This window comes from Mercurialis annua, linkage group LG5 (genome assembly GCF_937616625.2).
Source record: "Mercurialis annua linkage group LG5, ddMerAnnu1.2, whole genome shotgun sequence".
Lineage (NCBI taxonomy): Eukaryota > Viridiplantae > Streptophyta > Magnoliopsida > Malpighiales > Euphorbiaceae > Mercurialis > Mercurialis annua.
The window spans coordinates 42,232,995-42,291,874 of NC_065574.1; the positions used below are offsets into that span (position 1 = coordinate 42,232,995).

General features: G+C 36.5%; 6 protein-coding genes and 1 pseudogene across 7 annotated transcripts; 2 read left to right on the forward strand and 5 right to left on the reverse strand.

The window, feature by feature from the left end:
• Nucleotides 1-3,331: 3,331 nt before the first annotated feature.
• LOC126682970 (protein LPA3) lies at nt 3,332-5,706 on the forward strand. 2 transcript variants are annotated; one of them, XM_050378775.2, is made up of 8 exons: nt 3,332-3,493; nt 3,567-3,683; nt 3,760-3,807; nt 3,885-4,025; nt 4,462-4,654; nt 4,729-4,827; nt 5,171-5,288; nt 5,489-5,706. In XM_050378775.2, exons 1-8 carry the CDS (start codon nt 3,413-3,415, stop codon nt 5,562-5,564), a joined length of 873 nt encoding a protein of 290 aa, XP_050234732.1. In that variant the 5' UTR covers nt 3,332-3,412; the 3' UTR covers nt 5,565-5,706. The 2 variants fall into 2 exon arrangements, with proteins under 2 accessions (XP_050234732.1, XP_050234731.1); XM_050378774.2 differs by having other exon boundaries at nt 3,333-3,493; nt 5,478-5,706.
• A 184-nt stretch (nt 5,707-5,890) lies between these two features.
• LOC126681872 (protein LYK5-like) lies at nt 5,891-9,597 on the reverse strand (annotated as a pseudogene).
• An 89-nt stretch (nt 9,598-9,686) lies between these two features.
• Nucleotides 9,687-16,251, reverse strand: LOC126681873 (uncharacterized). Its single transcript, XM_050377427.1, has 4 exons — nt 15,762-16,251; nt 12,230-15,643; nt 10,289-10,322; nt 9,687-10,203 (listed from the first exon to the last, which is right to left on the reverse strand). The coding sequence occupies exons 1-4, from the start codon at nt 16,249-16,251 to the stop codon at nt 9,687-9,689; spliced, it is 4,455 nt and encodes a 1,484-aa protein (XP_050233384.1).
• A 3,245-nt stretch (nt 16,252-19,496) lies between these two features.
• LOC126681874 (uncharacterized) lies at nt 19,497-21,062 on the reverse strand. The gene is made up of 4 exons (XM_050377428.1): nt 20,612-21,062; nt 20,289-20,540; nt 20,159-20,230; nt 19,497-20,035 (listed from the first exon to the last, which is right to left on the reverse strand). The coding sequence occupies exons 1-4, from the start codon at nt 21,060-21,062 to the stop codon at nt 19,497-19,499; spliced, it is 1,314 nt and encodes a 437-aa protein (XP_050233385.1).
• Nucleotides 21,063-25,018: 3,956 nt separating this feature from the next.
• LOC126681875 (uncharacterized) lies at nt 25,019-26,499 on the reverse strand. The gene is made up of 3 exons (XM_050377430.1): nt 25,938-26,499; nt 25,521-25,579; nt 25,019-25,069 (listed from the first exon to the last, which is right to left on the reverse strand). Exons 1-3 carry the CDS (start codon nt 26,497-26,499, stop codon nt 25,019-25,021), a joined length of 672 nt encoding a protein of 223 aa, XP_050233387.1.
• An 8,722-nt stretch (nt 26,500-35,221) lies between these two features.
• Nucleotides 35,222-38,442, reverse strand: LOC126683300 (diacylglycerol O-acyltransferase 2-like). The gene is made up of 9 exons (XM_050379151.2): nt 38,114-38,442; nt 37,957-38,031; nt 37,640-37,725; nt 37,451-37,557; nt 37,212-37,367; nt 36,490-36,576; nt 35,936-36,033; nt 35,674-35,761; nt 35,222-35,577 (listed from the first exon to the last, which is right to left on the reverse strand). Exons 1-9 carry the CDS (start codon nt 38,284-38,286, stop codon nt 35,476-35,478), a joined length of 972 nt encoding a protein of 323 aa, XP_050235108.1. The 5' UTR covers nt 38,287-38,442; the 3' UTR covers nt 35,222-35,475.
• A 10,135-nt stretch (nt 38,443-48,577) lies between these two features.
• LOC126681876 (E3 ubiquitin-protein ligase SINA-like 10) lies at nt 48,578-49,367 on the forward strand. Its single transcript, XM_050377431.1, has 3 exons — nt 48,578-48,664; nt 48,751-49,077; nt 49,263-49,367. Exons 1-3 carry the CDS (start codon nt 48,578-48,580, stop codon nt 49,365-49,367), a joined length of 519 nt encoding a protein of 172 aa, XP_050233388.1.
• The last annotated feature ends 9,513 nt before the right edge of the window (nt 49,368-58,880 follow it).

Here is a 58,880-nt window from a genome sequence, read left to right on the forward strand (position 1 = left end):
CCCAGACACGTCCAGGCCGAGTTCATCGACCACCCGGGTCAAACCGATAGAACTATATCCACGAGATGGATAACTTCCGTACTTTGACCGAGAACCAATTTTGACCACACCGACAGTCAAACCTGTGCGAGTGCCAGGCACTCATAAGTCAACGAGGTTTAAAAGTATTCCTCTCCTTGTATGCATACCAACTGTTCGTGAGCATGTTTGCAATGTTTACCGCTTTCCAAAAGCATGCCAAATCCCGTATTAACATACTACAGGACTAACCATGTTAAAATTAGCTAAATCAAATCAAATCCATCCAATCACTTAGACATCTTAGGACTACCACGAAAAAGTAGTAAAAGGTTATATATGGCATTCAAGATCACCTAATAAAATCAATCAAATTTAGACTCGCGATTTAGGTTTTGTACATGTAATCAATTCAGACCAGCTAGACTTTGCTATTTGTTAGAAACCGCCAGGTTTAGATGTATGCTTAGGAGTATTTGCTACTTACTTTGTATGACCAGTCCAGATCGAGTCATATGTGAGTCTATGTGTTTATACGCTTTCAGACTTGTTTACATTTCTAGTATTATATCATGTGGCCTGGCATTGAATGTTGAGATGAGATAAACAAATATGTCCGATAAATAAAACCAATAACAGATAAGCCAAGCAGATGAGTCTCGGGGAGGTCCACGAACCTAGTCTTTTGGTATGATGCATGATAATCTTACCCATAAGCGAGTAAGGTTATCTAGTCGGTATAATAGGCATTTTCTAGTTAAACTAGGTGGCGACTCAAACTTTCAAACCCTTTTCAAGATCCGAAGTCAGCCATAAGCCTAGACGAGCGGCCCCTGAACCCCGCTCCGCTCACAGTTGGATTTAATTAAGTTAATGTCGTTAGGTTCATTAGCCTGCTAATATTGGACTTCGACATGATTTTGAAAGCAGTAAACATTTAAAGCATATACACACGCAATTGATATACATACAAGGTTAGAGATACTTTTTAACCTTGTATACTCGGAGTATCTGGCACTCACCAATCGTCTGGAAGTCTGTGTGATTGGAATCTGGACATGGTATAAAAATGGAGGTTCTTTGTCTGGTTGATACAGATCCATTGGTTCAAACCGGAGTCAATTTCGAGTTCGAACAAACCCTGAATAGCTTCTAGGATATTCTGGTCTTGGCGGGCTTGGGCTTCGAGGCACGATTTGCATGGCAAGTTACAAATTTGAGCTTCTGGGCCCGAAATAAATTAGGATTGACCCATTACAATATAAAAACAGATCCTACAACTATTTACATGTTTGTAGGCTCCAACGGTGCCCATTTTTGAGTTTAAACGAACCCAAAACACAAAAATACGATTGGAATGCATTTGGAATATCTAGGAGCGTTATGGGATGAAGAACAGGGGAAAAAACGTGGCGGCACTGTAAGTTGTGGTGGCATCACTATGGGGTGGCAAAAGGGGCCATGGTGAGGTGGAAGCGACACCGTCGTGGCTGGGTCGAGGACAGCTCGTCGTTTGGTTCGGTTTTCATGCAAAAATGCTCCAAAAACGATCAAAACACACAGGGAACATTCTGGAAAGTTCTGGAACCGAAACACGATATTTAAAATCGAATTAAACACCCTAAAAACATGTTTCTAAGCTTATTAACCATGGAAAAACAATTACGAAAATGGCAAGCATGGCAATTTGAGCTACAAGCATGCATTCTAAGCATCAAAATTAAATAATTTCAACATGTGACGATTAAAACATATAAAAACAATCTATGGAGGTATTTCTAGACCAATATCATGGCAATCATGTAAAAAGGTTAAAAACATGGCAAAACAACTATGAATATGGCAAGCATGGCAATTTGAGCTACAAGCATGCATTTTAAGCATCAAAATTAAACAATTTTAACATGTGATGATTAAAACACATAATAAAAACCTATGGAGGTATTTCTAGACCAATATCATGGCAATCATGTAAAAAGGTTAAAAACATAGTAAATATGTTAATAACGAAGAAAATGGCAATTATGGCAAATCGAACCTAACATAGAGACTAAGAACTAGAACGGATCAGATTCGACATATAATATGTAAGACTTATTAAAATGGCCTAAAAGCATGTTTACAAGGAAAATCTACACTAATCATGGCATAAACATTAATTATGGCAGGTATGGAAAAAAACATTGAAAATAGGCTAAGCATGCATCTTAGCTCGTGTAATTTGGCAGTTCTGACATATATGCAATAAAAGTGATAAAGAATGATTTGGGTCCTTAGAAACATTGTTCTGAGTTTTTGGTTCGTTTTCTGTCAATCCGGATGTGGAATCCAACTTCATATCGATGTGCACTAGTGCGTTCTTGACTAATTGAAGCGTCTCTAGCTTGTTTGATCGACTAGTGTTCGTGCGTGCTTGATAGATTTGGCTATGGTAGGTATTTTTAGGGTTTGATTATACTATTTGGGTGATCAATTTTCCGACCTCTGGCTAGGTCAATTAGTAGTCCTATTTATAGAGGTTAGATTAGGGTTAGTGCTAAGTTACGTTAGGAGTCTATTAATGAGTGCTAGAGTTGAGTTACGTGTCTACAAATGAGTAAGGTGATTAGCTTAGAAGTCTATCTAGAGAGGTTTGACATCTATTTTAAGTATTTATTTAATTAAATTCATATTAATTTATGCCTGCTAAGCAAAAAGGGGTTAAAAGCTTATTTTGGTGCCCGAATGTATTAAAATGGCTTCTCGTACCTTAAGCGTTTAGGTATGGTCAATTTAGTCCGCCAAACTTGAAAATTGGCCCATAAACTTTTAAGATATTGCAATTAGTTTAATTTCTCAGACTTAGATCACAATCTCTTTGGATTTTTATAGGCTACTTGCAGCTAATTACATTTCAATCCTTCAAATTTGCAACTGTACACTGATTTGACCAGCTTGAATCCAAACAAGCGGACGACAAGCTCGTCACCCGAACGAATTTCTCAGGAAATCATCATTGGATGCTTCAGTCCCTTGTCATTTTTATCTTTCCGGAAAATAGACGTCGACTATTATTAAATGTCAATTTGAAAATAAATTAAAACTAGGGATTTATTTTAATTTTTTTTATATTTTATAATGGTGAGTGTGTCTCACTCGATGGGGTGAGAGTGGAGGAGAGCCTTTTTGATACGAAAACACAAGATGTGGGTCTGGTTGACCCTTTTTATTCGAAAAATGAATTATTTTGATATTGTCAAGTACAGAGGGTGAATTGATACTTTGTTCACAGAAAATAAGAGATTATATTTGAAGAAAAATATACAAATAAATCAAGAATCAACACAAATCAGAAATCCATAGATACTATAACAGATGAGGTAGACTCTCTTAGCTTTGACTGTGTGGTTCAAAAATGTCCCTGTTATCCAACAGTAGAATTGCCTCCTATTCTTCTTCTTCTTCTCTGCCATTGTATTTATTCTCAAATAATAAGGTAATAATGTTCTTCTTCTGTTCTAACCTTATACAAATTTAGCTGTAATGGCGTCGTACTTGGTTATATACAGGTTGGTAGCTTAAACATAAAGAAGAAAAATACAACTGACCAAAAAATGAGGCCATTGAGAGTCTCAAGTGATGATGATGTGCCTTTTCCCCGTGATTACGATGAGTTACTTGCCCAAGTAAGTTTCTCATTTTATTTTAACAGTTGCATGCAAATTTTCTCACTTTTTTTATCTTTTTTCTGGTGACTAACAGGCCAAAAAAGCAACTCAATTGGCTTTCATAGACGGTAAACAACTCATGGTTGGTCTTATTTACCACTCTCCAATTTCATTCATTAGTTGACTCATTGGTTATCACTAATTTAAGTTATCATATAGGAGATTGAATTCCCCACTGCTGGACTTCAATCTGTACCAGGTGATGGTGAAGGTGGCATAGAAATGACTGAGAGCATGCAGTTCATTCGTCGGTTTTGTGATCGCTTTGTGATTCCTGAGAAAGCTTCACGAACCCGAGTTGTAAGCACCTTTTGTTGGATACATTATAGGATTGTTTACATATTAAATCTCAACGTTTCATTTTTTTAGCTATTTAATCCTGTCTTTTAAAAATTGCATCGGACATCCCAACCTTTCAATTTTCTGGCATTCTGTAGTGTAGCCTATAGTTGTTTTCACCAAATATAAAGGTATGAAATGTGTATCAAACGACGGTGTTTTGTATGAAACAACACCAAAAAACGGCTATAAGCTACAGAATGCCAAAATATTTGAAGGTTGGGATGTGCAATGCAAATTTTAAAGAATGGGATTAAATCGCTAAAGCAATGAAACGTTTGGATTTAATATGCAAAAACCGTACATAATACAGCATGAGCTATATTGAGTTTTTCTTTTTTTACACTCTTTGTTAGTATTCTAAGAAGTCAAATTAATACATATATGATATATTCAGTTTTTCCCTGAGGCAAATGAAGTTGAATTTGCAAGAGAATCCGTCTTTGAAGGATCTTCACTTAAGTTGGATTATTTAACAAAGCCGTCGTTTTTTGAGGATTTTGGTTTTGTCGAGAAAGTGAAAATGACGGATCGGGTGAAGCAAGAAGATGAACTGTTTCTTGTCGCCTACCCGTATTTTAACGTCAATGGTAGCTTCAAACTTGCCATCTTGAGGAATTAGTCTCCGCTGCATTTACATTGTTGCTATTCCTTTGCAATTTAGAAATGCTTGTGGTGGAAGAGCTCTACAAAGATGCTGTTGTCAACACAACAAGAAAACTCATTATTTTCAATGGAGAACTTGACCGTATAAGATCGGGCTGTATCCTTCACTAGTTTGATATGCATTTCAAGTTATAGTTACATTTCCCTATAGCTTCCGAAAATGTCCCAAAATTGCTCTGCTGCTTCGTCTCTTTTTATAAGTAGAATGGTATTTTAAATGTTAAATATATTTTATCAATCATTTACATATCTACTTCTTTTCAAATTATCTTTATTCTCTCATTGCATAGAACTGTTTTTCTTGATTTTTGCATGAAATTCATACAAGTTTCTGATGCTGACAGAAATTTGCTTCATTTTTAATTTAAGGAAGAAAAAAATATCGGTTGAGACAGGTCAAGTTTAATGTTCAAAGGGTGATTTTCCTTGATAGAAGTAAGATTATCCACCATTTTTCTATCCTAAGCTGGCCGCTCTTTTGAAGACGCTCTTTCCGGTGATGGAGACTGTGTATTACATTCACAACTTCAAGGGACTCAAAGGAGGAACTCTTTTCAGGTCTGCTACTAAATCGCTCTTGGAACTTGCACACTTCTACGGTTGTACCTACCATAATATTCGTTTTTATTGAAAATTGCTTAGGAAGTAGCTAATGATTTTCCAAGGGACCATCTATCTGCTCGTCATAGTTAATTTTGATTCCGACGTATTGATTTTCAATTTTTTTTTTCTTTAATTGGGAATTAGGTGCTATCCAGGACCATGGAAAGTTATAAGAAAAGTAAAGAATGGAAGTATATGTGTGCATCAGCAGGAAGTTATGCCATCTCTTAAGGAAGTTGCACTTAATATTCTCCCATCAGCTTGACAATTTGGTACTATAAATGCAACTTACTATGTAAATGATTGTGTAATGTATAAATTTTCAGAAACAATAACGTAATCAGTTTCGTGCAAGAAATTACTACTGTTGATATCTGACATTATTTTGATTCAGTTAGCCTCAGCATGATTATGAGCGGTTGTTTCACCAGGCCGAAACTCAGAGAGTCAGAACTCTTCAAAAGTTTTTCATTGTTTCAATGCTACTCATAGTAATCACTCATCTAATATGCTTTTGTGCAATTGAAATAGGCCTGTATTTTACATCTAACAAGCGATACCACAAACTAATCTTTTCATAACTACGGCAATGGATATTTTTTACACCACGTCGGTCACATACCAATTCACTGTGGCATGTTTTACACCTTTTGGACTGGTAAAAACAATATATAACATATCCCAACAGTCATTCCTAATACAATGTTCAGTTCGAAACAATAATAGTATTCCTAATTCAGTGCAGAAGATAGAATCGCAGTGATGGTCATAAAGATTTGAAGCATAGATGGGCGAGCATTTGGATCGTGAGCAACGCAAGCTTTTGCCAATTGAGCTATTGAAAAGGCGACATGTAACGGAAAATTATCATCTTTCAAACAAGGATCAATCAAGGCATTGAGTTTGTCCCGTGCATCGTCTCCTTCAACAACATTTTCTATCAATTCAAATAGCATCATCTTTTCTTCACCATCAAGAACTGCATTTTTTCCTGATAATAGCTCCAACACCACTACCCCATATGCAAAAACATCTAGTTTTGAACTAATTACTCCATTCTCGAGGTACTCAGGCGCCATGTAGCCATTGGTTCCAACCACATGCCTTGTCAATTGAGGTTCACCATCGTCATGATCAGCTCTCGCGAGCCCAAAATTAGTAATCTTGGCTGTGAGGTTCCCGTCTAAGAGAATATTGGCCGAAGTCAAATTCTTATGAACAAGAGGAGGGGTGGTGAAATTATGAAGGTAATTGATGGCGTTAGCGACATTACAGGCAATCTGTAGTCTTTGCTTCCATGATAGTATTGAAATCGGGTTCATTAGATTATTAATTTTGTGAGGGTGAAGCCAATTATCTAATGAACCACAGTCTGCATAATGATAGACAAGGAAAGTGTTAGCTTCATGCACACAGAACCCGGAGAGCCGAACAATGTCGGAGTGATTTATTTTCTTCAGTATGCCTATCTCCTTTGAGATATCTCCTGTCATTATTTTTACGGCCGCATGATCGCCTTTTTATTAAGCCTTTGTAGACAGAGCCTTTGATTCTGTTTGTTTCGGTGAAATAGTCTGTGGCTGTCTGTATGGTTTCAAATTTGTACATAATCAAAGATTCAACCGGGAATTCAAATCCTGACACAGAAGACAGATTGTTTTCTGTTGAATTGGCCTCTTCAGATTGGCGTCGACACCGACGACAAAAGTACCATAATGAAATTGATGAGAGAAAAATCAAAAAGGCGGCTCCGACTGCAGTACCAGCAATCAGCCATTTCTTGGAAGAGTGAGATTCTACCACAGCAGGGACGATTACTATCGGCGGAGTAGATACGGGAGGTCGAGAATAATCAGGTAATTCTATAATGACCGGCTTAGTTAACAAAGGAACTAAAATGGTAGTAAATGGATAAATAAGATCTTCTTCTAGCAATTTATTGGCATCAAGAACGCTCTGTTCATCAGCATGGAAGAAGTTAGCAATTTGAGAAATGTAATCTGTCCAATCAACCATATAAGTGAGCATGTACTTGACTCCAAAAGCAGTTTGGTTAGGCGTAGGACAAGCACATCTCAGAGGGACACGGACGTTCAAACCTGCGAACAGCTCGTTGAGATCGTAAGGATTCTGCTCTGCCAAGGCCTGACAAGTTGTCAAGCCTTGATAAGTATCGTTAGCTAAAGTGAAGTAATTCTCCTCCTCAGTTTTGATTCTGTAAGTAGCATTATGTTGATAGTAAAGGCCTTTGTAACAAGAACAATCCACGGGCACTACGACTTGCTTGTGCGTGGGGATGGTGGCCGCAACGGAGGAGATGTTGTTGATGGCGGCGATGAGTTTCGCTCCCTTACGGGTGCCGCCGAGTAGAGAGCTGATTTCGGCAGGAGTGGTATAAGGAGGATCTGAACGGAAGGTAATGTAGGCTTGGCAGGTTGATTGGGCAGCATTGCAGGAGTAGCCTCTTGTGCTGGGATCAGGGTCTTCACAATCTAATTGGTGGTTGTTTACATATGCTTGTTTTTTTTTTTTGGTCAAATCACCAAAAGAGAGCAAAATATATTGCAAAAAAGAGGGAGATACACCTGCATACAGCAGTAAAAACTCACAGGGCCTATCTGCTATTTACATCAAACTTGATTCTAGTAAAGACAGAATTACAATCAACGCTAGCATGGTTAAAAATCACATCATTTCTAGACATCCAAATGCTATAAACAGTGGCACCAAACCATCTTCTCCTGTGTTTAGCAATCTTTGATTTGCCTCTGGATCTTCTAGAGAACAAGCTAACTATCCTTCTCCAGCTAGTAATATTCTTCTGAAGACCAAGCTCAGTTAACACTTTTTGCCAGATACCATTAGCAAAAGGGCACTCATAAAACAAATGATTAACGTTCTCAGTAGTAGCATTACACAGACTGCAAACATCATTGTTAATGACTTTCCATCTAAAGAGTTTATCTTTAGTGTGAATCCTGTTTAGTAACACAAGCCAAGAAACAAAGGAGTGTCTAGGCATATTCCCTGCAAACCAGATTAGAGAGTACCAAGAAAGTTTCCTCTTATCTGGGATCATACTTCTACTGACACTGTTAACAGTAAAAATCCCATTCTTTTGAGCTTTCCAGACAACATAATCCTCATTCTCTTTTATGAATTTCCAGCAAGCTTGGGTATAGTCATCAGCAGGATCTGGCAATTTCCACTGATTCCCTCTCCAGACATCCTTAACCATAGCTGTTTTAGGAATGTCAGCATCATCAATGTTTATGTTTGGGAACCAATTCACAATAGATTTCCCCTTTAACCAAGGATCATGCCAAAACTTAAACTTGTCCCCATTTCCAAGCTTATAATCAATCAGAGGCATGATGATAGATCTCACCTTTAACAGTTGTCTCCAACACCAAGAGCTGTCATAGGACTTGGTTATCCCCCAAAAACTTAATCTCTTAAGTTTATTCATGGAAACCCAGCTTGCCCAAAGAGATGGCTTGAAGGAAATTAAATTCCACACATGCTTGCAGATAGCTGCTGAATTCCAAGTATGAATATGTTTGATGCCTAGACCACCAAACTTTTTGTCATCACAAATTCTCTCCCAGCTAACCATACCTCCCTTGTTCCCTGATCCAGTACCAAACCAGAGAAAGTTTCTGCAAATAGCCCCAATACCATTAATCACAGCCTTGGGAAGCAGAAAAGTAGAGCTCCAATACACATTCATACTCATGAGCACTGAGTTTATTAGCTGCATTCTTCCTGCATAAGACAAACTCTTGGCTGTCCAGCTACAAATCCTATTAGAGATCTTCTGGATTAAGGAGTTACAAATATCCTTGGAGAGCCTAGAAGAAATAAGGGGTAATCCAAGGTAATTGATGGGAAGCTTTCCTTCTTTGAAACCAGTAATATTCAGAGCCATCTCTCTAGCTTCTTGATCATGACTATTGAAGAATATGGCACTTTTCTGAGGGTTAGGAATAAGGCCAGAGCATCTGGAGAACTCAGCCAGGGAATCTGTAATAACATTTATGGACTGCACATCTAAGTTGCTAAAAACAAAGAGATCATCAGCAAAACAGAGATGGCTTAGATTTATAGCTTTGCAGCCCTTATGAAACTTGAAACTGGAAGCAGAAATTATCTTAGACATAATCCTGGAAAAATAATCCATACATAAAACAAAGATCAAGGGTGAAATGGGGTCCCCTTGTCTCAGTCCCCTGCCACCAGCAAAAAAAACCCTCTGCTTCCCCATTTATCATAACAGAAAAGTGCACAGTTCTAATACACTTCATAATAGTTCTAATCATACTCTCAGGAAATCTATACCCATACAGAATTTCCTCAACAAAATCCCAATCCACATGAGTTACCTTTTGATCTATGGTAGTTCCTGACAATTTCATGGGCCAATAAGATATTTTCAGCAATACTCCTCCCAGGAATGAAAGCTGATTGACACGGACTCACAAGCTTATCAATCACTCCTCTGATTCTGTTGGTAATAACTTTCGAGATGCCCTTGTATATAACATTGCAGCAGGAGATAGGCCTGTACTCACTAATGGAAGTAGGATCCTTGATCTTAGGGATAAGAGTAATGGCAGTGGAGTTAGTTTGCTTGAGCATTTTATTGGAAGAGAAAAAATCAGAGATTGCTTCTGTGATCTCACTCCCAATAGTGCTCCAACATTTTTTGAAGAACATGCTGCTAAAGCCATCAGGCCCAGGAGCCTTGTCAGAACCAATAGAGAATAAAGCATTTTTAATTTCTTCAGCAGTAACAGGGCTTTCAAGCATAGCTCTATCACCATCATTTAACATATATCCTTCAGCACAAACATTTTGGTCAACACTGCTTCTATTTATCATAGAAGTTCCAAGAAAAGCCTTATAATGCTCAATTACCTTATTCTTGATCTGATCAGGCTCAGTGTATATAGTACCTCCCACTTATATATGCTTGTTGTGCTTCTATGACTAACAAGCCACTCAGCAAAATTAACACAAATACAAGAAACATGGTAGGATACACTTCAATAACTTTGGTCTGATTTGGTTTTGCTTTGCTTTACCTGCATTGCCATTTAAAGCTAAAATAATTGACCAAACGGGTCAATTAACTTACACTTGATCATTTTAATTAATTGATATAATATTTTCTAACAATTATCTTTTAAAATGTACAAAATGATAAAATACATAAATTTGATAATCCAATTTAAAGATTAATTATTGGGATTATTTTCCAAATACTTGTTTTGGGTAAAGTATTTACACCATTTTAGCCTATCTTTTCCTCTTATCCTATGTTACCTAATAAGCTAACTTATTTATCAAAAATACCCACTGTATAAAGAAGCCTTATCTCATTCCTCTTATCCTATGTTACCTAATAAGCTAACTTATTTATCAAAAATATCCACTATATAAAAAAGTCTTATCTTATTTTAGGTTAAACTTTTACATAGCCACCTTTTTTTCCTCTCTCTTCTCTCTCTTCTTCTCTCTTCTTTTCTTCTTCTTTTCTTCTTCTTTTTCATTTGATTTTCAGTTTATCTCCTCCGATTACTTTTCCGTTCGTCTTTCCGGTCGCGCTTCCGTTCGTCTACTTCCGATGGGTTTCTCGTCGTTTCCAGTCGTTTTTCCGTTCGTCTTTTCCGTTCGCGCTAGTTCATTCGTCTCTTCCGTTCGCGCTATGGATTTCTCGACTCATTTTTAGATTTGTGTAATTTTTTTAGGTTTTTTTTTGTAATGATTTAAATATTTTGTAAATAAATTATTGTAGATCTATAATTTTTTGTTTATAAAATTGTTCTATTATTCATATAATTATTTATTTTGTCTTCTCTTATTCATTGATTTGTTTATTGCTACTGATTTTGTAAAAAAAATTGATTTATGGTGCATTTGTAGTAATTTTATAATATATTTATGTTTTAGTGTATTTTTGGTGTATTATAGTATATTTCTGCTGTTTTTTAGTATATTTATGGTGCATTTACAGTGTTTATGGTGTATTTGCAGTGTTTATGGTGTATTTGCAGTGTTTCATGGTGTAAACCACAAAAAACACTACAAAATGCTATAAATACACTACTTATACACTATATATACACTACTTATACACTATATATACACTGCTTATACACTAATCTTACACTATATAAACATCATAAAAACACTATATATACACTACTGTTACACTATATAAAAAAAATTCAGAAAAAAAATCTGTAAAAAATAAAAATTAACATTATATATACACTATATATACACTAATCTTACACTATATAAAAAAACTGTCGGTCGGTTCGGTCGGTTCGGTTGATCGAACCGAAAAAACCGAAGACGGAAATTGGAAATCCAAAAAAAGGTATTTTTGAAATTAAAAAGACAAAGATATTTTTGTAAATAAAAAAAGATAAAAAAAATCAAAATTTGACAGGTAAAGGTGTAAATAAGTTATCAAAACATGTATTTCAAGAAATTACCACTTAATTATTTGGTTGAGGACATTTTTTTTGGGAGTGGCTCCCCTCAAGTTCATAATCCCTCCATTTTCCTCAAGTCCATTTAGATGGATGACACATAAGTAAATTTTAATTTAGTTTAATATTGTTTTTATCATTTTACTTATGTGTCATCCATCTAAATGTACTTGAGGAAAATGGAAGGGATTATGAACTTGAGGGGAGTCATTCCCAATATTTTTTAAGTGTGACATAACTAATTAAAATCTCTAAAAGATCTTATCAATTAATAATTAAATTAATTGTTAATTAGAAATAAATATTTTTTTATTGGAGTTTAAAATAAACTTTATCTATGTTAGTTGTTTTTTTTTTTTGAATAATAGACTTCGCATTAATTAAGAAACCACATACAAAGAACGCAACAACGACACCGAATGTTTGGATCCCAGAAATTGACATCAGACATAGAATATGAATCTCTTGCTAACAAGTGAGCAATCATATTCGCTGATCTCCTAATAAAAGATACAGAACTATTAGTAAAATGACTAAGCATAATCCTGCAATCTTGTAGAAGAAACCCAATATAAGAGTTATCAATAGCATTCGTGGAAAGAGCTGTAACAAGAAGTTGAGAATCTGACTCAAACTGAACATGCTGAACTTGTCTAGTGCCCAACCACGATAATGCTTCTTTAAGGCTAATGACCTCTGCCAGAAATGGGTCAGAATGCATAGCAAAAGATCTATTATGAACTCCTACAATTCGTCCACTAGAGTCTCTAACAACACAGCCTGTACCAAGTCTGCATGCTTGTGCAAAAACGGCACCATCAAAGTTACATTTCAAAAAACCTGGTTGTGGTGGCTGCCAAAATATAGAAGTCGCAGTCAGCTCGCCAAAAGAAGGAGATTTGCCTTGAGCAGCCTGCCACAAAAGAAGAGTAGCAATAGATCTATGGACGATAATATTTGGAGCAACACAGCGACCCGTCCAAACATAAACATTGCGATTATTCCAAATAGCCCACAAAAGCATAACCGTTCTCTGTTGAACATAAGAGGTAGCAGTACAAAAGACATGATCCAGCCATATTTTCAGATCATGGCAGGGATGAACAGGAACCATAAGATCAGTCAAAGCCCAACAATATTTTGCAAAAGTACAAGAGAGCAACAAGTGAGTTATAGTTTCCTCCGACGAAAGACACAAGGGACAGTCAGTATTAATACTCATACCTCGCTGGCGAAGACAACATCTGGTTGGAAGACAATTTGAGCAACAACGCCATAGGAAATTTTTAACTTTTGGAGGAACCTTCAGTTTCCATAAATGCTTCCATCCTGACCAAATAACATTAGGAGTTGTGTTATTGTTAACTTCCATAAGGGCCTTATAGGCACTACGAACCGTATATAAGCCTTTTCGATCAAATCGCCAAGACCACTTATCATCATTGCAGCTGGAAGTAAGCGGAATTTTCAAAATTTCTTGAGCATCTCTGATACACAACACATCAGTAATGACATCAACATCCCAATCTTTACTATCCACTTTGAGCAAACTGCTAACCGTAGTACCTTCTAATTCTGGGATGAAAGGAGTTGAAGCATATGGATTATTCACATCTAGAAGCCAAGGATCTCCCCAAACAGCAGTTGTCTTACCATCACCAATAATCTTGCGATAACCCGGCGAGAGAAGAGACTTCGCTGCAATAATACTACGCCAACCATAGCTGGGATTATTTCCCACCGTAGCTTGAACAAAAGAAGACTTCGGGAAATATCTACCTTTAAGGATACGAGCCAGAAGTGAGGAAGGGTTATTAAGAATTCGCCAGCCTTGCTTCCCAAGTAACGACAAGTTGAACTCATGCAACTTCCGGAAACCCATACCCCCGTTTACTTTCTGAGCACAAAGTCTCTCCCATCTCTGCCAATGAATGCCACTGTGAGTGCTTGTACCTTGACCCCACCAAAACGAGTTCAACATACGCTCAAGTTCAGCGCAAAGGTTTAGCGGGAGAAGAAACACTTTCATAGTATATATTGGTAATGCTTGTAACACGGTTTTAATTAATATCTCTTTTCCCGCTTTAGACAAAAAGTTATTATTCCAACTGTGAAGACGTGACCAAACTTTATCTTTAATAAATGAAAAAGCAGCTCGCTTACTTCTACCAATGCAGGTAGGTAATCCAAGATAAAAACTACCAGAGCCGGTGGCGTCTGAAACCCCAAGAGTCGAAGTAATAAGACTACGGATTGGAGCAGTAGTATTCTTACTGAATTGAATAGACGATTTAGAAAGATTGACTGTCTGTCCCGAAGCAAGCTGATAGAGATGAAGGCATTCATTAACCTTGAGACACTCAGCTGTTGTAGCTCTGAAGAAAATAAGAATATCATCGGCAAAAAATAAATGAGAAAGAATTGGTGCTGTCCGAGCAATTCTGCATCCATGGATTAACTGCTGTGAAACATACTTACTGAAAATGGCCGAAAGACCCTCTGCACACATAATAAAAAGATATGGAGATAATGGATCCCCTTGACGAAGACCCCGAGAGGGAATAAGTGGTCCTAACTCTCTGCCATTAACCAAGAAGGTATAAGAAACAGTTGTAACACATGCCATTACTAGTTGTACCCATTTTTCATGAAAGCCAAACTTCAACATAATTGCTCGGAGAAAATGCCATTCAATGCGGTCATATGCTTTGCTCATATCAACCTTAAGAACTGCTACACCATCTTTCCCTTGCGTCTTGCGATTTAAATAATGAGAGACCTTCCCCGCAATAAGAATATTGTCTGAAATTAATCGACCCTGAATGAAAGCACATTGCGATTCTCCCACAATAGAGTTGAGAATACCTTTGAGTCGATTTGCCAAAACTTTAGAGAACACTTTATAAATAACATTACATAGAGAAATGGGCCGTAAATCACCAAGGACCGACGGGGAAACTCTTTTTGGAATTAGGATCACAAGAGTATCATTAATAGAGATAGGAAGAGTACCAGAAAGCATGAACTGATCACAAGCCTTAATAACATCAGAACCCACAATGTCCCAAAATTTCTGAAAAAAAGCTGGGTTTAAACCATCGGGACCAAGAGACTTATCAGGATGCATAGAGAATAAGGCCAACTTAACTTCCTCATTGGTAACAGGACAAAGTAAAGCAGAATTTTGCTCATCAGAAATCTGAGGCTCGATACAGTTCAAAATCATGTCCATGTGGCAACCCTGTGAGGAAAAAATTGCTGCAAAATGACCCAAAATAGTTTGGTCTAAACCATTATCCCAGGTTTTCACTACACCAAACTCATCTGTAAGCGAAGAAATATTATTAAGGCGACGACGATGGGTGGCTGCATTATGAAAAAATTTCGTGTTTTGGTCACCCGCATTCAACCAGTGTTGTTTAGCACGTTGCTTCCAAAACGAATTTTGTTGGTCATAAAGCTTTCCTAACTCAAGACTTACAGATTTATACTTTGCAACATCATGATGGTTGTGCTTACCCTTAAGAAGTCGAAGCTGATATTTACATTCCCCAATTCGATGCTTGAACTGGTTTCGCAAATCCAGGCCCCATTTATTCAAAGCTTGTCCACAACAAGCTATCTTTTCCAATACAAAACTTCCGCTAGTCAAGCCATGCCAATTGTCATGCACAACTTGCCGACAATCAGACTCATTAAGCCAGGCATTCTCAAAACGAAAGCGGCGATATCTAGAATAAGAGGCAACCTGGAAGAGCTTCAGAAAAATGGGAGTATGATCCGATGTAATAGCATTCAAGTTATTAAGCACTGCTTCAGGGAAAGTGCATTTCCAAGCAGAAGAAATAAGGGCTCTATCCAAAACGCTCTTCAACCCATTCACTCGAACTTCTTCCGCGTTCCCAAGTGAAGGGATAACCAATCATACCCAAGTCTGTAAGAGCACAATCTGTAATAACATCACGAAAATTGTCAATACAAGATTCTGGATGCATCAGTCTTCCACGTTTCTCACTTTGAGCCAATAGATCGTTGAAGTCACCAATAATGCACCAAGGTAAATGAGAGGTCTGCGATAACCGCCGCAAGAGATTCCAAGAATTCTTACGTAAATGACGCTCAGGGCAAGCATAGAACCCTGTTAACCGCCAAGAAGGAAGACCACTGATAGTAACTTCGAGGTCAATATGGTTGTGAGAATAACTCAAAAGTGAAGCTGCACCTTTTCCTTTCCAAAGCATGGCTAAACCTCCTCCTGTCCCCACACTATCAACAATGAAAATACCATCAAAACCAAGCTGAGAGCGAATACCATATAACTTGTGTCTGCTGATTTTAGTTTCCATTAAGAAAATGAAATTGGGCGCAAGAAAAGACACCAGGTCTTTAAGCTCGTGAACTGTACGCAAGTTGCCCATTCCGCGACAATTCCAGCTCAAACAACTCATACTTAGGGCCCTTAGAGTTAGCCTCAAACACCCCTGTAACTTAAGCGCGTACTATATATCTCTAATATGCACGTAGGGACTCCAACATCTGATGACTGTAGAAATAAAGCTCAACTTGCGGGAAAAAGAGGAAACCAAAGAAGATCAAAACCGTAGTATAGCAAATAAAGTTTTCAGCGGCAAAAGAACAAACACCTTAAGAGCAAGTTATGAAGACCAAAGAAGAAATACTTCAACTGATATGGACAAAGCACCAAAAGCTCACGAAACGGTGAACAGATAACCCCAGATTCCTCGCCTTGAATTCTGTAAATTGCATAAATTTCAAAACCCACATTAAATACAACAACCTTGATATGAACTTTTAGACAAACCACGATACGACGAGTATCGGAAATGAATCCCCGACCTCACGCGCAAACAAAGACTTAGCCACTAGGCAAGCCTTCAAGTGTGATTGGAGCCCATACCATACGGGAAGATAGACTACGAAAGCTATCCGCATGATTTATTCCAAGTGGTTGACTTGAAAGACTCTAAAATCAGCCAGTCTAGTCTTTTCTAGTCTTTGTAGTGACCAACTTATACCAAATTATAGTGCTTCTTCTTATCAAGTAATTATAGTGCTCCACTCAAAATGCTCGTGAGAAACTTTTTTTTTTTTTAAATCTATACTAAAACGTTTGGTGTTTTTTTAAAAAAAAATATCCTAACATTTTAAATCTTTAATAATCGTTGATATAAAAATTTGTTTTATATGTTTTTTATAACAGCTGATAGTTATTTTAATACCAGTCGTAAGTTCGTACATTTGCACGGAATCTAATTAATAATTATTTACAGATAACAACTAAAATTTAAAAATTATGAACCATTAAATAAAATATTTTATTTATTTAAGAATTAATAAGAATTATCTATTAATAATAATTTTTAGAAATCAAATAATTGTTTTATTTAAATTTCGAACTATAAAAATGCTATTGGTGTAAGTATTTTATTTAAGTTGGAAAACTAATAAGAATTATCTATTAATAACAACTTTTTTAATAATTAAATAAGTGTTTTATCTAAGTTGGAAATTTATGAGAATCTCCTTTGCTCCTTTCAATTATATAAGTACTAGTCGTAAGCCCGCGCATTTGCGCGAAATCTAATTAATAGTTTTTTTTTTATGAATGAAATTTTATAAAACCAAAAACCAACACTCAAAAGCCAAAAAAAGACTTAAGAGAGAGGCAAAAACAAACAATCATCCAAGAAAAATACAATCCAAGTTTCTAATAAATTCCAAACTAGAATAAGGGAAAGGTGGCTTCAAATATTTATAGAAATTCGAAGCCATGGTAAAACTATCAAAAAATACATGTTGATAAGAAATGTTCTTCCTCTGAAAAATACGTAAGTTCCTACTCTTCCAAAGCTTCCAAATCGTAAAAATCCATAAACTCATCCACAGATCCTGGTACAAACTATTTTGAATTAAGTGCCGCCAATAATGAAAGAAATCATCAACGGAACGAAGCATCACCCAAAGCAAACCGATCATAGATAAAATCAAGTTCCACACTAACCAAGCAAATGAACAATGCATCAATATGTGATCATTAGTTTCCACATTGTTGCAACTGCTACAATACATCTCAGCTGCTGGAATAATGGTCCTAATAGCAAGGAAAGAGTGACTAGCAATCCGGCCATGTAACGCAGTCTAAACAAAAAACTTGATCCGAGGTGAAGAGACTGACTTCCATAACAGCGAAAATGTTGGGCTGACTCCATGAATTGTGCGTGACTGAACTGTCATTGAACAAGTAGAATAAATATGCTCCTTACCGTCCCAACAGATAACATCTTCTCTGGTTTCAGAAAGAACAAGCTGGTCCAGAAAAGTTAGAAGAAGAAGCAATTGAGATTTTTTATAAATTCGAAGTCTACGTCTCCAACTCCAACTAGCCGACTTAACCTGCATGACGAAGTTGTTTTTCTGCCTCGAAAAACCATAAAGATATGTGGGTAAATTGAAGAGGGAGAACTACCGTTAAGCCAATTATCATGCCAAAACGAAATCAGAACTCCGTTATTAACTCGAAAGGAGACACGACTAATGAAAGAATTCCAAGATTTTTGATCAAGAAAACACAAATTTCTGATACCTTTCCAAATATGAGACATTGAGTTATTATTATCGAGATTGCTCCAACTCACCATGTTTGAAGAGGAGGAAACAACTTTCGCCCATAAAGAAATTTTACCTGACTGAATTTTCCAAATCCATTTAAAAAGCAGACAGCGATTTCCAATCTTGAGTTAAGTTAATCCCAGACCACCATCATCAAAATCATGGCAGATTGTATTCCATGAAATTTTGCACAAAACTCTGCTAGAGATATCCCCTTTCCATAAAAAGCGTTCCATAAAGGATTCCAAAGAATTTTGGACGCCTATAGGCATTTTAAAAATCGACATAAAATAGATCAGAATACTTTGAAGAAGCGATTTTATGAGAATTAAACGACCCCCGGGAGACAATAACGAACCCTTCCATAAGGATAATTTCGACCTGAACCTCTGAACAACATGATCCCAAGTGCCTGAAGATATTTTCCTGTATGCCAGAGGCAGCCCCAGATACCGAATTGAAAGATTTTCCATCTTGCAGCCAACAATACTTGAAGCAGTTTGAAGGTCATCGTCTTCTATATTTATTCCCATCATACCACTCTTGTGGTAGTTGATCTTTAATCCCGAAATAAGCTCGAAACACCTTAAGATTCTAGTTAAATTTTGCAATTTAACAATATCATAAGGCAGCAGAAGCAAGGTATCGTCGGCAAATTGCAGTTGAGAAATTGATTCCTGGTTGTCACTATATGAATAGCCCAAAATAAGATCCATAGCTTTAGCTTTTTGTAAAATTGAATTAAGACCTTCAAGAGCGATAACAAAAAGATAAGCCGATATCGGATCACCTTGCCGGACTCCTCTTTCCAAAGGAAAAGGTTCCGTGGGGCTTCCATTAAGTAAGACCGAAGTCGATGCAGTCGATAGACATTTTGACATCCAATTAACCCAAGTTCCTGGAAAGTTCATCATATCCATAACTGAAAGAAGATAATTACAATCGATGTTATCGAACGCTTTATGGAAATCTAGCTTTAAAATCAATAAATTGTCTTTTCGCCTATTAGCTAGATGCAAAAGCTCGTTGGCTATCATAGAACAATCAAGAATACTCCTCCTTTAATGAAAGCATGTTGGTAATCTGAAATAATATCTGGAAGCATAGGAGCAAGTCTCATGGAAAGAACTTTCGAAAGGAGTTTGTAGATGCCATTTACAAAACCGATTGGGCGATAATCTGATAAATTAGCTGAACCCGTCACCTTCGGAATAAGAACAGAAAAAGATGTATTAATGCCTTTAGGCAGGAAAGTTGTCTCATGAAAAGTGCTAAAGAAGTTCAAAATATCCTGCTTCGAGAAGCTCCAAGCTCGCTTGTAAAAGAAAAAATTGAAATCGTCCGGTCCCGGTGCTTTAAGCTGATTAATAGAGTTAACGCAAGAGAGGATTTCTGCTTCACTAAAAGCTCTTAGCAGATGTTCAGATTGTGCAGGTGAGAGTTTACTGAAGCAAAGATTGGAGAGCATATAATCTGCCTTATGATGTCGCTCAAATAATGAGCTGAAGAACTGTCTGATACTGAATTTCATAGCCTCTAGGTCCGTGAATCTCTCATTACCGTTTTGAACAGCTGTAATTGCGTTGTTTCGGTAGTGAACCTAAGCAATACTGTGAAAGAATCTAGTGTTCTTATTCCCTTGAGCATGCCACTTTATACGAGACTTTTATTTCCAGATGGATTCCAAATTATTACCTGCAATTAGAAACTCTGTTCGAAGAGAAGCCAGCGTTTCAATCTCTGATTCAGTTCGAGCACGAGAATCAGCTACGAAGTCGAAAGCATCAATTTTTTGAGAAATTTCATCAATTCATTTTTTTATTACCAAAAACCTGTTGATTCCAGTCTTTCAACCGATTGCGGAGATCTTTCAGCTTAGGAACAAGGGTTGTGTGAGACTCACCTGCTTTTAACCGTGAATTAGCTGCAAATTCTGAAAAGTTATCGTGCTTCCACCAAGCATCGATAGAGCGGAATGGTTTTGGACCCCAATCTACTTCATTTCCAAACTTGAAAAGAATTGGAGAGTGGTCAGATAATCCTTTAGAAAGGGCAGTGAGGGACATAGACGGCCACTCTGCAGAGTGCGCAGTTGAAAAAAGGCATCGATCAATTCGGGATCTAGAAATTGAGTTATTCCAAGTGAACGTTCTTCCTTGGAGAGGTAAGTCAATGAGCTCCCCTTCATTATAGATGAGGTATAACCAGAGCTGTTTGTTCTTTCCTCCGGAATAAGAATTTCATTGAAATCCCCACTAATATCAACTGAACCATTAAACACCACCAGCTGAAGAATATCATTCCAAAAGGTAATACGATCAGCAATTACCGAACTCGCATAGATAAGGATATGGCGATAATTCATCCCCTCCCAAACAAAGTCCGAACAAATCCATCTATTTCCAGTTAAAATTGACGTCACATTGATAGAGACGGTGTTCAACACCCATAATAAACCACCTGAAGCACCAACCGACGAAACAAACAAGATATCAAAGTCTAAGTTTGGCCATAGACGACGAACCATAAATAAATCAATGGACTCTTTTTTAGTTTCTAGTAACCCAAGAAAAGCAATACCATGATTAATAACAAGCATTTTGATAAAAGATTGTTTTCGAGAATTATGAATACCCCCACGACAATTCCAAGAGATGAACTTAAGTATGACACACATAAAAAAAGAAATCTACTGAGATGAGGAGAATGAGATCATGCGATATGATTTTGTCGATCCTTGGAGATGTTATCCGCCAACTGCTGAACATCTTCTTATTTGTCATTTTCATTAAAAAGAGCAATTAGCTTTCCCAATTCCCATGTCTTGTTAGCTTCTATTAAGGTAACATTTTTGTCTGCCATGAACTGTTTGGAGGATGGTGATTCTGCTAATTGAGATACACTCGTGTTTTTGGTAGATGGAGCCTTGGTTTTTTGTCTGTAAGTAATGTTTCTGACGCTAGTTTTGTCGAAAGAAAAAATAGTCTCAATTGGTGAAACTGCCAGAGAAGGGGATTTAGCTTGAGAATCTTCAACAAAGTGAGTTGATGGATTATAGGGAGGAGAGGTTACGGAGTCTGTATCTGAATCCGATTCTTCCTCTACTATTCTGTTTGCTAGAACTGGGAATTCTGTTTCATGTGCATGTATAGTAAACTCTTTACCATTAATGACGACTGGAAAATCAAGATCAATACGGGTTGAAGATGTTGAAATCAAAACGGATCCAGTCTCCATGCGATCTCTAGCACTAACCGACGGGTGAACTGAGATAGCAGAACCAAGAATATTACCTAACAGTGAAAAAGAAATCTTCATTCCAAGCAGAAATTGGAACGCCAAAAAAAGAAACCCAGACATATCTTTCACTCGAAGTATAATTAAAATTCCAAGGAATAATCGCTTTGAAGAAAGCTACCATGCTAGAGAAATCAGATATAAATATGTTCCTATATGTAGAGTCATGAAAATTAATCATGATGTTACTCCCTCCTAAAAAGGAAATCGACTCATATACTACTTCAATGTCTTCGAGGAAATTATGAACATGAATCAGTTTAGTAATATCAGTGACTTGAACAATAACCGATTTAAGGCTCGGATCAACAGCTAATGAAGGAGAATTATAGATTATCGGTTTTGTCACAACAACTTGGGCGTATGACCTTGAGTCACGAACTGATTTGTTGGGATCATAATGGGAGATGGAAGGAGGGATTGCAGCAGACTTGTTTCCCTTGTTATAATATTATTCACATGCATTCTGTTGTTGTTGTTGCACGGGTTGTAGGGATCTCGCATTAGGGTATTTCGAAAGAAAAGCCCTAATTTTGCATGAGCCGATATAAATCTGATTCAGTTTCCTCAGGATTGCGTTCAGGTTGAGGACTGAATTCGGTCGAAGAAAACCAAATTTCTTGTTTCCTCTGTTGTTGAGTCTCCTTGCCAATGTCACCTTACCCTCGATGTCGAACTTCTTAAAGTGCTTTTCAATGTCGTCGTAAAACTAGTTCGGAGGATAGTTCTCAAAATAAATAACTGCCTGGTGTCTCTCGTGATCATTACTGACAACATGACGGGGATTTTTATGATATGTGTTGGTTGCAAAGAAGGTGGAATCGCCGGCTGCTTACCTGAGCTTATTGCAGTCGCCATTAGGACTCTATTGTGTGGTATGATTGTATAAGGTTGATTATAATCTAATTAATAATTAATTAGAGTAATTATTTCTTTTTAAAATAATTCATACAGATAATGATAAGAAAATTTAAGAATTTATAATTTGTAACTGAATAAGACAAAAAAAAATTCTAATGATTCTAGTAATTGATTATTTTAAAGTATTGAATATACATATATATTTTTATAAATATTCTGTGTTGAAATTATTTTTATTTCTCAAATGGCAGTTTTCAAATTCTTTTGTAAGTTTACATGCATTTATCTCTTTTTATAGAATGCATATCAGTTGCCATAAATCTATTAGAGCATCTCCAACAGACTCTTTAAAAGAGTTAAAACTCTTTAAATTAAAGAGTCTATCTATAAATTTAAATTCCAACAAACTCTTTATCTTTAAAATTTAAAATAGAGAGTTGATTTGGCTCTCTACATGTGGAGAGCCATTATCACTCTCTATTCAATAAATCTTTAACAAATATCTCAAATAAATATATGTTTTCCCAACAGCTGTTATTTTAGTATCATTGTTCATATATTCGACAGTTAACAAGAAAGGAACAGCAACGACGTGATTTTTTCAAAAGAACAAAACATGAATCTTCAATCAAATGACGAAGAAATTTATAGTATTTATTTATCTGCAAACCCTCAATTTCCAACTCAAAATTCAATCTCCAATGATATATCAATTTCTATGGAATTCTATTCTAAAAAGTCTCGTGGTGGAAATTTTTGTGTGGAAGAGGATCGACTGATTGTATCATCATGGCTTAATACCAGTTTAGATGTCGTGTAAGGAAACGAACAGAAACATAGAACATATTGGGCACGTTTATTGGAATACTTTCACAAGTATAAAAATTTTCTGTATGAACGCACACAAGTTTCTTTGATGAATCGTTAGTCAAAAATTCAATTAGCTATCAATAAATTATGTGGATGTTATGCTCAAATTGAGTCAAGGAATCAGAGCGGTATAAATGAGCAAGACAAGGTATGAATCACAAGTTTTATTTATGTTGTTTATTGCTTTTCTTTGCTGTACTTTTTAAATGTGTGGTTTTTTTTCAGATTGCTAATGCAAAACTATTGTACCAAGAATTAAATACAAATAAATTTTAGTTTGAACATTGTTGGAATATATTAAGACTTCAACAAAAATTTATGGAAGATTGTCAAAATAAAAAACCAATTAAAAAAAAAGATTTGAACCCTATTATCAATCTCACTCATAATGTTGAGACTGAAGTGAATTTTGGAGATGATAATATTACAAGTTCTAACTTTGTGGATCTAGAAAGACCACCGGAAAGGAAAGCTGAAAAGGATAAAAAGAAAAGGAAGAGCAAAGACATGGAAATTGACTCAACAAGTTCATCTGTGAATTTATTACAAGAAATGAGGGAGGAAAAAAAAGAAATTCAATAAAAAAAAATTAGAAATGTTTGAAAAGGCATATGTCCAAGGATAAAAAAAACTTATTTATGAGAAACAGAAGTTGCGATTAGAACAAATGAAGGAGGACGAAAGGATTATGGCTACAGATACACGTGGGATGCATGAAACGTTAGCAAGTTTCTATATTCAATGTCAAAAGGAGATTATCGAAAGAAGATCTAATAACAACTAAACTAAGTACTGTCGTTTGTCAATAAGCTTTCCAACTTGGTCATTTGTGAAGGCTTATTATAAGCAGAGATTAAATTTATTTTGTAGTTTTTTTATTGTCCATATGTTTTGTCTTTTATCAAGTAATTACTTAACATTATTATTCTGATTATATAAGTAGCAGTTTTGATTTTTTTTTCCAGAGGTGTTCTGCTTTAATTTTCAGCTTTATATAATTGTTGTGGTGATCTCATTATAATGGATTTGATGAAGAGTTTGATTACTTTCTTGGTATATATTGAATCAATTTACTTGTATGTATTCTGTTTTGGCACAATCTAATTGTTCTATACTGCTATGTGAATCATTTTATAATGCTTCCATAGTTGTTTACTGGGTTCTAATTGTGACCTTTGATGTTATTGTGAGGAGCTCTAGACTTGTTAGATAGTCTGTTTTCTTTGGGTTTGTTTTTGAACTTCGTAGGGTGAAAGACGGGAGATAGATTATGAGATCGAGCAAGGTACAGTTGTGATAAATTTGTGTCTTAACAATTCTGCAGCCTAGCTATGAGTATAAAGTGGAAATTGTTCGAAATAAGAGTGAAGTAATTCTAGCAACTTGACTCATTGTTGGTATGTGCTCGAGATTTTTATTCAACATGTTTTGATTAACAACATCAGTATTCATTACTTTAACAGATCATGCACAATCTCACATTTGAATTGATGTAAAACATAACAAGTGCTTAAGATGGAAAAAAATTTACCCGCCACTCACAAGTAGTTCATCAATACATGTAGTTAAATTGCCTGTCTGTGATTGTATTTAATGAGAAAATTAAGTAATCTCAATCCATCTTTGATGATATAGAATCACTTTATTAATATGAAATCAAACTGATAATCACAATCCTTAAAATGTATAGTTATGAATTCAATCAACAATCACAGACAAAATAGCAAACTTGTTAAAAATTAGTTGAATATTTATGCTCTTAGATCTTTTGCATAGCATGAAATGGAATTTGAATCACGTACACACACTAAATTTTACTCTCTAATCTGTTCATCGAAAACTACAAACTTGCAGTAATCCTCTAAATGTATGCATTAAAGCTAAAGCTCCTCAATTTCTGGTTTATCTCTATTCATTCCTCTAAAATCACTTCAATTATAACTATGGTCCAACTTTGATTTTTCGAGTTAGAATTGTGTGCATTAAAAGCTAAGGTCATTCATAGCATTCATAATTTAGTACAGGTAACCTGTACAACTTTCATTTTTCGAGTTAACAATCCACCTAAGTTACCTGTGCAACTATTTCCTGCATTTTTAAATAGCATAATGTATGAAGCTCTTTGCTTTATATATTGATGTTGAGAACAAATAATACTAAGTTAAATCTAACATGAAACAAAACGCCATTCAAATGAAAATATACAATCATTGCTATTTTTTCATTTTTATAATTAGAATGACAAAGTGTAGTTACAAAATCAAAATTTAAATTCACTACATGATCTCATCCAAGAAAAACTCAAACGCCAAATAGATATAGCATAAATAAATAAAATAAAGCAACATTATTGTTTACATATGACTCCGATGTATGCCCTATATATGTTCGATTAGATCTTGTTGTAGCTGAGAATGAATATCTCTATCTCTAATGCGTCAATGACGTTGAATGAACTCCAATAGCTCTGCTGTATGGTCATGCGAAACTGAAATATTCAGAACGGCATCAAATGCATCATACTTAAAATCTAAATTTTTAGCATGCCTTTCATCTTCAATAATCATATTATGTAATGTGATGCAAGCTTTCATAATATCTTTTAGAATTTCCCCATGCCAAAAACGTGCCGGTCCACGCACTATGGCAAACCTTGATTGCAATACTCCAAACGCTCGTTCAACATCTTTTCTTATTGACTCGTGAGCTGCAGCAAATTGTCTGTGCTTATGACTTTGTGGATACGGAATTGTTTTCACTAATGTTGACCATGAAAGATAAATACCATCAGCAAGGTAATATCCCATTGAATACTCATGACCATTGATTGAATAGTTGGCGGGATGAGATCGTCCTTCGGCGAGTTCTGAAAATACAAAAGATCGATCTAAAACATTTATATCATTATGTGATCCTGAAAGTCCAAGGAATGCATGCCATGTCCGAAGATCATGGGAGGCTATAGCTTCAAGAATTATAGTTGGTTCGCGACCATGGCCAACATACATCCTTTTTCAAGCAACTGGACAATTTTTCCATTTCCAGTGCATACAGTCAACACTTCCTAACATTCCAGGAAACCCACGACTTTCATTATCTTTTAACAATCTATCATTGTCTATTTTGTTTGGAGATCTCATGTACTTCTCTAAAAAAATTAAAAATATTGCTTTAACAAATTTTTTTAAGACTTTCAATGGTAGTACCAATCTTTACATATTTATCAACATAGTCTGCTGTAACTCCATAAGCAAGCATTCGTAGTGCAGCAGTGATCTTTTAAAGAGAAGACAAACCTAAATGTCCGGTGGCATCTCTCTTTTGAACAAAATATGGATCATGAGTTTCTATAGCTGATTGTATCCGAAGAAAAAGAGACCGACTCATTCAAAATCTCCTTCGAAATAAAGTTGGAGAATATACAGGATTATCTCCAAAGTATTCATGAAAAAGCTTATGATGACCATGAATTCGGTTACGCCATAGAGAAGCATGGCCAAAAACTGAACCACGACATAGTGAAATTTTTCTTTTTTTATTGAGAAACTCTTCAATGGTAGATGCTATAATCTCGAGATCATCATCTGAGTCGGAATCATTAAGAATAAAACTATTTAAATTTGTAGAAAGTATGATTTGTAAATAAAAAAAGAGAGCAGAATATTACAAAAAAATTTGGGTTTGATCTTTGCAAAAAAAGATGACTTATATGATCACTACGGCCAGATCTGTTATTTGTTAGAGTAAAGTTTGATGAACAACCATTTTTCCAGGTTAACTAAGAAACAAACGAGTTTAATGAAATGGAGGAGAAAAAAGAGGGAAATGAAATTTTAAGGGAAATAAATTAAAACGAATAAAAAGGGATGAAAATTTAAAGAGTCCATTGGATTGAAATTAGACTATACACTCTTTATATTAAAAATGCTCTTTAAAATAAAGAGTAGTCTTGGAAATGCTCTTATTATGTAATCACAAAGAGTAGTGTTATCTAACTCCACAGTCTCCTTTTTAAACCACCTTCTTTAATCCACCTGACGTGGCATTAAAAAAATGGATGTTTATAACAACTTTTAATAATTAAATAAGTGTTTTAACTAAGTTAAGAATTCATGAGAATGCTCCTTTGATCCTCTCAATTATATAAGACTTTTAAAAATCAAATAAGTGTTTTATTTAAATTTGGAACCTATAAAAATATTATTGGTGTAAGTATTTTACTTAAGTTGAAAAACTAATAAAAATTATCTATTAATAACAACTTTTAATAATTAAATAAGTGTTTTATCTAAGTTGGAAATTCATGAGAATGCTCATTTGCTCCTCTCAATTATATAAGTATATAGATAGATTATAGATAATTTAAACAAAATTGTTCCAGCTAAATTATATTATTTTTATAATGTATAAAATTATTTAAACTATTTTAAAATAATTTAATATTTATAGATTATATTATTTATTTATATATATTATAATAACTATAATTAAATAAATTTTTAAATTAATTATAAACTTTTTATATCAAATAATTTTAAATTAAATGTTATTTTTATAAAAAAATTAATTTTAATTATTTTTTATTAAATATAACACGTTTTATTCACAACATAGAAATAATTGGAGAAAAGACAAAAATATCCTTATGTAAATAACACTTTAGTCAAATACATAAAACGCTATATTTTTACATTCGTGATAAAATAAGAAGGAATTTTACATTTTTTATCCTACCACTAAATAAAATACACACGACACACTCAAATAAAAAAAAAGTCTAAAAATGTGTCAAGAATTGGTCCAAAACGCATCAAAGCACGTTTAAAAACATGTTAAGAATGTATCAAAATAGCGTCTGACAAGCACGTCAAAAGAGCGCATCAGTCACGCGTTACTAGGTGTTATGTGACAGAAATATTTAAACAAGTATTTTTTATGTATCAAAAATATATCACCAACATATTTAATTTATTTTCTCATATTATTAAAACAGATTTGAAGAGACGTTCAAGACTGAGAAAAACGAATGGTTCTTTACTAAGTTTAGGTGTTGAAAAACAAAATGGGTTTTTTCTTTTTATTTTGTTATGATTTAGTTGGTGTAAAGATTTATTATTGCCAAAGTGGATTTTTGATGATATTTTGAATTATGAAGGCTTGTTCTTGAGTCATCGAATAATTATTAGAAGTAGCCGCTAATTGAAATTTTATTATTGAAAATTGCTGCCAATTGGAATTTTATGATTGATTTTTTCCTCTATATCTATGATGTATCAATGGTATATTTATGATATATCGACGATGCATTACGATGTATCTACAAATATTAGTCATTTTAAAATTTATTTTGTTGAAAATAGTCATTCCGAGTTGGAGACTGATTCTAAAAATTTATAATCAATTGTGTATCATAAAATTCATTTTGTGTATCTACGATATATTAATGGTGTATCTACGATGTATAAGTGGTGTGTATACTATATATCGTTGATGTATCCAATATATACACATAATATATACATAATAAATTGAACCAATAACTATTAGTGCCTTTATTAAATTTATCAATAGTTGAAGTTAATCTTACACATGTGAGTTTATATCAAAAATGAAACATTTACAATTTTCTAGCTTACGTAAGAAATCAAATCGTAAGAATAATTTAGATACATCTAAAAAATAAGTGATATACATCTTAAAAATATTTCGGATACATCTCAAGAACAAGTCATATACATCTAAAAAACATTTTGAATACATCTCAAAAACATCACAGATTGTCTCAAAACCAGCTCAGCTACATTCTTTGAAATAAAGGAAGTAGCCTAAACTTCTTGCAATAAATATTGACAAAGCCATCAAATTATAAAACAAAAAAGAAACAGCAGAGAAAAATCAGTAAATAAAAATAGCTTAATAAATAACCTATATATATATATATATGACACATTTCATATACATCTCATAACAATTACGATACATCTCAAAAATAGTCTAGATGCATCTCAGGTACACTTTTAAAGTAAAAACAAAGTAATCTAAACTTCTTACATCGCAAATGATAACCTTTTCGCAAAGAACTAGCTTTGATGTATCTACAATGTATCATCGATGTATCAAATATGTATATACGTGATACATGCACACAAAAACTGAACTAATAACAGTTCAATACATTCATTAAATTTATCAACAATTGAAGTTACACAGATAGGAATCTAGCTATATCAAAAATGTAAACATTTACAATTATGTATTTTACATTAGAAATCCAATTTTACAAATAGTTCAATACATCTCGAAAACATGTCGGATACATCTTGAATACATTTCAAATGCATCTAGAGAACAACTAAGATATATAACCAGCTCAGATGCACTTTTCAAATCTAAAAAAGTAGTATAAAACATCTCTAAACCATGTTTTGGTATATAATATTGAATTATTTTAGAAAAAATCTTTAATAGACTACTAATAATAAAATATTGCACAACTTAATAATCAAAAAACACAAAAATTGACATAAAAACTGTTAAAATAATATCAAACGAAAATCAAAAAACCATTGATTCTCTTTTTCACCTAACAAAAAAAAGTCAGAAGATTATTCAAACAAATAAAAATCAAGAAGCCGGGATGATAAATCACCAAAAATGGGGGATTAATCATATACAGCGCTAGGACCTGAGAAAAAAGAACACGATTTGAAAGAACGTAAGATGGAATTTTTGAGCGTTTGCTCCGACGCTCAAGTAAGTATTTGGTTAAGAAGATGAGTAAAGTAAAAAGAGTAAAAATTGAGATAAAAAAGATAGTACCTTAGGGTTTAAGCATGAAGTGGTTTATATAGTGCACTTTTTTTTCTTCACTCGTGTTTCTTGTGATGAGGTGTCCCTCTATTCCATAAGTTGAGCTGGCATTTTCTGTTATTTTGGTACTCGGGGCGCGAGGTAGGTGTGTTTTTTTGTCAAAGAATCTTCAGTGGTCCTCTGGACTAGCGTGCTTAAAGGGTGAGATATTTTTTCTTATTTTATTTATTAGAAAATTATATTATTTTTAAAAATAAAATATTTATCTTATATTTTTGAAATTTATATATAGGAAAAATAAACCTAAATATAGTTATGATTATAAGTATGCAACAATGTACCCACTCAGGCAAAAAAAACGTCTCTTTCTTTTAATTCTCTGACTATGTAAATGCTATAAAAATGACTAATTAGGCAAGAATTTGGACAAATTCTGATGGTTAGAATAGTTAGTGTTTCCCTGTTTTTTAAGAAAACGGTTGGTGCCTTTGAAGTGTGTGTGGGCGTGCCAGAGGTTGGACCTCAAATTGAAAATTAAAAATTGATCAAGCGACTGTGATTGATTTTCAAAGGACGTAAAAAATCTAAACGGTTCGTAAAGAAAAACTCTTGAAGAACTTTAAAAATAAGAACAAACTTCTGCAATTAAAATCTAAAATTCAACACTGTAAATCAAACTACTGCTGAAATAATGTTTAAAAACAAAAGATTGAAATTGCGAAAACTGTAAAGCGTTTACAGAGGATTGCATAAAATAAAAGCTTTTGGTTATGATAATCTCCTGAGAGTATTGAGTTTTTGTTGAATTTGGCTGGGGCTTCAAATCGTCGTCTTCTTCTCCCTTTTATAGCGTCTGTAGAAACTGCCTGATGATAACTGCCTCTTTAACTGCCCACGTCTTCACAACGCTTCCCACTTCTACAAACTGCTCCTGAAACATCGCTTTACAAAAAGCACGTGACTTCCTGGACCTTGGCCAATTGAGCTTCTGGGCTTCTTCTTCTAACGGGCTTCCGGCCTTTTGATTCTGAAATTCTCTTTTCCTCCAATTCAAAGTCAAAAACAAAACCTTTAAGAAATCTCTTGGAATCAAATCTCTTGGAATTAACTTCTGACAGTCAAATCTCTTGGAATTAACTTCTGACCGTCAAATCTCTTGGAATTAACTTCTGACAGTCAAATCTCTTAGAATTAACTTCTGACCGTCAAATCTCTTGGAATTAACTTTTGACCGTCAAATCTCTTGGAATTAACTTCTAACCGTCAAATCTCTTGGAATTTAACTTTTATAGTCGAATCTCTTGGAAATCTCTTGAAAAAATCAAATCTCTTAGAAATCTCTTGGAAAAGTCAAATCTCTTGGAAAAGTCAAATCTCTTAAATCTCTTGGAATTAACTTCTGACCGTCAAATCTCTTGGAATTTAACTTTTACAGTCGAATCTCTTGGAAATCTCTTGAAAAGGTCAAATCTCTTGAAATTAATTCTCCACGTAGCTTTTCTATCTTTTTAATAAAATATGGGCTTTATGGCCTTCGGGCCATATTTTAAATTTTGGCGTAAACAATGCCCCCTATATAATTGGCTTTAAAATAAAGCCATTTATATATAGTTCTTTATCCAAAATTGATTAAACATTCCACCATGATGAGTCTAAATCTAAACGCTTCACCCATTCAGCTCCGGCGTCTTCAACAGCTGCTCCAAAACCTGCAAACCGGACGGCAGTTGTTGATCATGTGTTCTCAAGACGGCGGCGGCAACAACTTTCCACGCCATCAGGTCCGTGTCATCTCGCCAGCAGATCCATTGGTTTGTCCCCGCCAGCCGCTGCGTCTCCAGCGGCTAGCCCAACCGCTGACCTTCGTCCAACCGCTCCTCATCGTCCTATTCACCATCGATTCCACGCCTCCAGCCGCGCGTCTCCAGCCGGTCCTCCGCTCCTCCAGCAGCCGCTCGCCTCCACCAGCTGATCCAGCGGCTGCCTCGTCTCCTTCAACGGATGGCATCAACCCGGTGACTGCAGCGGCTCGCCTGTCTTCCCCAACTGCGTTTTTAGCGGCCAGCAGCTTCCTTGCCAGGCTGTCACCAGCAAGTTCAGCAACTCCCTCGCCAGCAGCAGCTCACCCATCCGCTGCTCTTCCTCGCCAGCAGGTCTGTGTAGTCTCGCCAGCCGCTGCCTCTCTAGCGGCCTCGCCATCAACAGATCCATGCTAGCCTCCGGCGGCTTCCTCAGCAGCGCGATCATCTTTGCCAACAGGTTCAGTAGCGCGCTTGCCTTTGCCAGCCGCTGCATCTTCAGTTGCTCGCCTAGCCGCTCACCTGCCCTTTTTGCCAACTCTCCACACTGTATGGTAAATCCTGCCACATATTCAAGAGTTGACTGACCTTCATCTCTTGAGAACCAAGAAAAATCAAGAACTCTATAACCTCTAGGATATGGGTTATCTCTGTCAATTGTTTCAGGGTATGGCTTGTGAAACTCTGGCCTTCCCACTTGTCTTAAGCCGGGGCCATAGAGTTCTTGAACCATTTCTGTCACAACATCAATATCCACCTGGTTTTGAATCACAGGAGGTTGAAACATAGGCACTGGAGTAGCATTTCCTCTTGGCATTCCACCACAATTATTTCCCATATGGTTAAAACTTGATTCTGCTACCTCCTGAACATGATTGCCAGATGCATGCCCCCCGAGTTCGACTTGTTTTAGACTCTTCTTTTCAGATTCCTCCTTCTGAGCCCAACTCCTCTGCAGTTTTTCCACAGTATCAATCATGATCCTGTATTGTGCCTTGCTTTCTGTGGAGTACTCATCAATTCTCTTGGCTTGTTTCCTAGATTCTTCTTCGAATTTCTCCTGTCTTACTTCCATTCTTTTGAAATAATCCATCATGTGAGCCATGATGCTTTCAGGAGAATCCCCAACCATTTTCTCCTTTCCTTTTTCTTCTGCAGTAACAGGTCCTACTACAGGAATGACATTTTGTGGCGCCTCTTGATTTTTATTATTTGGAGGCGCAAGTGACTTCTCAAACTGTTCAACCACTGTGTGAACTTTTCCTCCTGGCCCTGCTGTTGCAGGCGCGCTTTCCTCCTCCTGAGAGTCGGATACATCTTTCCCTAAAATACTGCGAGTCCTTGGAGCCATCTTTTGATAGTCCCACTGGGCGTGCCAAATTGTTTCCCTGTTTTTTAAGAAAACGGTTGGTGCCTTTGAAGTGTGTGTGGGCGTGCCAGAGGTTGGACCTCAAATTGAAAATTAAAAATTGATCAAGCGACTGTGATTGATTTTCAAAGGACGTAAAAAATCTAAACGGTTCGTAAAGAAAAACTCTTGAAGAACTTTAAAAATAAGAACAAACTTCTGCAATTAAAATCTAAAATTCAACACTGTAAATCAAACTACTGCTGAAATAATGTTTAAAAACAAAAGATTGAAATTGCGAAAACTGTAAAGCGTTTACAGAGGATTGCATAAAATAAAAGCTTTTGGTTGTGATAATCTCCTGAGAGTATTGAGTTTTTGTTGAATTTGGCTGGGGCTTCAAATCGTCGTCTTCTTCTCCCTTTTATAGCGTCTGTAGAAACTGCCTGATGATAACTGCCTCTTTAACTGCCCACGTCTTCACAACGCTTCCCACTTCTACAAACTGCTCCTGAAACATCGCTTTACAAAAAGCACGTGACTTCCTGGACCTTGGCCAATTGAGCTTCTGGGCTTCTTCTTCTAACGGGCTTCCGGCCTTTTGATTCTGAAATTCTCTTTTCCTCCAATTCAAAGTCAAAAACAAAACCTTTAAGAAATCTCTTGGAATCAAATCTCTTGGAATTAACTTCTGACAGTCAAATCTCTTGGAATTAACTTCTGACCGTCAAATCTCTTGGAATTAACTTCTGACAGTCAAATCTCTTAGAATTAACTTCTGACCGTCAAATCTCTTGGAATTAACTTTTGACCGTCAAATCTCTTGGAATTAACTTCTAACCGTCAAATCTCTTGGAATTTAACTTTTATAGTCGAATCTCTTGGAAATCTCTTGAAAAAATCAAATCTCTTAGAAATCTCTTGGAAAAGTCAAATCTCTTGGAAAAGTCAAATCTCTTAAATCTCTTGGAATTAACTTCTGACCGTCAAATCTCTTGGAATTTAACTTTTACAGTCGAATCTCTTGGAAATCTCTTGAAAAGGTCAAATCTCTTGAAATTAATTCTCCACGTAGCTTTTCTATCTTTTTAATAAAATATGGGCTTTATGGCCTTCGGGCCATATTTTAAATTTTGGCGTAAACAGTTAGTAATCGGTTTTTAGTTCAGTTGTTGAAGCCAACGAGCCAAACAATTGTCTTGTTCCTGTATCCCAAAGTATGTGGGTGTTGCTCCCCTGCTATGGAAGACTAACAGATGTGGTTGGTTAAATAGAATTTTGAAGGATTTTTCAATATTTCAAAAATAAACTTTAAAATTGTTTTACGGATAAAAGGGATAATTGATACTGATCATCATTCGACCTTTCAATTTTTTTATTTCAGTCATTAAAGTATATTTTTTTAATATTGAACTTTTATTTTGGTATTTTCCGGCAAAAAATGTTTAGATGGCAGCCGGAAGTTGACATATAGCACCAAATTTTGCTAATTTTACTTTAAAGTTTATCACACGTACATAAATATCAAAATGAAAAAATAATTAAAAAGAAAAAAAAAAGTAGTTAGTAACTGAAATGAAAAAACTGAGTTGAACTTCATCCTTAAATGTTCTAATGAATTCGAGTTAAGTACGAGTTTGATAGTACTGTAACTCAACTCAGATCGGCTTGATCAAACAACTAAAATACACTAATAGAGAGAAGGCAATCAAAATCATACTGAAGAAAACAAGATTTTATTACACACATTACTCTCACCTTAAACACTGCTAATTCAAGGTTATGTCTTTTCACTATGATTTGCTATCTCTTCTCTTGTGAGCAAGAGTTCATTTTACATTACACTTTTGTTTTTATAGCAGTAATCAACTCATAATAGGTTGAATGCAAATCCAATCAAAAAGAATTCAATCTATATAAACTATTTTTCATACAATTATGAGCTCAACTTTCACTTTCACTACCATTTCCATACATTACTTGATCCCCAAAACATGTTCTTACCTAAATTATTGTCTTCCTTGTGATTAAAGAATTTCAAGGGTAAGGTCAGCATACCCAACCCGAGCTTTATGCCTTTCAAACAGATCTTTCAGTGCTTCAACGAATCGACTGTGTACCTCCGCAATCTGCATAATAAGTAAAATATGCCATCCTATTAAGCACTATAGACAAAGTGACAGTTTTAAAGTTTATGTATACAGCAATAGTAGTACAACACACACCTCTTCCGCAGTAGGCACTGGATTTTGCTTCACCTCAATTGGTTTACCTACAACAACATGCACCGGACGAGGTAAAGGCAAATGGGATCTGAAAAGAGAAACATCAAATCAGAATTTCGACTCTCGATGAATTCTTCAGACATTACATGACCTACTTGTTTCTTAAGAGATTCCAGTTGCAACTTTATATCAAATCACAAGTGCACAAAGTTATAATACGTAACACCAAATTGTCTTTGGCTTTCTCCAAATCTATATTTACCCGAAAAATCCCCAAAACACAATTGGGGCGAACTTAATAGCTCTAGCCAATTTCAAGAAGAGATCCCCGTCAGGTTTCCACCACTTGTACACGTATGACTGTAGCGAGAACAAGAAACAACTTTTAATGATCCACAGGATATACTTTAAGTGGTGCATTACGGAATAAACAAATAAAAGAACTACAACACAGTAACAATGAAGCAAACTATAAGAGGTTGATCCATTCAATTGTCAGCATTACTGTTACAATTATGACATTCAACTGTCAAGTGAAAGATAAATGACGTAACAACAGATAAGGGCTCTCCTGAGTGACAAAGTTCTCCTGGCTTTTCCAGGGATAAGGAGATGATGCACACATGTGTATGCAATTGCAAACTTCCCACAGCATTTTACAAAGAGGCTGTCTCCACGTCTCCAACCCTGACCTAAGGAGCAGTTTTACCGTAGCACCAGGGCTTGCCCCCAAGTAACAACATAATAACAGGATAATAAAAATAATAACCTTTTATGAATATTGCTAGCACATGAAAAATATAAAGAACACAGTACTTGGCCAAAGGAGAAAACTGGAACCAAGGGTTTCCCCGTCTCTATAGCTAGTCGAATAAACCCTCGTCTTGTCTTAAGGAAAGCAATCTGCAAATCAAGCAACACGAAGGATAAATAACCAACCAACCTAACTAATTATCTTCAGTAATAGTTTTTTCTTTCCATCACCACCATTAGTATACAAAAAGCGAGAAGAAACTTAAGATGCTGGAAGAGGAGCAACTAAATGGAGCTGTTTGGAAAGAAATTCTCAAAAATTTCAAGTAAAGTATGTTATAAATCATGATGCACTATTAAATATATTGGGAAGTAATGAGATCTAGAGGTCAGGAATTGATATGAAGCCAAAATTTTATCACATGGTGAAAAGGAGAACTTCAAGAAAATGACAAATTGTCTGATGTTTCTAACATTTTGATCTTTTATTCCTGTAACGAAATAGGCCTACAAATACTTGAAACACTGCCTAGAAAGTACTTTCATAGCAAGACATAACAACGCGTACTTACACGGTAAGGGGAAAACATAGCACAAATTTATTTGGATTGAAACTAACTAATACACAAACAACAAGACGTGCAAGTTGAAGCAGTGGCAATAATCCAAAGTTCAAAACTAGCCAAGCCACTGAATGCAAACTAATAAAGGCAAACAATTCAATAGAATGAAACCAAAAAAATAAAAGAAAATGAGAAGGGAGAGTGTTAAAAGAAGAAAGAGACCTCAGAGCCCTGTCTCATATAAAAAGTCTCCTGGACTCCGCCGGGAATCAGAATGCAACTATAACCCGATTCGAGGAGGGAAGTGAAATTTGTCTTTGTTGCTGGTGCAAGACCGCACCATGTCCAGATATGTCTCAAAAATGGGGTGTAGAATACCTAATCAATCATCCAAAGAAATAAGAGAAGCAATACAAAAGGAAAGACTATAATGTGTTAATGGGGAGTGCGAAAGTTCTTACAGCGCTACTTGCGAGGACCTTAATTTTAGGAAGCGGCATGAAGCCCATATGGTCTACAAGTATGGCAACTCCCAGTGGAAAAACAGAATGCGGCTCATAACCAAAAACTGGCACCAGGTAATGAGAAGAGTATAAAAAACAAGAAAATGTATGAAATGCAACAGACAATGAGAATGGGAAGAATGAAACCGTAAGCGCGATCAGGATGAAAAGCCGAAATTTGCTCGACATGGAGAGTGATGGGGAAATGGCTACAAGCATTTCTACACACATTCCTGGTCAACCAAATTAACAAACTAATGAGCATATAATATTTTTGTGGGGAGCGCTTGTGGGAGGAGTATGGAACCCACAAACCAGCAGAATGCTGCCTAGCGCTTATACCTGGTCAACCAAATCAAGAAAGTAGAGCATGGTAAAATCTTTCTTTTGGGACCATGAGCTAGCAGGATGCTGCTGCCTAGCGCTTATAGCATTTGAGATATAGTAATGATATAGTTATGTACCTGCAGATACGACGGCCGAACCGACTGTTGGGGTTGATGGGAATGAAGATCAAAAGCAAAAGGAATGCAATAACCCTGAATTAAAAATACAAATACAGATCAATTAACAACTCCATAGATCAAAATATAAGAGAAAAAAGAGAGAGGGAACACTGACAGGAAGAAATTGGGGAGAGAAAGGAAGAGGAAGGAGAATAAGAGCAAGAAGAAGAGGAAATGGATGGAGCCGATCCATAGAGCCAGAGAGAGGAGTGCGTATACAATGTTGGTTGGGTACACTTGTCTTGAATTTATTACTGTTATGCCCTCCTCTTCCTCCTTCTTCTCCATTGAAGCTGCTTCCAATGGAAGAAGATCGGGTTGATGGAGCTTCTTCTTTTTTAATGTTCAGGAGAAGGTACCAATAAGAAAAAAGTCTCATATAGGTGTGACATGGAATATAATACTATTGAATTCACAGCGCCATCTTCTCCCTATTGTTCAGCGACAGGTGTGTTTGGCTTTGGACTTAAAGGGAACAATTTTATTGGTCAAAACATTGATAGACCAGTAAACTCGTCGCTATCAAAGTATCAAACTAGTGGAAAGATTAAGACATGGCCCCTGATTTTAGGATACCTTACAACAAATCCCTTATCTCTAAAAAACGATCAGTAAACTCATTGATCTTTATGGCGGCGCTCGCTAAACCCTCTGAGTGTCAAAATCGCCAATTATCCAAAATCGCTGACGTGGCACGCCCTCTCCTTGTTTGCCAAATGACGGCTATACACGTTGCTCTGTCCTATGTCAGACAGGTCTTAAACATGTCAGTTGACTTTCAAAATTTAAAATACAAAAAAAAAAATTAACCGCTCGGTGACTTCCTCTTTCTTCTAGCTTATTTCTCTCACTTTCGTCTTCCTCTCTCTTACTTTAATTTATTTATTTCTTTAACAAAAAAAACGACCGTCCACCTTCTTCGTTTCTTGATCGCCTGTTAGGGCTTTGTTAGTCGCCATTATTTCTGAAAACGAAGTTTTTTGCTTTTTCTTCTTCGTTCGTTCCTGCTAGAAAGAAGAGGCATTTGTTAAAAAAAGATCAACCGAAGCAGACAAAACTGAGTATGTAAGCTTTTTTTATTTTTTTAAAAATGGGTTTGTGATTAAGTTAGTTGCTTTCTACAATGTATAACTTGAACGGGACTTGTTGTTTCACAGGTTTAAAGGGTCAAAAAATGGGCAAAAGAAAACGAGAGTAAAGGGAGAGGGAAAGGCAAAGTGCAAGAGACAAGGCATGGGAAAGGACTCCACGTTTAATAACTCGAAAATCCCCTTATGTCTTACATGATACTGATATTGAAAGCAGCAACGAAGTAGTCGAAGGTACGCAATTTTTGTAAATCTTGACCCCATAACCTGTAGGACCATTTATGTGGAACCGGTGTGTTTAAAAAATTGTTTGATTTTTGTGGGTGCATTTATGATAATATTTCTTTATATGCTTGCTTTTGGTGAAAATTTGGATTTTGTGTTGGCTTTGTGAATACTTTATTTTACTGTGTTGGCTTTATGAATACTTTATTGTTGTTGTGTTGGTGGTTAAAATTAACTATTGTTGTTGTGTTGGTTGTATTAGGATGTAGAGAAATAATTGTCGTTGTTGTGTTGGTTGGTGTATTCAATGTTGTGGTTTGTTTTAGTGTGTAGGTTGGTGCATTGGTGTTGGTTTGTTGGTTGGCTTGATGTTGAATGCATTGGTTATTTTCTTTTTTTGCAATTTCACCAGGAGGCGGTAAATTATTCCAGATTAATTTACATCATCATGGGGATCTTGGGGAATTGGCAAATCATGGTGGGGATGTTCAAAGTAGGGTATATCATATTGGTGAGATTGAAATGTCTGACCTTGACAAATGGTGTAAGAGGGTATACGATAAAGCCGTCGTGGACTACCATTGGTGTGCGACGGGAGTAGAATACCGGGATGGGATAAAGCCAATAAAGCATGAAGAAAATTTCAGGGTAATGGATAGGACAAGATTAAGAGCAAGGTTTATTGAGGTGTACGTTAGGGAATATTCTGTCGAGGACATTAGGGCGTTACATCGTCAGGTTAAGGTTGATCTCCTTTTCCCCTAGTACGGTTGTTATTGAGGAGCTGGAGGACCCGGAGGCTGGGCCAAGGGAAGGGCAAGGGGTGAATATACCATAAGTAGGTCAGGGGGCCACCAGTGTATATACCATAAGTAGTTTAGGGGCCACCAGTGAATATATTAGCAGAAGTTCAGGGACCAGGAGTGATTCCACCAGAAGTTCAGGGGGTGTTGTTGATCGAGTGGCACGAAATTGATGTGCAGCCGCCGGTTGTAAATACATGGGAGCCTGGCCTGTTTGTTGAAATAGTTCCAGGGATTGTGAGTGATGTTACTGTAGAGGAGGTAGTAGTGAGGCAGGAAGAAAGGCTACATGAGGGGCTGGCTGAGGGGGATAATGTTATCAAGAGGAGGAAGCAGTGGGGTTGTAAGAAGAGGAGGCAGAGGGTACTCAAGAGGGGGAGGGGCTGCAAGAAGAGGGGGCACAGGCTACTCAAGAGGGGGAGGGGCTGCAAGAAGGGCGGCAAATGGTCCCCCATCCACTCTAGAGAGTATGGCACATGGGCTGTTTGATGATATTATAGAGGAGCTAGAGGGCATGGAGGGGCTGTTTGATGATAAAAAAAATGATGTTCAATGAAAGAACCAAGAAGGGCAGAGGGGGAAGGAAGGTGAGAAGCTACCCCTGGACGACGTCGAGTTAAATGTTGATGACCCCGATTACAACATATGGGACGGCGATGAGGATTTGATGACCGAGCTTAGATCAACGGGGCAGTTACATGAAGAGGCACCACATGCCCAAGATGAGGATGGTGTAGATGTTGGATATTCACAGAGATCTGGTGGCAGACCAAGGGGTCAGAGTCAGCCAGAATTTGGCCCGGGGGGCGTTGAAAAACTATAAATCGAGAAGTTGATGAGGAGGCGGACTCGGACTACATTGCTTCTGATGATAACAACACAGCTTCAAAGTCTGATGATGACAGTGGGGTGCTGTCACGACCCAAATTATTGAGCCGAGACCGGCGCTATGGAATGGGAGTGGTAGCTCCAAAACCCGTAGCAAGCCTAGAATTCACAATAAATTTTTCGCGAATACAATATATAATTTTTTTTCAGAAAAGTTCTTTAGATAATATATTTATAGATATTAAAATATTATATTTCTTTTCCTGAAATGTTTGCGAAACAATTCGTAGAAACCAGGGTCTTACAAAGTGATATCCCATATCCAGCACTGCCCTGTTTCTAATCATAAATACAACCAATTCCATTCATGGCAATTGGTGTAGAAATCAAAACTTTACTCATATACTGACACATATGGATTACTGCATCTCTATAAGAACTTGCACTTTGTGTAAGCCCAAACGACTTCTGACACAAAGGAGATGGTCTGTCTGATCCGACTCTGTCACCTGAAAACATCAACAGTGAGGGGTCAGTATTTGGGAAAATACTAAGTGAGCTTGCAAATTACTAACGGTATTATCAAAATATAACATCGCAGTTCAAATTAATCTTTAGTATGAAAATACATATAGGCAAGTGTTTGATCCTTTCGAAACTAAAAGCCTGAAACTCATCACGACTTACTAATATTCAAATCAAACTGATACAAATGGTCCGACCCGAGAGTAATTCTAACTCAACCACGTCAGCCGCGACCAATCTCTTATTCCCAAGTGGTGGGTCCAACCCACTAGATACGGGGCTAAGGTTACTTTAACCGAGTTCACTCTCGTATCACATTCATATGATATGCGTATTTCATAATCTCAATGACAATCTAGACACACTAGACTGACTCAATTACTGGTGATCACACAGCCTATTGACACCCAATAGATAGCTAGTTTCTTCAGATCGCACACTATATACTCAGCTCAAAAACAACCATTCAAGTCATCAAATCATATAATTGCGATGTATAAAGTCACAATATTCATAATATATGAAAATAACTTTTATAATAATATGCGAAAGTAAAATGCAACTCACAGAACCCGCTATCCCAAAACCGCGTTATCACGATTCCACAAACGTAAGTCTCGTGCATCGCCTGATTCATTAGCTACTCCAGCTCGTCGGCCTGATAGCTCATCGATACATCAGTCACCTATCCAAGTTACATGTACGTTTAATTCATAAACGTAAACTTAATGCTAAAACTCTAAGTTATAAACTTAGGTTAACACGATCTTGTTCTAAATACGGTTTTTAACTTTGATCGTGTTCTAATACTTAGTCGAGATACTTAATATATCTTTTGTTCATCGATTTTCAATCATAGGTTTCTTATATCTCGAAACCCTAATCGAACACGTTAGGTTCGATATCCAAATTTCACTTTTTCGGGGTTTGAGTTTCCTTTTTAATGTCCGACACTTTAAAAGTCGGAAACTGGGTCTTAATGGGGCGAGAACGCCCAAACAGATAGGTTCGTTGGTTGTGCGAGCGCACAAGAGGTTGTCTGCGTTCGCACACCATGTGTGCGTTCGCACACGGTGCTTTCGCACGACCCAAAATCCTCTTTTGGGCCGATTCCGACGTGCTCTAACTCAATTCCTTCATGCTCCTATCTCATTTTAACACAATCTCAACTCCAAATTCATCAAAACGATTAAAGAAAACGTAATTACATTTCATTCAAAATAGGCAGACCCTTATTTTTCAATTTAAGCACCCTAAACCACAAACTTACCTCGATTTGATGCTTGTAGTTGGTAGAGAATTGAATTCCGAGCGAATCGATATAAAGAACGCGCGATTTGGACGAGAAACGGCGACGGATCGAAGTTGATCGTCGAGTTTTCTCCTTCTTTGATACTCTTTCCATCTTCTGGATCATTCTTTTGAATGATTATCCTATATATATATGGTCAACTATCCACTTTAATCCTTCAATTCTTTATCTTAAGTCATTTCTCTTTTAAACTTTCTATTTTAACCAAATGGTTAATTATTCACTTTAACTCAAGTACTTACGTATTATTTATATCCAATAAACAATACTAACCCAAAATTATTATTTTTCGTCAATAATCTTCTAATTGCTATTCTCGAGATTTAATTGGCTAATTTATACTTTGGTCCTTGAACTTTTCAAAAATTGCACTTCAGTCCAAAACGCTTTCGCGTCCAAATTTTAAACAGTCTCCGATTGACTCGAGACTTTTACCACTATTACTATAAAATATTTAGCGGACCTTGTCGAAATAATTTCCATCACGGGATTTATATTTTATTTTATATTAATTTTCTAAACTTGTCCTCAAATCCCGCTAATACACTTAATGAAAATTATTCTAATTCCTCAATATTATTAAACTAAATCCATCTTAATTTAATTTGTCGGAATTTGCAACACGTGGCAATATATAATTTATCTTAAATATTCAGGGTATTGCAGGTACAGTTCAGGATGTTTGACGAGGAGGTAGAGATGGCAAATCCAACATTCAAGATTGGAATGTTATTTAACAATAGAGAGCAGTTCAAGAAAGCATGAAGGCAGTGGGGTATCAAACATAGGTATCAACTGCACTTTCTTGTGAATGAGAAGACACGTGTTAGGGCGAAGTGCTTCAATAATTGTGGGTTTTTCATATTTGCATCCAAGCAACACATATCATATCCGGATGATCAAACATTTTTATTGAAGAGCCACAACTTGGATCACACTTGCCCGAAGAGAAAATCAAAATTCCACATGACCAGTGCCCTATCTAGCTGACTGTTTCTTAGAGGAGTTTAGGGCTAATCCAGATTACAACCCTGAGTAGTTTGTGGCTAAGATTCAACGGGAGCTGAAGCACAAGATCAGTGTCCAGACGGCACGAAGAGCACGACCTAGGGCCCTAAAAGAATTGGAGGGGGATGAAGATAAGCAGTATGCTTAGTTGTATGACTGCAGAAGGGAGGTCCATCGAACCAATCCTAGGAGCACTGTGCTTGGATAGAATGAAGAATGCCTTCCATAATGGGCTGCGGCAGATCGTTTGTCTCGATGGTTGCGGGTTGAAGGGGAAGTACGGGGGTCAGTTGCTATCTGCAACTGGAATTGACCCTAATGATTGCATGTATGCTCTTGCAATGGCATAGGTGAAGGTGGAGAATACCGAAAACTGGATGTGGTTTTTAGACCCGCTGAAGGCTGATTTGCATTTGGCAACATGACAACCTTCATGTCAGACAAACAGAAGGTATTTGCTTTTTATTCCCCTCAATTATGTACATTTTATAAGCTGGGTTAGGGGGCCACATTTGAATTTACTGGCTTAATGTGTGGACCACAGTTGATTGCAATGTTATCCTTAGGGGGCCACCGTTGATTATTATGTTGTAATCTTAAGGGCCATATAGTTGTTCATATGTTATACTAGGGGCCACAATTAATCAATTACTTACTCTGCAGTGTCATAATTGTTTGTTATTGAATATTGCAGGGCCTGGTATATGCACTAGATGAGCTTTTTCCACATTCAGAGCATAGGTTTTCCTGGAGGCATCTCTGGGCAAATTTCAGAAGCACCTTCCACTTGCAACATTTGAAGCCTTATATATGGAACATTGGGATTGCAACGTACACCTCAAAATTGAATGTGGCAATGAAAGCTTTGGAGAAGAAACATGCGGAGGGCCAGGGCACTTTCAGAACCGAAGTGAAGTGTGACATATTGCTCAACAATTTAGCGGAGGCCTTCAATGGATATATACTGGCTTCGAGAACTAAACCTATTTTGACCATGTTCAAAATAATTGGGACGCAGCTAATAAAGCGGATCAATGACAAACAGATTTTGAGGAGCAAGATTGAGTCAAGGTTGTGCCCTAATATTACGGAAAAAAACTGGCCAAAATAATTGATGATAGTTGGAATTACAACGCACACCCTGCTGGCAGTCTATAAGTCCAAGTTACTGGTCCCAGGGGGCAGTTCATGGTGAATTTGCAGGAAAGAACTTGCACATGCAGGAGTTGGGACCTGACTAGGATTCCATGCGTTCATGCATGCGCTTGTATTTATGACAACAATGAGATCCCAGAGAATTATATGGACGACTGCTAAACAAAAGGCACCTACGAGAAAGTTTATAGCTATGTTATCAACCTAATGAATGGGGCTGATATGTGGGAGACAGATTCAAACTGATTCCACATCATAGTTCCTCCCTCGTCGGTGCAAACAAAGAAGCGAGCTAAAAAGCCGACAACAAGACGAAAGGAAGTGGAAGAGCTGGAGACGCAACATGCAGAGGCTGTAAGGGAGGCCCATGCAAAGAGGGCAAAGTTACCACGTAAGGGGCGCCAAAAGGTTAAATGCGGTGATTGCGGAAAATATGGCCACAACAAACGGCACCACAAAAAGGACAATGAACAAGCTGCGGGTGGGGGTGACATTAAGGCAGAAGCAGCAGCTGTAGTGGAGGTCTCAGGAGGAGAAGATGCACCTTATAGGGATGCACCAGGGGGAGTCTGTAGTTGGAGAGCAGGCCCCAACAGGAGAGTCTTCCATACACGTAAGTGGAGCCCATTCTGCAACAGAACAAGCCTCAGTAAGTACTACTTCTATGTCTTACAATTTTCAAATTTCCGTGTTGAATGAATCAGTGTGTGTAATTAACGGGTTTGTTTTCTTTCATTCGGCTATTGTTAAACAGCAAGCACCAACTGGAGGGGAACCCACTCATGACACTGCTCCATAAGTTCCTCGAGCTGCTGACAAGAGAAAAGGAAAGAGGGTTGGTGGTCGAGAAGTCCCTTCTCGGTACAGGGAAAGTTTGAGGAAACGACTAAGGAAGAACTAGTTAGAGTTCAAGAAAACTATTTTTGTTTTTGTTTTGTACATGTACAGTTCCCTTTAGATACACTGCTTATTATTTTTTTTATTTTGGAATATGGGCAATATTTATAGGGTGTGATATTGTTAATGTAGCATGGTATATTTTTAAGGTGTATTTTGGTAGATACACAAACCTGTTTTCGAATTGTTTTCTTGAATGTAACTAAACAGATGGTTTCAATTGGATATGTAAATGATGTTGGTTTGGTTGTATTTTTTGTGGTGGATATTTTATTTGGTTATATAAATTTGTAGTTGTGTATCTGTGATTGTTGCTGTTGTTTAAAAATATAATCAATTGCAGCCCCTCATTTAGTAAAAGTGATCAATCATGGACCCTAATGTTTAATGATATAATTAACAACGGCCCTTGAGTTAAACAACAATATCACCCATGACTCTTAATTTAAACAACCATATTACCCATGGCCCCTAAAGGTTGACAGCATGGCCCATAAATAAATAGCCGGCGTTGAAACTGAATCATGTGTAAACGCTTGAATTTCAACTCAGAATAAAAAGCGGTAAGCCATTTGGTCTTCGTTTTATCATATGGGCTAATAATCACCCATGGCACCTCAACTTTAGGGGTACGGGCGCTAAACCCCCTGAAGTTTAAAAACGGGCGCTAAACCCCCTAAACTTTGTGTCGGCGCTCACTAAACCCCTTTTGGACGAAAATACCCCCGGCGCCGTCTTTTGTTTGGCGGCTGTCTTTTAAAACAGAAAAAAAAAATTGACAGCACCAAGTGTCAGTTGACACGTCATCAAAAGACAAAAAAAAATAAAAATACCCAAAACACCCCTAAATATAATATCTGATAAAATAAAAAAACCCAACCACTCATTCAAAACCCAACCACCCATTCAAAACCAACCCATCACTGATTTAACCATCGCCGCCACCCGACCACCACCGGAAAATTTTCCGGTCATCTTCTCCGAGTGAATGATGACCGGAAAATTTTCCGGTCACCAAAATAAACGGATCTGCAGATCTGTTCCTCAAGAACAGATCCGGCGCCGGATCTGTTCTTGAGGAACAGATCGCCGGATCTGTTCCTCAAGAACAGACCCGACGCGGGTCTGTTCTTGAGGAACAGATCGCACGATCTGTTCCTCAAGAACAGATCCGCGACGGATCTGTTCTTGAGGAACAGATTCGGAAGATGGCCGGAAAAATTTTCCGGTCATCTTCAATAGAGAAGATGACCGGAAAATTTTCCGGGGGTGGTCGGGTGGTCGGGTGGGTGTGGTCCGGTCGGGTGGGGATGGTCCGGTCGGGTGTTGGGTTCATCTTTTAATTTAGATTGGGTTGATTTATTTATTTTGTCTTTTTCTAAATTAAATTGAGGGTATTTTAGGTGTTTGAAATTTTTAAGGTATAATTCTGACGTGTCAGATGATATGACAGTGTCAGAATTTTTTTTTTAAAATGTCAGTTGACTGAAAAAACGGCGCCAGGGGTATTTTGGTCATATTTCGTCCAAAAGGGGTTTAGTGAGCGCCGACACAAAGTTTAGGGGGTTTAGCGCCCGTTTTTAAACTTCAGGGGGTTTAGCGCCCGTACCCCTAAAGTTGAGGGGCCATGGGTGATTATTAGCCTATCATATGTCTTCTTCGTCTAATCCTATTTCTATGCTTACAAAGTTAAAGTTTTAGGGTTGGAAAATTTAGCAAGAAGACGACCACCAATGGAAGGAGTAGTGGCACAAGTGGTTTGCGATTGCGGAATCCCATGTCTTTTACAAATTTCTTCAACGGATAAAAACCCTGGTCGAAGATTTCACACTTGTTCAAAGCGAACTGTAAGTAATTGATGTACTTTATAAATAAATTCTAACTTCTGCATGTGATGAGCCTTTATTTTTTGACCTAAATTTGCTAGAATCAGTGTGATTTTTTTGCTTGGATTGACAATGACATGGCTTATCAAATGATGATAGTCTGAGGCTTGAAAGTGAGCTTAATGCCATGACTGTACAACTGGACGAGGCAAAAAAATTGATTGCAACTAAAAATGATGAAATCCAGGGAATAAATTATGACAATGAGGGATTGAAGGAGTCCCATGAGATGTACGCAGAAGAAAATGGAATCTTGATTGAGAAAAGTGGTCTACTATTAATGGATATAGACTCACTGAAGGACCTGATCAAGCTCATGGAGGTTAAGTGTGCAGACATGGAAAGGTCAGCCAGGATCATGAAGTTTGGTGTTTGTGCTGCTTGTGCAGATGCAGGATGCAGTTTAGCCTTACATTGCATGAGGAAAAATTGAAAAAGAACATTATTAGCCTGGTTTGTAATGTTATGTATTAATGAACAAAAATTGATTTATGGATGTTTCAGTTGATTTAAATTTTATAGAGTAATTATTAATTTATGGATGTTTACTAGATTGTTACAGACAAATATTATTAATTATTAAATATTGACTTGTCATATCATTAATTATATAACACACACAACCAATAAACTCATTCGTCTCCCAACATATAACCTTTGATTAAACCGTCATTAAATATATCCACTCACTTGGAAAACAACACAATGCTTAAGTGAAGAACTTGAACAAACACGTATCCAACTTATTTAAATATGTAATCACAACACGATGCTTACTAGCACACACACGCAACTTATCATTCAGACACTTATAGAGATTAGATCATTGTTCATATTCAAAGTAACGCAAAAATGTCCGATAATATTATCTCTTCACTTGATCTTGAACTTATGGATTGCGTTGTCTGCGGCGAACCTTTAACTCCTCACATTATTCAGGTTTCTCTCCATATCTTTTATATGTTTTTTATATTTGTAACTTCTACTTGGGTTATTCTTAATTATATAACTGTTTCTTTTTTCAGTGTGAGAATGGACACATAACTTGCAACACGTGCTCTGCCAAATTTGGAAAATGTCATTCTCGCACTTTGCCTATCGGATCAATGCGATGTCAGGCAATGGAAGTAGTGGTGGAGTCTTTAAAAGTTTTTTGCCAAAACAAAATTTATGGATGCAAAGAAAGTTTTAGTTACGACGGAAAGACAAAGCACGAAAAGTATTGTTCTTTTATAGCGTGTTCATGCCCGCTTTTAGATTGCAATGTCAAGGGCTCATCCGAAATGATTTATGGTCACTGTAAAGAGATGCATAAAGATTCATTTACACCATTTTTTCATCGTAAATTTGTTGTTTTTCTTAACTTGAATGATAAGGGTTTGTTTCTCTAAGAGGAAAAATCAGATATTGTGTTTGTTATGAATAACACAATGTGCACTTATGAGAATATTATAACGTTGTTTTGTCTTGGACCATTATCAAACGGAAGCTGCCCTTATGATATCGAAGTTAAATTTAATGAATCCTCCATTCACAGGTTTCATTCTTCTACCCAGAATGTTCAAGACGCAACAATTATTACCGTTCATTAACAGGGTTCGTTCTTGATAGTAGTGATCGTGATTTTTTGCTGACGGTTTGACCAAGTTGGAGGTTTGTGTATGTCGATCATGGGAGCTTGGTTCAGAGGATGATATTTAATGCTTCCCTTAGTCACAATGTCTCTAATTATTAGCCATTAATTTATGCACCCTTATGTATTAAGTTTTTCTATATGAATTGTATGTTTGTCTATATAATCAGATAGTTCTTTTTTTGTTGTTTAATTGATCACGCCGTATCTAACTGATGAAGTCTTAGCCATATATTCTATATGTTTTATAATGAAACTAATAAATGCATAGAATATTAATCAAATCATTAATTTATGGATGTTTGCCAATTTTGATTTAACGGTCCACGGTTGAATAATTAACGAAAGTTTAAGGTCTACAGTTGATTAAAAAATAAAGGTTTAGGGTTCACGGTTAATTAATAAATAAAAATTTAAGGACCACAGTTGAAATCTAAGTTCAATTTGAGGGTCCACGGTTGATTAATAAATTCAATATGAGGGAACAACCAGTACGCTTACTAACACACACAACCAACTAACCAACAAAAGCAATATCTGAAAAGCAAAGTAATAATTTCAATGACAACCAATATAGAAAACAAAAACAACAATATTAATAGCCAAAAGGTGAAAATCCACATTCTTAATAGCAGTATTAATACAAAATGCAAGATATATATTAACCTAAAAGGTTACAAGTGTTGTTCCATAACTTTGCACAAAAAATAGGTCACTCAAGTTTGTTAACCTTTAGTCTGAACCAGGTTGTTGCCCCTCTTGGGGTTCATCAACTGCTTCAATCTGCAGAACCTCCTCCAGTGGTTCACCTGGACCTTCAATCTGCAGCATCTCCACTCCTGGACCTTCAATCTGCAGCAACTCTACTGGTTCAACCTCAACAACAGCCTGCAGCTCCAATGCATCATCCTCATCTTCAAATTCTTTCAACTCCAATGTCTGTCAAATAACAGGCCTTAGGTTGCACACGTCAACACAGCTTAACTTTCTAATATACATATCAACACTACCATCATGTGCTCCAGACAGTGCCATGTCCATGGCATGGTCATCATTTTCCATAGGAATTAAATCTTGACTAAAATCCATGCCAGCCCGCCTACAATAATACATTAACAATCCCTCAACCTTCAATTCAAGTAACCACTTATTTAGGCTATTTAACCCTATATCCTCAATATGAAATTTTTGAACACTCACATCCTCATTAAAATAACAAAGTCTTTTATGTCTCCATTGTAGTTCAGAATAATTTCAAAGACATCAAAAACAATTTCTTCACTAGGAGCTGCTAAAACCAACAAACAAACAAACAACCAATTTTTAATTAATGAACCAGTATAAACCAAACCAAAACAACAACCAATGACAAACTAGAAATAAAATACCAACAAAAATAACATCCAATGAAAAACTCAACCACAAAATTCAAATAATCAACAAACAGAACTACCAAAATAAATGTTCCAGCAAAAAAGACTCATACCTTTTAGTTTCTTCCCTTTCCTTTTTTCTTTTTCCATTTTTCGTCATTTTTGTGGATCCCATTTTCTGATAAAGAACAAAGTCTATTTAAAATAAAAGAAAAGAAGACAGAAATTTATCGAAAAAAGAAACGGGGCAACAAAGAAGAAGAAGAAAGTAGAGGAGGAAAGAAGAGGAACCCGATGGACAGCGAGAAGGCAGAAGGAGTAGAATAAAGAATAAGTATTAAGGCAAGGTATAAGAAGACGAAAAGAGGAAATTTTGAAAAGAAAATAAAATAAAACGGAAATGAGGGAGAGGAAAAGAAAAAGTAAGAGAGAAAAAAGAGGGAGTTACTACGGTTAATTTTCATTTTTTAGTTTTTTTTTCAAAAAAATCAACTGACACAACCTTACAAACCCTTACACATGTCAGACATGCATGCAGAGGACAGGTCCAGCCTTTTGGTGTTAAAACGAGAAGAAGGCATGTCACATTAGTGATTTTTTGAATAATCGGTGATTTTGACACTCATGGGGTTTAGCGAGCGCCGCCACAAAGATCAGGGGGTTTGCTGATCATTTTTAGATATCATGGGGTTTGTTGTAAGGTACCCCTAAAGTCAGGGGCCATGGGTGATTATTAGCCGCCTTTTTATAAAAATAGCCAAAATTTTAGTTTGCTTTATAAAATTGCTACATATAATTTCACACCACTATAAATATATCAATTTCATTTACCTCTATAAATAGAACCCTATGACAGCCTAGTTAGAGGTCGGAAATTAATCACCACAAAAAATCACGATCAAATCCTAAATTAGAGAGCCATAGCCGAACCAAACATACACACACACAAACCAGTCTAGAAAATAAGCTAGCAACGCTTTAATTACTCAAGAACGTCCGGCTACATACTGATCCAAAGCAGAATTCTACATTCGGATCACCAGAAAACAAGCCAATAACTTAGAACGATACTTCTGAAGACCAAATATTCATCTCTTTATCACTTTTTCCATAAATTGATATAATTTCCATAACTGATAATTTCAATATTCTTGCCATGATCTCCATGCAAACTGATTACAAACATGTATTAGGGTGATTTTAACATGTTTTACACATCATATCCAGATTTCGTTCAATTCTAATGCTTAGAATGCATGCTATGTTCAAATTGCCACGATTTTTGTGTTTTTAGTTGTTCTTCCATAATAGCCATGAAATCAGCTTAGAAACTCATGTTTTAGGATGTTTAATTCACCTTTTGACATCATATTTCAGTTCTGGTATGTTCAACGTGTTTTCCATATGCGTTTGACGTGTTTTTGAGCTGTTTTGCATGTTTCCCGAGCCAAAATGACGAACCGACATCCTCCCTGGTATTGGCGCCGCGGCCGCCACTATGTAGTTTTGTCGTTGGCACTAACATTAGCGTCGTGATGATCTATGATCCTTAATCCATATTGATTCCAGAGCTTCCAAACTTCGATCTGATCCTATTTTTGTGTTTCCGAATTTGTTTGAACTCGGAGGTGGGCCACGTTTGAGCCCACAAATTTGTATTTAATTATAAAATTATAAAATATGTTGTAAATGGGTCAAACCCAGTTTAATTAGGGCCTCGAAGCCAAAACTTGTATTCTACCAAGCAAGACCAGGCCTCGAAGCCCACATTCGACGAAACTAGCAACTTCCAAAAGCTATTTCAGGTTCGTTTGAACTCGGAATTGACTGTGGTTCAAATCAGTGGATATATATCGACGAGACAAAAAAATTCCATATTTGACTGAGTTCTGATTCTGACCACCTCGATAGAAAAATCGCATAGAGTGCCAGGCACTCCGGTCTACAAGGTTAAAAAGTATTTCTAACCTTGTATGTTTATCACCTGCGTAGTGTATATGTTGATACTATTTAGAATCTTTCCAAAAGCATGACAAATCCAATCATTAACAGACTAAAAGACTAACCACGTTAACGTTTTTTTTGGATAAATGACTAACCACGTTAACTTAGTAACCGAATCCAACAAATCTAGCAAATCACCTAGAGATCTTAGGAATATCATGAAAATGTAAACAGAGGTTGTACAGGTTATTCAAGATAGCTAATGATAAAATCAATCACGCCTAGAAATTCAGTTTTAGGCTTTGTGCATGTAAAACGATCCAGACCAGCCATTTTTAAATACATGATAAGCATCACTAGAGTTGGAGGAATGCCTAGGAGTACCTGCTACTTGCCTCACATGCTAGATCGAGTCATATGCACGTCTATATGGTTCCCTTTACTGCTTTTATACGTATTTAATTTCCAGAATATTATACGATGAACTACATGAATGTCGAGATGAGGTAAAAATAAAAAATGTCTAGAAAAATAAACGTAACGGATAAGTCAAGTACATGAGTTTTGGTAGAATTTGCACGAACCTAGTCTTTTGGTTTGACATACGATAATCTCACCCATAAGCGAGTGTGGTAATCCAGTCGGTAGAAAAGGCATTTTCTAGCTAAGCTAGGTGGCGACTCCATATGTTTTAAACCTTTCTAAAATAGAGGTTAGCCATAAGCCTGAACGAGCGGCCCCCGAAGCCCGCTTCGCTCATAGATATCGAACGTTTTTAACAATTATAAGAAGTTTCTTGAAGGCTGAAATCCCAAATGCTAACTTAGAGGGGGGGTGAATAAGGTATTTTAAAAAATAAAGAGGTTTAGAGAGAAGAAAGACAAAAAATTTAGAGTGGTTCGGATCACAACTCGATCCTACTACACTAGTCAATCAAAGATTGAGATTTTGATAATTCACTAAATATGTGTTTTAAAGCTAAACACTAACTAATACAAAGAGATTTTCTAGAGCTAATCTCAAACTCACAAAGTAATTTTTCAAGGCTAATCACAAACCTGCAAACACTTAATGGTTAATCAAAAGATTGATAATCAATAAAAGAAAGAAAAGAAATCAATGCAAATTGATGCACAATAAATGTTTTAGAAATAAGAAATTGAATGCTTTGTAATCTTGGTTGTTGATAAAGTGTCTAACTAAATAAATGTGGTAGACAAGGGGTATTTATAGCCCCAACTATATTCCCATGAGTCTTCTAGAAGTAATCTCAATTTTATGCTGAAAATGAGTCTGTCGCGCCCAGATCCTTATTGTCGCGGCCGAGATTTACAATCTTCAGAAAGACATCCAATGGGTGCAAGCCATGTGTCACCCTCTGGTTAGGGTGCTCAGAAAGAGTCGTTGGATCTCCAACGGTCACATATATCGCGCCCGAGATCAGTGTGTCGCGCCCGTGATGAAGGTCAAAACCCTAAGGGGTTTTTGACTGACTTTATGTCGTGCCCGAGATCACCACAATGCAGAAGGCATCTCGGGCGTGAAAAGCTACTGTAACTAGTCGGAATTTCAATTTTTTGATTCTCACTAGAAAGCTCCAATTCGACCCGGGATGGTTTCTATAAGTTCCTACACACTAATAAACATGATTAGACTCTTTAAATTGATTGTCAAACTCAAAAGTAGAGTTCAAATGGGACTTGGTCCAACAAAGGCATATATTCAGATTACGAGGCAAAAAGATTCATCGTTCTTCTTTTTCGTTTTCAGATTTACAATTAGCTTTTTTTTATTTATTATTGATTTTTCAACATTAAACATGTATAAAGATTAACTTTAAAGAATATAATAGCATGAAAAATTAAAATATAAACTCATTCTAGGCCCATTTGTTTTATTTCTTGATAAAATATCAATTTATTTTTAGTTTTATTATTAATTATTTAATAAATTCTTATATTTAAATTAGCATTGACCAGAGAGTTAACGCGGTCCTCGAACTTGTGTCTTAGGATTAAATAAGCCCAGTTTAACTTTTAGGGTCAAAAAAGACACAAAATTTGTGTTTTCAGGATCGAATAAGACAATTTAAACTCTTTGGGTCAACTAGACTTCCAAGTTTACGACTCAGGATTGTATAATTTTGGGGTTACTTGACCTTTGGATCTAATAGATCCAAAAGTTCAAAATGGACTTATTTAATTCCAAAAATATAAGTTTTGGTTATAGTTAACCTAAAAAATTAAAATGAGTTTATGTGATCTTGAGAAACAAGTTTGAGAGCCGCATTGAACCTTTGTTCAATTAGTATTCATTTATATGTAAAAAACAATATTAAAGATTTTGTTACAAAAATAAAAATACGATACTTGTGAGCGGAGCGGGGTCCAGGAGCCGCTCGCCCAGACTTATGGAAGGACTCTATTTCGGACTGGTCTTTAAGAAAATGTGGAGTCTCCACCTAGCTTAGATAGGAATGCCTTTTATACCGACTGGAGAAATCTCGCTCGCTTATGGGCGAGATTATCGTACGCCAGACCAAAAGAGTGGGTTCGTGGACATTCGACATTCATGTAGTTCACTGTATAAATTGCGGGAATTTAAACACAGATGAAAGCAGTAAAGGGACTCAATTTAGACACTCATATGACTCGATTTCGAGAAGTAGCAAATACTCATATGCATTCATCTAACCTTGGAGGTTTCTAACAAGTAGCAAAAGACTGGTAGGTCTGGATTGATTACATTCACAAATCCTAAAACCGGGTTTATAGATTTGATTAATTTTATTATTAGTCATCTTGAATGCCTATATAACCGTTTACTACTTTTTCATGACAATCCTAAGATTTCTAAGTGATTTGCTGGTATTGATTTGATTTAGCTAATTAACATGGTTACTCCTTTAGCCTGTTAATACTGGATTGGATCATGCTTTTGGAAAGTCTTTAAACATTGTAAGCATATACAAAGGTAGTTGATATACATACAAGGTTAGAGATACTTTAAAAACTTGAAGACCGAAGTGTCTGGCCCTCGATGCATTTTGACCGTCTGTGTGGTCGGAAATGGCTCTCGAGCAAAACACGGAAGTTGTCCATCTCGTCGATACAAGTTCTCTGGTTCAAACCGGGGTCGATTCCAAATTCGGATGGGCTCGGAATCCGGTCTGGAAGTTGCCAGTCGCACTAGATCTGGGCTTCAAGGCCCGGTTGGCTGGACAGATTACAAATTGGGATTTGAGGCCAGAAATACAGAGGAATAGGCCCATTAAATATTGCAAACAGATATTATAACTAATTACTAAACTGTGGGCTCAAACGGGGCCCAATTCCGAGCTCAAACAAGCTCAGAAACACGAAAAGAATGTCGGATTGAATCTGACAGGATCTGGAATCAATTCTAGAGGAGGCGAAGAACAGGAGGATGGCGCCACACACATTTTTAGTGGCGACACTATCTACTGTCGGCACCGACAGTGAATTCCAGCGGCGCTGGCAGTTCAGGATGCGGCAGCGACGTCAGTAGTAGGGGCATTAACTCGCCGTTTCATCGTTCCAGCTCGGTTTTTCATGTAAAAACGCTAAAAACGCATAAACAATCTCAAAGAATGCAAATAACACATAGTGAGATTGATTTAAAGTGTTGAAACTTGAATTAAGACACTTAAATAGCTAATTTTATAGCTATTTGAGCAAGAATATACTTGAGGTAATTAAGCATAAAAATACCCTAGCATGCATTCTAAGCTCTACAATCAATATAAATATGGACATGGCATACTAAACACCTAAAAATAGCCTATTATCATGTTTTTTCAGTTTGTATAGCAATTTTTACTAAGAACACATAATTTGAAAATTATGGCAATTTATGACAAGAACCAATGGAACAGACTAATATGCATCCTAATCACAAAATTGACCACAACCAAACCTTAGGCTCGTAGAATCCATTTTTTGACACTTTCGGGCACCAAAAATAACTTTTAACCATGTTTTATTTATCCTTCAAGATTAAATCCAAATTTAATTAAATAAACAATAGTTTAGCTTATCGTAATACTAACTCATCTCGTCACTTCACAATCTTTCACCTTTCTTGTTTATCTACAACTCTAGAAACCTAACCTGAATCTAATTCAACCACTAGCTAACCCTAAGTTACCCTTAACCACGATAAATAGACCTTTAGCCAGCCTAGCTAAAGGTCGACAAAATTTGCTGAACCGGTTAGCAATTACTCCCACAAGAAAAGCATAGAAACCCTAGGAAAAACACTGTGTTGGCCGAACCCCCCCCCCCCCCCCCCCGCCCACCCAATACACACACACCCTAATTAATCAAACTAAGCTGAAACACTTTAATCACTGAAGAACGCAATGTTACATATTGATCCAAAGTTGAATTCTACTGCGAATCACTAGAAAACGAGTCAGGGACTTAGAACGGTACTTCTAAGGAACAAAATTGTTCTCTCATCACTTGTTATCATATGTGATTTAGAACTGTTAATCTGACATGTTAGAATGCATGCTAGGTTTTTTCGATGTGCCTAAAATTATGTTCTTGAATATAAATTGTCTTTGCCATGCCAAGATTTCCATGCTTTTGAATTCTCAATATGATTGTCTTAGAAACATGTATATAGGCTGTTTATATATGCTGTTATAATCGCATGTTGATACTGTTTAATCCAGACACTTATAATATATCTTTATAATAAAGACTGCAATGATTACAATGCTTGTTGTGGTTTTAGCTGTTTTAACATGATTGCCATGAAATATGTTTAGAAGCATGAATTTAGGGTGTTTAATTAGATTTTAGACACTATTTTCGATCCCAATATGTTTTGGAATGTCTTCCTTTGCTTTTTGATGCGTTTTTTTAAGTGTTTTGCATGAAAACTGAGCCAAATGATGACCTGCTGCCTCCAATGGCATTGGCACAGCTGCCACTATAAACTGATGCCACCGACACTTGTTGTGGTGTCGTGTTCTTCCTTTCCCCTTACCCATTATTGATTCCTAGATCTTTAAGACTTCAACCCAATTATAATTTCATGTTTCCGGGTTCATTTGAACTCGGAATTGGGACCCGTTTTGAGTCCACCTATACATAATAGTTGTAGAATTGATATATATGTTGTAATGAGCCTATCCCAACGTATTTTGGGCCTAAAAGCCCACAATTGTAAGCTTTCAAGCCAACCGGGCCTCGAAGCCCACAACCGACAAAACTAGCGACTTCAAGATACGATTACAGGTTCGTTTGAACTCGGGATCGATCCTGGTTTAAACCAGTGGATCCTTATCAACGAGAAAAAGGACTTCCACGTTCTGACCAAATTCTGATTCTGACCACCTCGATAGTCAAATCGCATCGAGTGCCAAATACTCTGGTTTACAAGGTTTAAAAGTATTTCTAACCTTATATGTATATCCTCTGCATGGTGTGTGTGTGTGTGTGTGTGTGTGTGTGTGTGTGTCGATATTGTTTAGAAGCTTTCAAAAAGCATGTCAAATCCAATCATTAACAAGCTAAAGGACTAATCACGTTAACTTATTAGTAATCGAATCCAGCAAATCACCTAGAAATCTTAGGACTGCCATAAAAATGTAAATAGAGGTTGTATAGGTTATTCAAAATGACTTAATAAAATCAATCACACTTAGACATCCAGTTTTAGGCTTCATGCATGTAAAAAATGATCCAGACCACTGTTATTTGATAGACTCCGCCAGGGTTAGATATATGCCTAGGATTAATTGCTACCTACCTCACATGTCAGATCGAGTCATATGCGCATCCTGATTAGGTCCCTTTACCGCTTTCATCTGTGTTTAATTTCCAGCAAATTATACCGTGAATTGCATGAATGTTAAGATGAGATATAAAATGAATGTGTCAAGTAAATAAACGTTACTGATAAGCCAAGTACACGAGTTTCGGTAAAATATCCACGAACCTAGTCTTTTGGTCCGGAGTACGATAATCTCACCCATAAGCGAGTGAGGTTATTTAGTCGGTAGAAAAGACATTTCCTAGTTGAGTTAGGTGGTGACTCCACATTTTTAAAAACCTTTCCAGAATATAGGTGTACCATAAGTCTGGGCGAGCGGCCCCCAAACCCCGCTCCGCTCACAAGAAGATTAATTAAAGAATTAAAAATTATTTAACCCAATCCAATAAAACCACTCAAA

Bases quoted from the DNA above. Each gene is read 5' to 3' on its own strand.
- LOC126682970 (XM_050378774.2), top strand. From the start codon at position 3,413: ATGTCCCTGTTATCCAACAGTAGAATTGCCTCCTATTCTTCTTCTTCT. The intron at 3,808-3,884 runs GTTGGTCTTATT...GTTATCATATAG, and splicing joins TAGACGGTAAACAACTCATG to GAGATTGAATTCCCCACTGC. The intron at 5,289-5,477 runs GTCTGCTACTAA...ATTGGGAATTAG, and splicing joins AAAGGAGGAACTCTTTTCAG to GTGCTATCCAGGACCATGGA.
- LOC126681873 (XM_050377427.1), bottom strand. From the start codon at position 16,251: ATGGGCAACTTGCGTACAGTTCACGAGCTTAAAGACCTGGTGTCTTTT. The intron at 15,644-15,761 runs GTATGATTGGTT...TCCCTGAAGCAG, and splicing joins TTGTGCTCTTACAGACTTGG to TGCTTAATAACTTGAATGCT. The intron at 10,204-10,288 runs GTACTATATACA...TATGATAAATAG, and splicing joins CAAGCATATATAAGTGGGAG to AAGCAGTGTTGACCAAAATG.
- LOC126681874 (XM_050377428.1), bottom strand. From the start codon at position 21,062: ATGCTTGTTATTAATCATGGTATTGCTTTTCTTGGGTTACTAGAAACT. The intron at 20,541-20,611 runs GTTCACTTGGAA...CGCACTCTGCAG, and splicing joins TTACCTCTCCAAGGAAGAAC to AGTGGCCGTCTATGTCCCTC. The intron at 20,231-20,288 runs GTAATAAAAAAA...TCGACTTCGTAG, and splicing joins CTGGAATCAACAGGTTTTTG to CTGATTCTCGTGCTCGAACT.
- LOC126681875 (XM_050377430.1), bottom strand. From the start codon at position 26,499: ATGTATGTTGGCCATGGTCGCGAACCAACTATAATTCTTGAAGCTATA. The intron at 25,580-25,937 runs GTCATTGACGCA...TTAAAAATGCAG, and splicing joins GCTATTGGAGTTCATTCAAC to GAAATAGTTGCACAGGTAAC. The intron at 25,070-25,520 runs GTTACCTGTACT...ATACAATCACAG, and splicing joins GAAAAATGAAAGTTGTACAG to ACAGGCAATTTAACTACATG.
- LOC126683300 (XM_050379151.2), bottom strand. From the start codon at position 38,286: ATGGAGAAGAAGGAGGAAGAGGAGGGCATAACAGTAATAAATTCAAGA. The intron at 38,032-38,113 runs GTCAGTGTTCCC...TTTTTAATTCAG, and splicing joins TCTCTCCCCAATTTCTTCCT to GGTTATTGCATTCCTTTTGC. The intron at 36,034-36,489 runs GTACTGTGTTCT...TTCTCGCTACAG, and splicing joins CAGTTTTCTCCTTTGGCCAA to TCATACGTGTACAAGTGGTG.
- LOC126681876 (XM_050377431.1), top strand. From the start codon at position 48,578: ATGTCCGATAATATTATCTCTTCACTTGATCTTGAACTTATGGATTGC. The intron at 48,665-48,750 runs GTTTCTCTCCAT...TTCTTTTTTCAG, and splicing joins TAACTCCTCACATTATTCAG to TGTGAGAATGGACACATAAC. The intron at 49,078-49,262 runs GTTTTTCTTAAC...CTCCATTCACAG, and splicing joins TTTTTCATCGTAAATTTGTT to GTTTCATTCTTCTACCCAGA.